This window comes from Impatiens glandulifera, chromosome 9, assembly GCF_907164915.1.
Source record: "Impatiens glandulifera chromosome 9, dImpGla2.1, whole genome shotgun sequence".
NCBI lineage: Eukaryota > Viridiplantae > Streptophyta > Magnoliopsida > Ericales > Balsaminaceae > Impatiens > Impatiens glandulifera.
In genome coordinates this window covers 17,105,667-17,177,755 of record NC_061870.1, presented here as the reverse complement: position 1 = coordinate 17,177,755, position 72,089 = coordinate 17,105,667, and the positions used below count along the sequence as shown (strand labels likewise).

Sequence of the window (72,089 nt, the reverse complement as noted above, 5' to 3'; positions counted from 1 at the left end):
ATGACTTCATTTCTTCTTTCATTTCATTTCATTTTGAAATTTGTATCTTTCACAGCCATTATCACCAACCAACCGAAATCTTTCCCAATTATGTTTCAGCCGAACATTAAACCTTTATCGTTGTTACCGAAATCTTTCCCAGTAAAACCCTAAACCCTTGTCGCTGTGACAGAAGCCTCCCCAGCCTAACCCAAAATCGTTGTCTTCGAATCCTCCCCCCACCGATTGGGAAAAACATTGACGTTTAATGTTTTTTCTTAAATTTGATTGAACTGGAGCAGTACTTGACGGATTACCGAATTGCTCAGCTCGCAATGAATGAGCTTGCGACTGAGAGCGTCCCAACTTTTGCCTTTTCTCATAGACTCCATGGTCACGGAGGGAATGTCATCACTCTGGATTTGTTCTGGAAGGATGGCGTATTGGTGAAATGGGAGAGCGATATGCGATAGGAAGGTGTATTATTGGACAGTCGAGGATGAACGAATTCGATGACATATTCTGATCATTAAAATATAATTTGTTTTACGGTAAAAATAGCTTCAGATTAGTCATTTGAAGACTGTGATTGAATTTAGGTGCCGAGGAAATGATAGAAGCTTCTTTGACCTAAATAAGCTCCCAAGAGGTGGAAACCGTGTAGACCTGTGTAAAATAACGATAAAGAATATATCCAGTTCAACTGTGAATTATGGAGGCTTTGGATGAGGTGATTGGGAGACTACAGTAAAAGTTGGATGAAGAGACGATGGTAAAAGCGGGATGAAACTCGAAAGAAAAGAGTTATATGATGTTTGTTATGATTTGTATGAATAGTAAAATAATTAAAAGGTGAAGATTAAAAAAAGAATACTAGGTTATATATACTAGGTTATATATTTTTTTTACTTTCAATAAAATTCACACATTTTAACAAGTTATTAAATATAAATAAAGTTTTAATACTTAATATACACTTTACTTCAATTTGATAAATAAAATTGATATTTTTCCGATCATTAATATTAAATAAAAGTTAATGTTGTTGAGTTTAGGAGAGAATAAAAGATGTGACAAGATTAAGGAAGAACTTCATGCATATTGATGGAATAAAATAGAATTTGAATTTATTATTTCTTTCTTTATTTATTTAAATAAAATGCTTGAATAAATAAAACAAATAATACAATAATATGTGTTATAGATATGAGGTGAATTCCACAATACAATCTACACCGACAAATATAAAAATAAATAAATAAAAAATTAACAAGAATTTTTTTCAATTATTTTAAAATATATATTTAATGTGTCAAATACTTAATAAATTATTAATAATATTATAATAATAAAATATATTCAAATTAATTAATAAACTTGTTCATATTATTTTTTACTTTATTATTTTTTATTTTTTTAGGTGAAAATAGATATATAATCTTATATTTCATAAATTAAATCTTATAATTAATTTTTTAATTTTTTAAATATTTTCTTAATATAAAAATACAAAATATTCATAATTCAAAATAATATTTTAATTATTATTTTTTAACTTAATGCATATTTATCTTATTTAGAATATTTATAAAGAGTAACATTTTTTGAAATATATTAACCGATAAATGGTTTAGAATTAAGTAGACTCTAGGACTTAAAATTCGGTTTTATTGTCTTATTTAATTTGAATAAATTTTATAAATAACTTTAAGATGAACTTTTTTTTACAAGTTCACCCAAAAATATTAAAATATAGTAAATCATTTTTATTTCTTTAATGTGTTTTTTATATGATAATTTGTATTTAAACATTGTTTATATTATTATTATTATTATTATTATTATTATTGTAAAGATGAATATTTTTTAAAGTGACATTTACAAAAAATATAACTATATATTATCTAAATAAAATAATGAGTCATTTTTGTAAATAATGTTAAAATAAATATCAAACTAAAATATTTATCAATAATTATTGTATAATTAATAATTATCTTTATTTTAATATAGTTGGAAGTGAAAATGTGATGAAAATATCAAGTTAGTGTAAAATAAAAAATCACCATTTTTTTTTTCTGAATAAACATAATTTTAACTTTTGTTTAGTATGACGGTGAAAAAGATGATATTTGCAAACAATAAAACAATCACAATATTATCATACCATGAGATGATATGCCATTGAAATACGAAGTTCAATGTGCAGTGATAATTACTAATTCAACTTAATCATAGTATACGTTAAATACAAATAACTAGACTTACTATGTATTCAATTTGTCAATATATAACCCTACTTTTTTATCATCACATTGGATAACCAATAATCTCATTTAACATTTATCCACCATTCTAACATTGAAATAAAAAGTTCTATATGAAGTAATGATTATCGACCCAACTTAGTCGTAGTATACATTATTATCAATATTTAGACTTATTATGTATTAAAATTGGCAAAATATAGAACCTTACTTTTTTTATCATCATTTTCAGCTAATCAATCATCTCATTTCATATTTTATTCATCAATCTCAATTGATCCCTCACATTGTGACCTTACACTTTCACTTTGATCAAATAAACAATCTCTAACATTATCAAACTCTTTTTCCTTCACTTTGACTCACCAATTTCCAATCGACCTCTCATCTCATGATCTTATTTTCACTTCAACTAACCGACCATCTCATTCACATTTATCTATCAATGTCAATTGATCGCTTATCTCGAGACCTAATCTTCATTTCGGTCAAACAAATCATCACCTCGCATATTTTACAATATACAACTCAACTTTTCCTATCATCACTTCAACTAATCAAAAACCATCTAATCCATATTTAAAACAATTAATTAGGACTAATTATCATCACTTTCCCATCAAGACCACACATCTAATGACTTTACACTTTCACTTTGATCAAATCAATTATCTTCAACATTACCAAACTCTTTTACCCACACTTTGACTCACCAATCCTCAGTTGATCTCTCATCTTGTGGCCTTACTTTAACTTCGTTCAAATAACTCATCTTCTCAAATATTGACCTTACAATATACAACCCAACTTTTTCAATCCTCGCTTCAACTAATCAAACCATCTCTATAAACACTAAAAATTTACATTCCAATTTATAATATTAAGATAATTATTTTGAATTATTTTTAAATAAATAAGATTAAAATAATTAAAAACATGGCCGAAATCCTATTTAAAACAATTAATTAGGACTAATTATTGTGCTACTTAATCAAATTAATTAAGGTTTATGACCAAAATAAAAAATAAAATTATTTGGGATAAATGTTGTACTCATATTATCTCAAAATAATTTTATAAAAATTAAAGGACAAAAATAAATAATTTTAATGGTTTTTGTATCCATTTCATCCAAAAAGAATTATTTATATAAATACTAAAAATATACAAAAATAAAATAAAATAAATTGGAAAAATATTTACCATATTTATTTTAATATTTTGTGTATTTAAAATATCAAAATTAAAGCCAAAAGGGTGAAAACAAAATCAATTTCAAATAAACTCTTAAGATTTAAAATTATATATATATATATATATATATATATATATATATATACTTTGTGGCCAAAACTAAAGAAATTAGTTAACACATGCCAGGACCATCAAATGAGTAATGAATTTTCATATATCGCCCATGAATGAACCCCGTACCCATTGTAGCAGAAAGAGACGTGCACCCGAGTTATAGTGGATCAGCTAACGCGGACATTAGCTTCGTCCCTCTAAACGCTGACGGAATCCCAACTTCTGATTGAACGCCAACACAGTGCCAAAGGAATGCTGGAAAGCGCTCAAAACAATTTCGTTTTAAGTGCCACCTTCGTCTTCATCGCGACGCCAATCATATAAGCTCTAAAGATCCGTGTTGATCATTGCTTTTTAGAACTCAGTCATTGGTCCTGCAAAACGTTTGATTCAAAGCCCAAAATGATCACCCTACAATGGTAATCATCCCCTACTAAAGTAATCATAGTCACTGCCTACTCCGACAAATTGACTAAAGAACAACCAAAACACCATTAATGGTTTTTGGCTGATTCATCATACTTGGCCCCTCCAACCGACCTTGTGTAACTATAAATAGGCCCCATGGTTTTTGGCTGATTCATCCAACTCATACCCTTCAAATCGAAGAAAATAAAATATCCTCCATTAAAGCGTGAAGCTTTCAAATGTTTCAAATTTTCTATTTTAGGCTTTAAAGCTTGGATGTAATCCAAAAAGCTTCCTTATGGATCAATGAGTGTTCTCCAATCCTTGATAAAGTTACAATCACCTTCCAATTCATATTTACAATTTGAATTTGAAATTTTTATATTTCAAATTACATAAGCTTGTATGCTTGCTATTTATGGTGTTTTATGATTAAGAAATCTTCCATAGATGATTTATAAATAATCTGGATAAGATAGAACCGATCAATCAATCTAAATAACAAAACCCAAAGTTGAATTTAAAAAAAACGTGTTTATTGTTCTTGGGTTAAAAAAACGGGTTTATTGTTCTTGGAATAAAAAATCTTTTGATGTTTTTGAATGTTTTAGAAAAATCTTCTGATGTTATCAATCATGCTATGTTTATGTTGAAAATATGAATATTCTTTTTCTATATATTGTGTCGATAATTATCAAATTTGCATATACATTTCTAATCTTTTATTCAAGTTTTAACATCATCAAAAAGAGGGAAATTGTTAGGTCAAATTATCTTGACTAACGATATTTTGATGATGAATTTATGTAAAACTTAAATAAGAATAAAGCTTAGTCGTCTAACTGTTTTTGTGCAAGTGCATTAAAATATGCTAAGTTAGACTTGGTTTGAAACAAGCTTATTGGACGTGTTGCCAGTTAGTCGTACAGTCTAACAAATACGTAGTTAGACGTATAGTCTAACATATACGTAGTTAGACGTGCAGTCTAACAGATACGTAGTTAGACGTGCAGTCTAACAGATACATAGTTAGACGTGCAGTCTAACAGATGAAAGTTAGACTCTAACGTCTAACTCCTTTAGACTAGTCTGAAGTGAAACGTAGTTAGACGTGCTGCCTAACTCCATTAGACTTTGTGGTCTAATAGATTTCGCTATTAGACGTAGACGTCAAACTTCCTTAGACTTGGCAGTCTAATGAAGCATGTCTAATTCCTCGCTTCAGCATCCACTTGAAGTTAACATTCGTCTACCCACGATCAACTAGTTGTACGCTACTCCTTCTCCACTGATCTGTGCAGTTCAGTACGACAGCAAGTTGCATCCAATGAATGAATGCCACGTAAGTAAATATTCTTTCCACTACTTATTCCTTGCAGGACAGTCCTAGAAGAATGATTGGCGCACTACCAATTTGGTACAACCACGATTCTTGTGCACAGAGCCTACTATACTATTGTACTATGGGCGTCTGTCCAATAGACGCTCGCCACGTGTCAATGTAGAAGATTCGACCGTTAGTGTCTATTTTCTATATAAAGATCCTCAAGGACAACGAATGAGTAGTTGTTTTTTTTCACTATCTCACGAATTGTTGTCTACTTGCTTACTAATTTTGTACATCATCTTCAAGAGAGAGATAAAATCAAGAACATTGTCTAGCTGAGTGAAATTCTTAAACATATTGTTAGTTGAACAGAGTATGTTCTGTTCAACAGTTAGCTAGTCAGTAAACTGTATCTGATTTAAAGAAGTATAGTGAAACCTTCCGGTGGTAGGAAGAAGGGGTGACGTAGGAGAGTTTTCTCCGAACATCCATAAACAAATTGCTGTGTCATTTACATTCTGTCTTTTCTTCTTTCATTGGTTCCTAGCTTCAAACATGAGCAAACATTTCCGCACTTGAATCGCTTTAAGAGTTTGCAAGGGTTTGTGAAGAATAGAAAGTGATATTAATTCCTAACATGATTTCTATCAAACCGTTTTCTAGAAGTTGTCATCAATAGTTAGACCCCCGTCTCTATTGATTACACTGATCCTATCAGTCTTGCTAAGGTGAAAGCTTACACACACACCGGTTGATACTAACCCTGTTAGAGATTAATATCGATCTCTATACTTCGCAAGTTGTCACAAACTCTTGAACTGAGTTCAAGCGCGGAAGTGTCTGTTTCAACTTGAATCCATGAAAGTATGATTTAGTCAACAATAAGAGGACACAAAGTAACAAGAGAACAAAACACATAATTTATGGATGTTCGAAGATAAAGCTTCTACATCACCCCTTCTTCTCAAACCTTGAGAAGGATATTCACTCAGAATATTCAGATCGTTTACAATGCTTACGTCAAATACCCGATGCTTATTTACTGCTCATTTTCGACATCTAACTAAGCTCACCCTATTGAACAGAAACAAATTATGTCAATTTACAATGCTCACTACTCACACAGAATAGATGAAATTATAATACAATTGAATTTCTAGCATACAATGATTTGAAAGCTTAAGCAATTTGATAGTAATAGATGGAAAACAGTGAGCACACTTGTGTAGTTTGTCAAAAGGATTGCTATATATGCCGGGTTCAAAAGGTTCAGATCGGTTGTCCAAGGTTTTTAATCCGGTTGAGCTTTTCTTTCTTAAATAGAGAATGTGACAATAGTCATACTCTTCTTCAATGGATATATTTCTTTAATGGTACTTCGTTCCTTGAATCTGATTGATTGAAGATCGATATAGTACAGCTTAAGGATATCTTCTAATCTTGTTTAATAAAAAGTCAACATGACATTAATTTGATAATGGTTTCCGAAGAGCAGATCAACATGCATATTTGTCTTCTACTAATTTGGCTTGTCTGGGGTAGTGTGATAAACATCTGCTCCAAGTAAACTGCATTGCACTTATACTAAAAAGGTGGTCTGACTTAATTTGACAGGCTTCTGCTTCCCAAGATATTTTATCATACTTTTACTAAATTGGCAATAATACAGTCTGGACATGTGAAGGCTCCGTTTGTAATTACCGAAATTGTTCTTCCTAATACTAAATCGGAAACTACCGGTTGTAGTTAGTGTAAGGCTGTCATAGGATAAAACCGGTTATGCTTCTTGAATCTAACCGGTCAAACTACCGTTTGGATTACCAATTTTGTCCTTTGTGAATAACTAGTCAAGTTACCGTTAGATGGATATTACCGGTTCCGCTTCTTAGAGTAAAAACATGTCAAAGAACGGATTTCGTATAATACCGAATAATTTACTAGGCAAACTATCGATTGCGTTGTCTTTATAACATCGAAGATACTACCGGTTAGACTACTAGTCGGTTTACCGTTCTACTTCATAGCACATAACCGATAAAATTACCGATTAACTTGTTGAGAGGTAACACCATTTTTCACTACCGAATGGATTCACTACTGGTTCCAGTTATTTGACATATTACCGATAATTTTACAGAACAACTTGCCGAGCGGTAGAACCGATTTCTTCTACTGAACCGATCCACTACCAGTTTCGTATCTTGTATAAATAGCCGAATATAAAGCCGATCAGATAATACTGATTTGCGTCGTCTTAATAACAATGATGCAATATTATTGGTTGCAATTCTTTAAGTAGATGACTAGACGGATAACTAATCATAGACTAAGGATAATATCGGTCAACTTGCTGAGCGATAAAACCGATTTCTATAACTGAACCGAACATATAGCCGGAAGCTCCTCTTTAGTAGATAACTGAACATAATGCCGATTAACATCGTCTTTATAGAACCGAAAGAGTAGACTACTGGTTGCAGTTTTACCGAATTCTACATTTGTCCTTTAAGGATAAACCGAACTTATTTGCTTTCCGGTTTATTTTTGTCCTGCACAAATGAAGAATTTGGTTAAGTTCTTTAGATAATTAATTACTTATTAATTAATTATCTAATTTATTTAACAATTTATCCCTTTTCGATTATTCAAAACCTTGTAATCTTTGGCCGCTTAAGTAAAGTTAATTTTTGATTGTAAAAAATCTTTTGAGAAAGGAAAAAAACTTTGATATCATCCTAGAGCCAATATTTAAAATTTTAAGAAACAAGTAGGGGCAAAGCCAAGTGCATCACTTCTTTTTGAGTGAAATTCTCAGATATAAAACTGAGGATTCCGATTCAAGAGACATCGGTCATAAGCTCTTTTTTGTTTGTACACGATTATCCTAAGAACAACCCCCATCGAATGTTTTTGAAGAAAAAGAACCTGAATAAACACTATAAAGGTGAGGCTCAAAGCCCCAAATTGAAAAAAAAGACACATCATCATTACTTTCATTAAAATGGAGAGGTTTGTTACACATGCTTTGGGAAGGAAAAAAACCAAAAAATGAAAATTCCAAAAAGAGAACCGAAATAAACTCCGAAAATCTCTAAAAGTATTGAAAAATGCTTATGTGTTTTTTGAGGTATTGAAATCACCAATCGTGCTCACTTAGACTATAGTCTTGATTTCTATGACAAGAGCAGAATGTACCAATTCTACCAGAAAATGGCTCAAGTGGTTGAGGTATTGAATCATCATTCGTGGCATACCCAAGATCTGAATCTTGATTGCATATAGCAAATGAATGGATTTACTGATTCTACCTAATACACCCGTGAGCCAACAAAAAAAGGAGAAAAATGACATATAAAAACCCAAAGTAGAAAGTCAAAAGTCTCTCCCAAATATTTTTCCAACGAACAAACTTTCAAGAAATGTGGTTCAAGTCCGAGCAACCAAAAATAAGTTACACACTTTTATCAAAAGGTCGAGATGTTGACTGCTTTCCCCGAGGGTTATCATCATGGATAATCGTTTGTATACAAGATCAAATTTATAGTCGATATCTTGAAATTTGGGGAAAAAGAAATCTTATTCCTTGATGAAAGAAAAATTATCACAAATGACGAAAAAGATGTTCAAAACCTAGCCCCGAAAATATTTCGATTCATTTCAAAGGATCAAGGTTTATTCCAGTCTCGAAAATGAAGAGAGATAAACAATGATAGAAACTGGGAAAACAAAAAAAATATTTCTTTATCTAAAAACATGAGTCATTTGTCCATAAATAAAGCTCAAAACCGTCGACTAATGGATATCAACTAGTTGTGAAGGACACTTCGAAAAATAAAGGGAAACAAGGATTCTGATGAAACATTCTATTAAAAGGCATTAAATAGTGACCGATAGTACAAAAGAGAAATAAGCAAAATCGAGTCTCCAAAACCTTATCTATTAATATGTGTGATATATCGTTTTTATACGATTATACCTAAACGTTAGTTGTAGTTAGGTATTCTATACCCTATCTATTGATAGGTACATGAAATTGTTCGTACACATTTCCATTTAAACCCTAATTGTCATTAGGTATCTAAACCCTATATACTGATATGTACGTGAGATTGTTCATACACAATCCCGTTTAAACCCTATTTGTAGTTAGTGTTGGGTCAAATTAGTTTGACTAACATTATTTTGATGATGAATATGTGTAAAACTTAAATAAGAATGAAGCTAAGCCGTCTAAATTGTGTTTATGCAGGAACATCAAGATCTGGATAACTTAGACGCGATTTGAGTAGGCTAATTCGACGCATTGCATGTTAGACGTGAAGTCTAATAGACATAGTTAAATGGGCAGTCTAATAGATACGTAGTTAGACGTGTTGTCTAACAAATACGTAGTTAGACGTGCAGTCTAACAGATGCGTAGTTAGACGGGCAGTCTAAAAGATACGTAGTTAGACGTGTAGTCTAACAGATGCGTAGTTAGACGTGCAGTCTAACAGATGCGTAGTTAGACGTGCAGTCTAACAGATGTGTTGTTAGATATATAGTCTAATAGATATGTAGTTAGACATGCAGTCTAACAGATACATAGTTAGACGTGCAGTCGAACAGACGTAATTAGACGTGCAGTCTAACAGACGCAGTTAGACGTGTAATATAACAGATGCGTAGTTAGACGTGTAGTCTAATAGATATGTAGTTAGACGTGAAGTCTAGCAGACGTAGTTAGACGTGAAGTCTAACATATACGAAGTTAAAAGTGCAATCTAACAAAAACATAATTAGACGTGCAGTCTAACAGATTCGTAGTTAGACGTAGAGTGTAACAGATACGCAAATAGACGTGTAGTCTAACAGATGTGCAATTAGACGTGCAGTCTAACAGATGCGTAGTTAGACGTCTAGTCTATCAGATACGAAGTTAGACGTGCAGTCTAGATGCGTAGTTAGACATACAGTATAACAGATGCGTAGTTAGACGTGTAGTCTAACAAATGTGTAGTTAGACGTGCAATCTAACAGATGTGTAGTTAGACGTGCAGTCTAACAGATGCATAGTTAAACGTGCAGTCTAATAGATGCATAGTTAAACGTGCAGTTGTCTGAAGTAAACATATGTCTAGCCACGATCAACTAGTTGTACGCTACTCCTACTCCACTCATCCGTGCACACCAGTAAGCCAACTATCTGATCAAATGAATAAATGCCACATAAGTAAACATTCTTCCCACTATTTGTTCTATGCAAGACAATTACAGAAAAATGTTTGGCGCACTACAAGTTTGGTACGACCACGATCCTTGTGCACAGAGCCTACTGTACTCTTGTACCATGGAGGCTTTCCAATGGGTGCTTGCCACGTGTCCATCTAAAAGATTCGACCGTTGGTGCCTTTCTACTATATATTTATGCCAAAGGATAACGGACGAACCAGTTGTACGAACTGTCTCACGAATTGCTGATTGCTTGCTTACTTGCCTACTGATTTGTACATCTTCAAGTTCAGGAGAGAATCAAAATCTGTCTAGTTGAGAAATATTCTTAATCATATTGAATTTGAATAAAGCCTATTCTGTTCAACAGTTAGCTAGCCAGTAAACTGTATTTGATTCAAAGAAGTATAGTGAAATCCTTCCGGTTGTGAAAGAAGGGGTATGTAGGAGAGTTTGCTCCGAATATCCATAGACATCTTGTTCTGTCATTTACATTCTGTTGCTTCTTTCATTGGTTCGTACCTTCAAACTTGAGCAAACAGTTCCGCACTAGAATCGCTTCAAGAGTTTGCAATGGTTTGTGAAGAATAGAAAGGGATATTAATCCCTAACATAATTTCTATCAAACTGTTTTCCAGAAGTTGTCATCAATAGCTAGACCCCCATCTCTATTGATTACACTGTTCCTATTAGTTAGGTTTTCAAAACCCTTTTTGGTGATAGGTGCGATAGATTGATTTTATACGATTCAACTAAAACCCTAATTGTAGTTAGATATCTAAACCATATATGTTGATAGGTACGTGAGTTTTTTCGTACGCAATCCCTTTTAAACCCTAATTGTAATTAAGTCTCCAAAACCCTATCTAGTGATATGTGTAATATATCATTTTTATACGATTTTGTTAAAAAATCCTAATTGTAGTTAGGTATCTTAAACTCTAATTGTTGTTTGGTACATGAGATTGTTCGGGCACAATCTTGTTGAAAATCCTAATTGTAGTTAGATCTTCAAAACCCTATATGTTGATAGGTGCGAAATATCGTGTTTATACGATTCCGCTAAAAATCCTAGTTGTAGTTAGGTATCAAAATCCTATATGTCGATAGGTATGTGAAATTATTATTACACAATCCCGGGTAAAACCCTAATTGTAGTTAGGTATTCAAAACCCTATCTATTGTTAGGTGAGAAAAATCGTTCGTACACGATTCCTTTAGAAAACCTTATATATCAATACGTCGAGACATCATTTGTATATGATTCTAGTAGAAACCCTATTTATTGATAGGTGCGAAAAATCATTCGTACACAATTCCATCAATAAACCCTATTGGTCAATAGGTCGAGACATCATTTACATATGATTCTATTATAAACTCTATCTATTGATAGTTACATGAGATAGTTCGTACACGATTCCGCCAGAAACCCCTATTTGTCAATATATTAAGACATTATTTGTATATGATTTCGGTAGAAACCCTATATGTTGATAGGTGTGAGAAAGCGTTCGTACACGATTCCGTCAATAAACCACGTCTATTGATAGGTAAAGACATCATTTGTATATGATTCAATTAGAAACTATATATGTTGATAGTTGCGTGAAATCGTTTGTATACGATTCCGTCATAAGCATTGTTTATTAACAAGTAAAGAGATCATTTTTAAGATGATCCATTAACAATATTGTCTATTGAAAAGAACCTGAGATCATTCATACATAATCCTAACTAAACTCTATTTGTCAATAGGTCGAGACATCGTTTATATACGATTCCGCTAAAACCATATCGCTCGATAAGTATTTCCTTTTACAACATCAATGCAATCAAAACACTATCAAACCAAACTCTATCTTTTGATAAATCATTCAATCCTTGTTTCTTAACAAGAACAATGATCATTTATACATTAGCCCGACCAAATCAATATCCCTCTATAGGTCCTCAAACTAAAACCTATCACATGATAGGTAACCTAACAAATCTGGTTCAAATCCTATCTTTCGATAGGTAATCCAACAAAGTCCTGTTCGAAATCCTATCTCATGATAGGTACTACAATGAAGTTTCCGTTCTCTGGCACAATCCTGTTCTGATCCAATTCCATGATAAATGTTCAATTCCTAAATTCACAAACGTCATGAAATCCTATATATTGATAGCACCATGATCATTTGTACATGATCGTTCTCAACCTCACATATGTATGATTTTCACAGAAAGTTTGATTAACTCCCGTAATAAGAATTAACGACACCATGATCATATTTACATGATCACACGATAGCAAGACCCAGAGGAAAGTTGATTGATTTCCTCACCAAAACCTATTTGTTATAAGTCTTATGATCATTATGAAAGGTTACTTGTTAGTTTACTTACCATGATCATATGTTTATGATCACTATGTAAATATTACTTGTTAGTAACCCACATGAAACCTTACTAAAACATTCATGTTCCCAACATATTTCATGATATTAACCCTTAGCCATTTATACATGACGATAACATGAATGATCTGTTGATATTCATTCTATACAAGAATTGATGATTCAATACCTATGATTATCTTTACCCCATGAATTTGATGGATACTTTGTCAAGTTCTATAAAACAAGATTTTTAAGAACCATCATTTTTAGGATAAACACCAAGGAAATGATTTCCTCAAACAACGCTTGGAAGCACCTCGACAACTATTACACACGTCATCAACAGGCCACTCCAACCGTGACATGCTACATGTTCTATCTTTCCTAACTCCCTCGTTAAAATTGGACAAGATAACTTAGTGTTAGATGTCATACTCGAATTAATATTTTCAAAACAAGTTTGTTGTATTCAAACTCGATTCGAGAGGGTCACTCTGTAAGCACTAAAAATCTACATCACAAATTATAATATTAATATAATTATTTTGAACTTTTTTAAATAAATAAGATCAAAATAATTAACCCATGACCGAAAAACTATTTAAAAAAAATTAATTATGATTAATTATTGCGCTATTAATCAAATTAATTAAGGTTTAGGGCCAAAATAAAATAAAATTATTTCGGATAAATATTGTACACATATTATCTCAAAATAATTTTAAAAATATTATAGGACAAAAATAAATAATTTTGATAGATTGTTGTATACATTTTATCTAAAAAGAATTATTTATTTAAATCCTAAAAATATATAAAAAATAAAATAAATTTGTAAAATATTGGCCATATTTATTTTAATATTTTATGTATTTGAATAGATAAAAATTAAAGACAAAAGGTGAAAGAAAAATCAATTTCAAATAAACCCTTAAGGATTTAATAAATATATATATATGTGTGATTCTATGTGACCGAAACTAAAGTAATTAGTTACAGCGCACGCTACGACCTTCGGATGAGCGATGTATTTTAATTTAGCACCCAGGATTCAAACGCGTACCCGTTGTAGCGGAAGAAGATGCGCGCCCAGACTGTAGGGGATCAACTAATGAGGATGTTAGCTCCATCCCTCTAAAGGCTGACGAAACGCCAACGGAATGCTGAAAAGTGCTGAAAACGATGTCATTTTGTGTGCCACCTTCGTCTTCATTGTGACGCCGAGTATATAAGATCTAAAGATTCGTGTTGATCTTTGCCTTTGTAACTCAACTATTGGTCCACCAAAACGGCTAATTCAAAACCCCAAATGATCACCCTACGATGGTGATCATTCTCTCTACAAAAGTAGGCATCATCACTGCCTATTCCGACCAATTGCCTAAAGAACAACAGCCAAAACACCATTAATGGTTTTTGGCTTATTCATCCCATTTGGCCCCTCCAACAGACACTGGGCAGCTATAAATAGCCATCATGGATCATTGGAATTTTGGAATTTTATGTTTGTTTGAGGCTTTAAAGCATGGATCCGAGCATCCAGAAAGATTCCCTAAGGATCAAGGAGTGTCCAATCCTTTGTAAGGTTCCAATAACCCTCTAATTCATATTTATAGTTTGAATTTGAAATTTTTATATTTCAAAATTCATAAGATTGTATGCTTGTTGTTTATGGTATTTTATAGTTGAAAAATCATCCTTAGATGATTTATAAACTATCTGAATATGATAGAACCGATTAATCAATCTAAATAAGAAAAACATAAATTTGAATTTTAAAATTAAAAAAACGAGTTTGTCGTTCTTGGGTTAATTCGATCGAATCACAGCCTAGAAAGCTTTCAAACATGATTGTAATAATGTTGGGAAACTATTTTGATCATGATTGATCCATCCAGATCATGTTTGATCAAAATAAAAAATTTTAAAATAAAATAAAATTTTTGAGTTCTTGAATTGGTCAAAACGAACCGACAATGTTCTTGTTTTGGTACCAATCTTGTATATGTAGTATAAGGAAGCTATTGGATAGCTATTTACACTTCAAAATATCATTAAAATAAAAAACCAATTTTTTATCACAAATTATTTTGAACAAGTTGATCATCATGTAGGTCGATCCATACCTTTAGATGATGATCAACATGTTCCTAGAGAGCTTTGTGAAGCTACCCATGTTCTTAGATCAAAGAATAAGATCTTAAAAAATAATTTAAAAACCATGCACTTGGTGTTCTTGAGTACCAAGGCTCTTAGACTAGGATCTAGAAATTTTGACCTAGGACTTAGAGGTTCGACCAATATTCTTGAGCTAGGACCGAGAAATCCGACCGAGGATTTTTACCTAGGACCGAGAGGTCCAACCTTGGGACCGAGACTCCCTAACCCTAGGACTGTGAGATCTAACCCTAGGACCGATAGTCATAACCTTATGACCTAGAGGTCTGACCTTGGTACCAAGAGTTCCCGAACCCATGACCGAGGGACCTGGCCTAGAGGTAGCTCATGACCGAGAGGTTTATACATCTCGATCGACAAACTTATCCCTAGGCTAACCAAGGAACAATATGTTTTTACACCTAGACCAATAAGATCATCCAAGGACCGAGAGTCCTTAGCACCTCGATTAAGGGACTTTTGTCCATAGACCAAGGATCCTAAACCTCGACCTGGATCGATAGTCTTTCGACCTCGATCGATAGTCTTTCAACCTCGATCGATAGTCTTTCGACCTCGACCGATAAAAACGAACCCAGACCTAGGACTCCGGTCCTAAGGCCTATGTGGTTTCACTTTTCAAAATTCAAAATTTTTTTTGTACTTTTGTAACTCCAAATCATTTTCTAAAAATCTCGAAAATTAGAAAATACATTTTAAATAATGTTAGGATATTTCCAAAAAAGTATTTCGACAAAGGCTCGATTGGTGTTTATTTTTAAACCCTAATGTCTTTAAAAATTACTAATATTCTTTAGGTATTTTCTCCCTAGTTATCATCTGTAACAGGTGCCAACATTTAAATATTGATGTTCCAATACTTTAATTAACGATAAAGCTAAAAACATGACTAGGATTGGAAGAAAACACAGATAAAACTCAAACATTATACAACTAATTTTCAAAAAAAGCCAACTTTATAAGTCGAGAACGTTTTTAAAATGGGTACGAAAGATAAAGCACGAAAGCCCTTTCCCATGTATCACCAAACTACGAACTAAATGAAAACTCTGGTACATACGTTTGTATACATATGCCAACTTTTATTTATTTTCATAAATCAATTGGAGACTCATTTTCAAAATAAATAATCTTTTAAATTATTTTAAACTAAATGATTTTCTAAAAATCAAACTGTGATTTGATTATCATAAATTCCCAGATTATTTAAAATTGAACCACGAAATTAATTATTTTGTAATAATTTCAAAAAGATGTCAAGAATCAGTGGTATCTTGTAAAAATAATGTTTTATTTTAAATAAAAAATTCTTAACACGCAAATCAAGGTTGAAATTCTCGAACCTTGAACTTTTTCTAGAACGGAACCGAAGGGTTTTTCCAGGGTTTACAATCTCATTCCACATTTATCCCCCACTCCCACTCCCATCGACCTCTAATCTCATGACCTTACACTCTCAGTTTGATCAAATCAAAACCATCTTCAATCTTACCAAACTCTTTTACTCTTCCTTTGACCCATCAATCCCCAATCGACCCGGAATCTCGTAACCTTATTTTCACTTCCACTAACCAACCATCTCATTCAATATTTATCCATCAATCTCAATTGACCTCTTATCTTGAGACCTTATCTTTAGTTTGGTGAAACAACTCATCTCCTAACGTATTTTATTATATACAACCAAACTTTTCTTATCTTCACACTTTAACTAATCAAAATCCATCTCATTGCACATTTATCTCACACCCCATCCAGAGATCACTCATCTCATTATTTAACACTTACACTTTGATAAAATCATCAATCTCCAACATTACGAAACAATTTTACCCTAACATTGACTCACTAATCCCCAATTGACCTCTTCTTTCGCGTTAGTCAAACAACTCATCTTCTTAAATATTTAAAATATATAACTCAATTTGTCTTATCCTCATTTCAAATAACCGAACCATCTCATTCCACATTTATTCCAACCCTTCGAGATCACTCATCTCGTGACTTTACATTTTCACTTTAATCAAATCAACTATCTCCAATATTACCAAGCTCTTTTACTGTCACACACAAAAATCTTTTTTTGACCGAGAATCTTCGGTCATGGCCGAAGCCAAGGACCGAGGATAATTATACTCAAGACCAAAGAAATGGGAATCTAGGAAATTCGAGACCCAAGACTGATAATTTCAATTAGGACCGAGAATTTCCATTAGGACCGAGGATTTGCATTACGACCGAGGATTTTCATTAAGACCGAGACCAATGATCCTTTAAACAAGTTCCTTTAATTATTTGAATTTTGTCCATTGTTTTGTCATGCTTTACCTTGCCAGCTCATAGTTTTAATTCACAACTCATGCATATCCCATGCCTTAGCCATGTGTCAAAATTAGTAATGACATATGTCTTTTAATTGTTAAATTAGTAATTTATAAGGACACATGTCTACCAGCGGTCAATATTCAGTAAGTTCTATTGACGCATGTCCTCGAGCTGTCAATAATTAGTAAATCCTAATGACACTTGTCATTTCTACCCTACCATGACTTAGGTTATATAATACTCACTATTGATTCATTCCATTAGTAATATCACTTTCTCTATCTACAAAAAAATAGAGCTAGCATACTTAGAAGCCCTTGAAGTACAACCAACCTTAGAAGCTATGGGAGATCAGCCATCCTTATCTGCTTAGGAATATAAGGCAAGCGAATTTTCTTAAACCATCTTTAGAAACCCACACATGTAATATCTAATTCAGGTATTTTATATAACTGATGCATGTTGTTTTTAAAGCATGATTTTATTGCATTTACATGATTTTAAAGACAAACATGATTGATCAGCATGTTTCCAAAATATGAGGTATTTTTATGGAATCATAGTATGGTTTTCCATAAGAATGATATGTTCTTCTTTGCATGTTCTTGTTTTCCAAAGGATGATCTAATTTTCCTTACATGACTATGTTTTATAAAACATGTTTTGTTTTTATATAATCATGGTGAAACTATACCAAGGTATTGACGGATTGGTATGGGATGACGGCTAGACAAGATGCGCTCTGAAAATCTGAATCCAAAATACTGGCTGAATAATATGCGACTGAATTTTGGAGATGAACTCTCAGAATATATCTACCCACACAGAATGTGCCTAAATAGGTTGTGGACTCTAGAGATTGATTCTGAAAAGTGCCCTTCCAAATATGTGCTCAAAAGATATGGTTTCTTCCCTTTCATGATCAACTCTGAAAGGCTTAGGGTCAAATTATGTGCTCATGATATTACTGTACAATGACCATGATGAAATACTTTTAAAACCTACATGAATATTTTTATAAACTTTTTATGCATATGTTACTCTTTGTACAGGAAGGAAATTATTTTCAAGCATTGTTATGAAACTTTTAAAATGCTTGTTGAGTCATTAGGATCACTATGATTGTGTGGTATAGATACCCAACCATAGTTTCATAGGCTAGCTGAAGAGACTCTTGCAATGGAGGCAACATGCAGGAATGAGTGTGGAAGAAGGGACCAACTTTTAACACATTTGTATTTTGTGAAACACATGCTGTATGACAGTATTTTGTTTAAACAAGACCGAGTATTTTATAAAGATCAAAACTGATGGAACATATTTATAGTAAATGACCGATTTTTGTAGCATCTTTTGGCATCAATTGCCCTATGTGTACAAAACTTGTCTTTAAATGAAAAATACACCTTTTAGCTTCCGCTTATGTGACAGTTTTCAGTATTTTATATGTTCAAGCATGCTTATGTTCAACCATCTCTATTATATACCAGAAATTTAGATTTAAGGATGTTTCATATACACTCACTTTGGCTCACCAATCCCACATTAACCTCTCATCTTATGACCTTATTTTCACTTAAGCCAAACAACTCATCTACTTAAATATTTTACAATCTATAACCCAAATTTTCTCACCCTCACTTTAACTAAACAAACCATTTCATTCCACATTTATCACTTATCTCATCAATCTCTCATCTCGTGACCTTACACTTTGAAATTGGTAATATTATAATTACATAAGTAGTGCCAAAACAGTAAAGAGATAGGTGTAGTAACACAGCTTATGCATTCTTATAAAATGTTAAGCTGATAATAAGATGTAGTTTTATTCTTGTTAGAACCATGAGAAGAGAGACCAGGGAAAATGCTACTAATTCCTCATCTGAGCCAACCAGAGATGATATATTAATAGGTCTGGTAGAGGCATTGCAAGATCAGAACCGCATCCAAAGTGAGTAGATGCGTGAAATGTTCTAGGCCAATGGGAACAATCACAACAACAATCAAAGTTGTAACAATAACAACCCGGATGGAGGCCAACAACTAGTGTACAAGCAATTTATGGGCTTCCAACCAGCGGAATTTAAGGGAAGCACTGACCCAATGGTTGCTGAAGAATGGATTCACTCCCTGGAAACTATCTTTGAATTCATGCAAATCAGAAATGTGGATAGGGTTCAGTGTCTTCATATTCAAAGACAATTTCCGCATCTGGTGGCAAGGAGCAAAGATTGCTTTAAACATTTTTGTTGTGACATGGGAAGAATTCAAGGACACTTTCTATGGTAAATACTTCACTCTAAACACTTGAAATAAGTTGACCTGTGAATTTTTGGAGATTTGAAAAGGAGAATCTAGTGTGGTAGAGTATGTGAAGAAATTCGAAACGGGAATATATTTTGCTACTATGATCCTTGGGAGTGCTGCTATGGAGCTGAACCATTACATGGAGGGGTTTAATGCTACCATTCGTAGGGATGTCCGTCTTAGTGGAGTGATTATTATACGGGAAATAATTGAGAAGTCACATATGGAATAAAAAGATGGTGCTGATATTATTAGGGAGTAACAAACTAAGAGAAATATATATTCAGAAAGAGATTTCCAAGGACCAAATCTAATAGGCCCTTTCAGCAGTCTTATAATTAATTTTCTCCACCACACCACTCAAGGAACACATATCCTGATCGATATTCCCAACGGACACAACAGAAGCAACATCAACAAAAAGAGGATACAATTTGCTAAGCCAGTAGTGTTGGCCAAATCTTCTTATGGGTCAATCCCAACTTGTACTCGCGATTCATCAAGTGGAATGCTTATAGGGATCCAATTTCTGTTTTATATGCAAGAAGCAAGGATACTACCGTAGAGACTGCCCACAGAAGAAGGACATTGTGCTAGTAAGGGTGTTCGCAATGACACAAGAGGAGGTAGACCCGAAGTCAACCATCATTAAGGGTAATCTATTAATTGCCAATACTTTAGCCAATACCTTAATAAATACTAGAGTCTATCCACATTAATATATGTGAGAGTAAATAGATACTTGGGTCGGATTGTGGGTTTATCCACCCATAAACTTCAAACGGTTAAAAATAAAATAACAAATGCTATATGTATATTTCGAATTTGCAACCTAACAAAACAAGTACAACCATTTAACCAACTAGGCAAATAAGACTTTATATTTTAAATTTAATACCAAATTTGATGAACGCGGGACGTTTTAAGAATATATGTTCAACCTTTTAACTAACTAATTTATATATATAATAATGCTTAATTTTCAAAGTGTCTGGATTACCGGGTCGAGAGCTGTGGTTAATTTAGATATATATGTGAGATTAAATTAAAAATGCTATCACATTTTTACCGTAATTGTTTTTCTCGATTTATATGTGAGAGTAAATGGATACTTGGGTCAGATTGTGGATTAACCCGCCCAAAACTTTAAACGGTTAAAAATAAAATTAAAAATGTTATATGTATATTTCAAATTTTCAACATAATAAAACAAGTACAACCCTTTAACCAACTAGGCTAATAAGACTTAATACTTTAAATTCAACAACAAATTTGATGAACGTGGGACATTTTAATAATATAAGTTCATCTTTTTAACTAATTAATATATATATATATAATGATGCTTAATTTCTAAAGTGTCCGGATTGTCGGATCGAGATATGTGGTTAATTGAATATATATGTGAGAGTAAATTAAAAATGCTAGCACATTTTCACCGTAATTTGTTTTTCGTTTTTATATCATTATTCGTGCAAGTGCATGGGCTACATTCTAGTTAATTATAATGACTTAATAAGTAACATTATAAAATATTTTACACCTTATCTTTTCTTTGTTACATGAAAAGAACACTTATATTCTCCCACCTGATCCATTATAATGATATTCATCTTAATGATAAAAATAATCAAATATACAAATCATAGCGATAAATCCCTATTTAAAATTAGGTATTATTTTCGATGTATATATAAAATTTATCATCATTTTAAAACATAATGAATAAAACATATTGATGAGGGAGATGTGAAATAGGTTTCTACACTGGGAGAACTAAACAATTTATAAACCAACCAAACTTGCGGTTAGCGTTTGACACACCCAACTTCTTAAAAGAGATAATGCTTTAAGAATAAAGGAAATGAACCAAGAAAGGAAATAACAATAGAAGAACACAATATTTTTATAGTTGTTCAAAATACTTCCTACATCTACTTGTCAAGACAGAGCAAAGTTATTCACTATGATCAAATTATGATGTTACAAGAAGATACAAAAGAGTTTAAAATAAACACGCAAAACCTAAAAATTAGAATGTTCTCTTGGGTAGTTTCAATTGAGAAATGAATATCTCTCAACTCAATAAAAAATTCAGCTCTATATTATGGGGTTCTCTTTAGCTTCCATTTAATATTCAAAGTTCAGAAAATTAGAGTTTAAGAAAAGTAAAATAGGAGATATGCAATTATTACCAAAATTGCCTAGTATCGTAATTTCTAGTAGTGTTGTCACTTTCAACTTTGGTTAGGCAACCAAGAATTTAAATTAACTTGTCCAATTTTCTTTTAATTTTTCTCCTAACTTCTATGCTTTCTTCCAAGCTTCATTAATGTAATTTTCAAATAAATGTATCACTATATGGAATAATACTTAGATTAATGATATAGAAGATAAATTTCCATTCTCCAATCAAAATCAATCACCTAGATTAATTCCTTTATTTTTAAATTCTTTTCCAACATTAATTCTTCAACAAAAAAAATTAATCTTTAATCTTCTTGTCTTCAATTTAATTAAGACTTGATATTAACAAATTCATCATCAATCCCAACAAACTCCACCTTGATGCGTATGAGTCATAGTCAATACAACCTTTGCCTTGGTCTTTTCCACCTTGGATAATTAAGCCACTGGATCCCAACATACTCCCATATTGGAAATCTTTATACATGTCTCATACTTGTCCCTAGAACCACATTTGTCAAGAAGTCACTTTCATTCACCTTAGTTGTAACTTTATTTACCTTAACAATTCCCATCTTTATAAAATCCCTCACAAAATGAACTTTGTTATCTATATGCTTGATTCTCTCGTGGTGTATTGGATTCTTGCTCAAGTACAATACACTTTGATTGTCTCTGAAGATAGTAGCCACCAAATTAAAATCAATGGGTTCTTGTACAAATCCCTTCAACTATTTGGCCTCCTTCAAAACTTCTCAAAGTATCGGTTGTAGAAAAACCCACAATAGATTGAATATTTTATTTTCATCTAATTGAACATTCTCTAGGCATAAACAAGTATCATGTGGTTGAGATTTTCTTATCCAAATCCCCAACATAATCTCTATCAATATAGCCAATTAAACACAAAGGATTATCGATCCTATCTCTATCATAAATTCAACCAAATTTAGTAGAATTATAAACATATCTTATGATCCACTTGATAACTTCCCAATGTGTTCTACCAAGATTTGACATGAACCCTTCTACCAAACTTGATGAGTAGCCAAGGTATGGCCTAGTAGACAACATTCCATACATTAAGAACCCTATGGAACTAGAATAAGGCGTGTCCTTTGTCTTATTCTCCTCATCTTCATTCTTTATACAATAATTCTTGATAACTTGAAATTTGGTTCCAATGGAGTAGTCACTCTATTGCAATGGAATATGGATTTTCTAAACACTACCTTTTTCAAGTAGCTAAGTTTCTCAATATGCAACAAGCCGTTTCTCATGTCTCTCTTAATATCCCTTCTCAATAGCTTCCTAGTCTTCCCCAAATCCTTCATATCAAATTAATTTCTATCAGCCTCTTACAATCATCAATAACCTTCATTTCCTTCATAGTAATTAATATAACATCCACATAAAATAACAAAAAATATTATGTGCAACTTTCTCATCTTTGACATGATTTAACATATATCATATACACAACAATCATAATTACTTCTCTTGAATGAATTTATTAATATAAAGCTATCAAATCTTGCATAACATTGTCTATGTGATTGATTAACCCATACTAAGATTTCTTTAGGAGACATACCTTGTTCTCATAATCTTTCTTGATGAAACCCTCAAGTTGCCTCATATAAATAGTTTCTTCTAGATTTCCATGCAATAAAGCTGTTTTTACATCTATTTTCTCAATCTCCAAGCCTATCAAACAAATTAGAGCTAACAAGACTCGAATAGAAGTACATTTCACCACAGGGGAAAATATTTTGTTATAGTCAATACCTTCTCTTTGTGTGCATCCTTTATTCACCACCCTAACTTTGTACAAAGGGTTCCTAATTGCATCATAATTTAGCTTCTTCTTAAATAACCACTTGCAGCTCACTACCTTTTTATGACTTAGGTACGTCCACTAACTATCATGTGTTATTCCTTTAAAGACTTCATAATTCTTCTTGAATTTCCACTTTCTAAGAACAGCATTCCTTGGAAGCAATTGCCTCTCGATAAGAAGATGTCTTTCTTTTTCTTTTGAAAAGTTGTTGAGGTTGGCTAAATTTTTCGTTTTATTCAAGAAGTCCAAGACAAGTCGCATGTCATGCAATTCTCAATGGAGCCTCGTGGGTTTTGAAAGGAACATTTTGGCGTACGGGCGACCTAGTGTGGGTTGTAGGTCAAACTATGAGTGCTAAATGTTATCAAATAAAATCCAACTCAAATCTATTTACAATGGTAGTTTACTTGGAAGAAATGATGAAGTAAGTGCAAAGATATGATTTTTTAAAGTCATGCCAAGCTTCAGTTCACAACAGGACTGAAGTGGGTAAACGTGATCAGGTTTTCGAGATGAATAGACGATCTTATTCATTGAATGGAGAAGTGAGACCAAAGTAATTCGAACAGGTTGTGTCTTATATATCCAACCATAGGTCACAATCCAATTTTGAGGCTAGGTGGCTCAGGTTAATAATTTCTAACCACGAGCATGTTTAGTTTGATCTCATACTTTCTGCATTGTCTTGTGCTGCCAATTTGAAGGGGTTAAGTGTTTGACTCAATTTTGAATACAAACGGATTTTGTATAGGACTCTTTAATTTTTCCAAATCATCGAAGATCATCTAATTCTATTAAGCATAACGATCAGGGTGAATTGTTAATGTTGATGATCCTTGTAGAATTACTTTAGCGAACAAAGTGCTAAACACATGTATTTGGGGAACTTTTCAAACAATATGTGTTTTACGTCAGCATGACGTCAACGTATGCATTTTTAAATCTTTTAGGAGTGCAATCAAGCCTATTGATTTTCTTTGACTCATCCTTGACTCGTCCGGTTTGACTGGGTTTTCCCTTTTGAAAGCCTTCTACACAAAATTGCAAATAGTTATATTATACTCAAAATTCATCAATTTTTGAACCGATGAATCTGAACGTATCAGGTCTCCCAAATTCCGTTTTGTTTTTATGAAAAATGGCATTTTGATGCACAAATAACCCTAGGTTAATTGGTTGGTACATTTTGTCCAACATCAATATTATACTCAAAGTTCATGAATTTTCAAACTAGTCATTCTGAATGTATGAAAACATCTGAAGCTCGAGTATGTTTGGAAATTGGCATTTGGACCGCTATTCAAGGGTCTTTCTTAGACAATTCCAAAGAGTGTTTCTGATTTTTACTTCTCTAGTCCAATAATCAAGTATGATCATCATATTTGACCAAACATAATTATTTTACTTTTGGGGTGTAAAAATTGAGTGTCTATATAACGCCACTATTGGATAAAGTTTAAAAAAGATGATCTCTCTCTTTGCAAAATGTGTGTCCAAGCTTGATAAAATATTCATCCCAAATAAAATAATGGCTAAACTGGATAAAATCATGAGAGATTACGTCTGGGGAACACAAGTAAGAGGATGCAAAAAGGTAGAATGAGAGGATGTTTGCACTCCCATAGAAGAAGGCGGACTAGGAATAAAAATTTATGTTGAATGAAATAAAGTCCTCACCATCAGGAACCTATGGGCGTTGGAGTAGAAAGCGGACTCACGTGGGTCAAATAGGTGCATACAAGATTTATGAAAGAAGAGTAGAGTATCTGGATACGAAAAATCAATGAAAGAATGTCATGGTCACTGAAGAAGATCCTAAAAACAAGAAAATATGTATTTCAAATGGTACAAACCACAATTGGAAATGGAAGTGGGGTACTATTCTGTCACGATACTTGGCTGGATAATATCCCCATTCTTCATCCTTCGTCCTTATCTCTCTAAATTGCACAATCGTGCACGTCTCTCTCTCCATTATTATCCCTAAGGTTTGAATATAAAATATATTCTAGAATTAGGCTATCAAGGACAAAACATAAACAGAGAAGAAGAAGTTCAGAAGCAAAATCAAAGATGAATTCACTATGAGACCGACCTAGCTCGGGTATAAATAGTCCCTAAGTGTTCTTATAATTTATCGAACAAAATCCAAAAATTACAGCCTACTTGAAGAATTTTGAAGAACTTCGGCGACTGTCTTTTTGAAGAAATCGTTCTGGCGATCTAGGCTTCGATCTAGGGCTTTGAAAAGCTTTCTATAGATCATTGGAGTGTTCTCCAATCACTAGTAAACTTCCATACCTATTATAATTCAAATTGTTATTCAAAATTAGATTTTTCAAATTTGATCGGGTTGATCTTATTTAGGACTCAATTTCGTGCTTTCTATAGTTGAAATTTCGTGTTATTGAGCTTTTAAGCTTGATTTTGATTCAAATATTGTCCTAACATGTTTGTACACATGTTAAAATAATTTTCAAATGATATTACATACATCCTGATCATGTTTGATCGAACTAAAAATTTTGTAATAAAAAGTTAGAATTTTTGTTTTAAAAATTATTTTGAGAGTAGTTGGAATAAGAATTAGGCCAAGATCAAAAGTTTTCAAATCTTTCCTTAAAAATTGGGCTGAGAAATCAATCTTCCTAGGGCTCAATTGATCAAGTTTAGGATTAGAGATCATGATCTCTACATTAATATGAGTTATTAGCAACTTAAAGATCATATTTTCATGATCCGTATCAAAAGATACAAACCTGCAATCTTCATACCAAATGAAGAACACTCGGTCCTCTTAGACTGAGTCTTGTAGGACGGAGGACCTAGAATCCTTGGTCCTGACCGAGACCAATGACCGAGAAAATAGATCTAAGATCGAGATCAAGGACTAGTGTTCTTAAGTTAGGACCAAGCCCTAGGACTGCGTTTCTTGAGCAATTACCGAGAAATCTAACAAAGGATTCTCTCCTATGACTGAGAGGTCTGACTTGGGATTGAGACTCCCAGGTCCCACGATCTAGAAATATAGATTTGGGACTAAGACTCTCATACCTAGGACCAAACAATTTGAGTTTCGGACCGAGCCTCCCGAACCCTAGGGCTGAACCCTCTAGTCCTCTAGCCGAGTATCCCGAGCCCCGATCTAGACCACCCACGGTCTAGACCGAGCCATCCGGTCCCATACCGGTAAAAATGGACCCAAGCCCTAGGACTCTAGTCCTAATACCAATTGGTTCTACTTTTCAAAATCCAAAATTATTTTTGTAATTTTGAAAATCCAATCCATTTTCAAATAATACCGACAGCTCATAAAATAATTTTTTAATATTTTCGGGATTAACCAAGGGGAAAGGCATCGAAGCTCGAGCCATCATAGAATCCCCTATATTGTCATACGACATGTGCTAAGCTACGGAGGACCAGGGACCTTCTCGAGGGTTACAATTTGTATCATATTAGTTTTATTTAAAACATATTTCGAATTATAATCAATTCAATAAATTGGTTGACACATATTCGTTTTCTTGAATTTATTATTTATTTTTATAAATCATGTGTAATGAGAACCCGTATATGATTTTTTTTAAATGAGTGTTGACTCAGAATTTTAAAAGTTAAAAATTTTGCGGTAAAAAATGAATGTCTACCACAATAAGATATTTGAATGACAAAATGAGGAAGAATACAATTTGATTGATCATATTTGATTAAAACTCCTATCATTTGTCTTCAAGAAACTATGTTATCGGATGATGATGCTAGTTTTAGATGTTCTATTTGGAACCATCAAAACTGTGAATGAGGAAGAATACAATTTGATTGATCATATTTGATTAAAACTCCTATCATTTGTCTTCAAGAAACTATGTTATCGGATGATGATGCTAGTTTTAGATGTTCTATTTGGAACCATCAAAACTGTGAATGAGTTCATTTTCATTAGGTGTTTACTAATGTCTATGGAATGGATGTCTATGGAATGGATCACAAATGGTGTTGAACAAACTGATTTTTTATCATGAATACTTTGGAATTGGCCAAATGGCAATAACCATATTTGTGGAGATCGACTTTGAATACCGTGAGAATGGAGGCATTTCTTGATAGTGACCTCATTAATATTGATTTGATTGGAGCTATCTTTTTATAGGTGTTGTAGCATTAGTGGTCCCCTATTTCACAAATTCACAAATTTATTCTTAAATATATTTTGCTCTCAATCATTATTAGTTATATTTGGTTGGAAAAGAACTAGTGCATTTTCAATCATAAACACAAGACTAACAAACTCATTTAGGTTAGAGTGAGGACAGTTATCATCAACAAATTTGGTGTCTTGAATAAGCTTTCTTGTCTTTGACCTATTTGAACGTTGATTAGCCTGGTTTTATTCTTTAGCTTGTTGAGTTATTTTTTGGGTCATTGTTCATTAAAATTGTTGTTATTGGCTGGTACAATGATATTATTTGATTGTTCCCTAAACTTTAATTTCTACTAGTTGATTAAGAATGTAACTCTAACTTTATGCACGAAAATTGACACCTTCTCGGCGACTAAGAGTTTAATGAAATGTTCTACCTCTAAAAAAAAAAAAAAAAAGGTTATGAGTAGTACTATTGACTGAATAAAAAATTTGAACTTTAAATCATAAAAGTTGGTTAAATTGCATCTTCAATAATTATTTGGATGATTTTATTAATATAATTAAACTATAGATGTGGTACACAAGTATTTTAAACTTTAATATTAAAAAAAACATAATTGAACTTATAATAAACAATGTTTGTTTATGAAGAAAAAAGAGAAAACATTTACTCTGATGTCTTATTTTATGAGTTTCTTAAGACCTTGGGAAAACAAATTTAATATTTATCTAATAACAACAAAATCACTTTTAAAATTATAAAACAAATTTAATATTAATCTAATAAGAAAAAAAAAAGTTACTAACAGATAAATAATGAATAAATTATAATAAAAAATTTATTTAATGTAACAAATAAAGTGTTTATTATTTCTAATATAATATGCTGAAATATTATATATATTTACAGTCCAAGAAGGTAAATGGTGCATCAACTCCACAATAGAGAGAGAAATGGAAGCTAAAGGGTACCTCTTGAACATTGTGATGTTTCCATGGCTTGGTCACGGTCACGTCTCTTCATTCTTAGAGCTAGCAAAAAGGCTTGGAAAGAGAAACCTTAAAATCTATCTATGTTCTACGGAGGTCATTCTCAACTCCATACGAAAAATAGTAAGTGAAAACGACTATCCTTTCCTCCATTACATAGAAATAAAACTCCCATATAATCCAGAGCTCCCTCCACACCACCATACAACCAGAGGCCTTCCTCTCCACTTGTCCTATACACTCATTAGAGCACTTGACATGGCTAGTCCCGCCTTCTCTACCATTCTCAAACAACTCAAACCAGATCTAGTTATCTATGATGTCCTTCAGCCATGGGCTCCAGAAGTTGCTGCTTCTCTCTCTATTCCAGCCGTTTTGTTCAATACCTCAAGTATTTCCATGCTTAATTATACCTTCCACGTGAATTTTAAACGGGGGGTGGAATTCCCATTTCCTGAATTGAATCCTAAGGGATGGTATTGGGAGAACAAAGTTAAAAAAATGTTGGAGAAACTAACACATAATTTTGAAGAAAGAGCGGGTAATCACTTCTCATACTTGAGATCTTCAGAAATCATCTTGACTAAGACTTTCAGGGAGGTTGAGGAAGGATACGTGGACTATGCATCATCCCTTATAGGCAAAAGAGTTATTCTCACAGGTCCGCTTGTTTCTAATCCCGTAGAAGATGATTTAACAACTGAGAATGGAAAACTGGTAATGAAGTGGTTGGACAAGAAAGAAAAAGGGTCGACAATTTTGGTGTCTTTTGGATCCGAGTGCTACCTATCAAGAGAAGAGAGAGAGGAGATTGCTTACGGATTGGAACAAAGCAAGGTAAACTTCATATGGGTCATTCGATTTCCATTGGAGGAGAAGATTCGTGTTCATGAATCTATTCCTGAAGGTTTTCTTACAAGGGTTAGAGAAAGAGGACTAGTGATTGATAAATGGGTTCCACAAGCAAATATTTTGGCTCACGAGAGCATTGGAGGCTTTATAAGCCATTGTGGATGGGGATCCTTAACTGAGGCGATGGGTTTTGGTGTACCAATCATTGCTATTCCTGTTCAATATGACCAGCCAATCAATGCGAAGCTGGTTGTGAAAGCTGGTGTTGGTGTTGAGGTCCATAGAGATGAGGAAGGAGGACTCAAAAGGGAAGAGATAACACAATTGATCAATGAAGTTTTATTGGAGGAAGGAGGGAAAGAGATAAGGAAGAAATGTAAGGAGATGAAAGATAAATTACTAATTGAAGGAGACGATGAAGAGATAGACCTAGTTGTGAAAGAATTGATTGACATTTGTGTTAAACACAACTGACCTGGATCATGAATATTGAATAAAGTTTAATGTTGTTGGGTTTAGGAGAGAATAAAAAGTGAGACCCGATTAATGAAGAAATTCATTTTGATGGAATAAAATAAAATTTGAATTTATTACTTATTTATTTAAATAAAATGTTTGAATAAATGAAACAATTAATACAATAATATGTGTTATAGATACGAGTTGAATTCCACATGCAATGTACACCGACAAAGATAAAAATAAACAAATAACAAGAATTTTTTTAACAATTAATTTAAAATATATATTTAATGTTTTAAATAAATAATAAACAACTAATAATATTATAATAATAAAATATATTCAAACTAATTAATAAACTTGTTCATATTATTTATCACTTTATTAATTTTTATTCTCTTAGGTGAAATTAGATATATAATCTTATATTTCATAAATTAAATCTTATAATTAATTTCTTAATTTTTTAAGAATATTTTCTTAACATAAAATATATAAATATTCATAATTCAAAATAATCTTTTAATTATTTATTTTAATTTTAATGCATAATTATATTATTTAGAATATTTTATAAAGAGTAACATACTTATTTGAAATATATTAACTTTCAAGATTTAGAATTAAGTAGACGCTAAGACTTAAAATTTGGTTTTATTTTCTTATTTACTTGAATAAATTTAATAAATAACTTTAGTAAGATTGATGTAATTAATTAATGATCTTGTGAACTTTTTTAACAGTTCATCCAAAAATAACTAAAATATAGTATTTTATTTTTATTTCTTTGATGTGTTTTTTATATATAATAATTTGTATATAAACATTGTTTATATTATTATTATAGTAAAGATTAATATTTTTTAAAGTGAAATTTAAAAAAATTATAACTATATATTATTTAAATAAAATAATGAGTCATTTTTGAAAATAATGTTAAAATAAATATCAAACTAAAATATTTATAATGATTATTTTTATTTTAATATAGTATAAAGTGAAAATACGATGAAAATAATAAGTTGGTGAAACATAAAAAATTACCATTTTTTTAATGAATATAATTTTTTTTTGAAAAACGACTTAACGTTATTTCATTAAAAAATTTCAAAGACAGGAAAAAAACCACGAGTTTAAGAGATTATTCTAGACGGGCCTAAAAATATTTTGAAGTCGTAACATTCTGAATAAAAGATAAAAAGCTAAAAACGTAAATGAATTATCTGAATGCAATGCTTTCAATTCTAGTAAGTTTAAAAACGATAAATTTCAGTCCTACAGATATTCCAGTTCTGCAATGAATGAATGAACATAGTTTTAACTTTTATAGGTTTAATATGACGGTGAAAGATGAAATTTATAAATACTAAAACAATTAAAATATTATCACACCATGGTATGAGATGATACACCATTGAAGTACGAAGTTCTACGTGCAATAATAATTACTAATTCAACTTAATCGTAGCTTACTTTAAATACAAATATTTATCTCAATATATAACCCTACTTTTTTATCCTCACTTTGGATAACCAATCATCTCATTTAACATTTATCCACCAATCTAACATTGAAATACGAAGTTCTATATGAAGTAATGATTATCAACCCAACTTAGTCGTATCATACATTAATACCAATATTTATACTTATTATGTACTAAAATTGGAAAATTATAGAACCTCATTTTCTTATCCTCATTTTCAGCTAACCAATCATCTTATTACATATTTTATCCATAAATCTCAATCGATCTCTCACCTTGTGACCTTACACTTTCACTTTGATCAAATAAACGATCTCCAACATTAATAAACTCTTTTACCTTCACTTTGGCTCACCAATTTCCAATCGACCTCTCATCTCGTGATCTTATTTTTAATTCAACTAACCGACGATTTCATTAAATATTTATCCATCAATCTTAATTAATCGCTTATCTCGAGACCTTATCTTCACTTCGGTCAAATAAATCATCAGCTCGCATATTTTACAATATACAACCCAACTTTTCTTATCATCACTTCAACTAATCAAAAACTATCTAATCCACATTTACCCCCACCCCACCGAGACCACACATCTAGTGACTTTACACTTTCACTTTGATCAAATCAATTATCTCTAACATTACCAAACTCTTTTACCCACACTTTGGCTCACCAATCCTCAATTGACCTCTCATATTGCGACCTTACTTTAACTTCGGTCAAACAACTAATTCCCTCAAATATTTTACAATATACAACCCAACTTTTCCAATCCCCTCTTTAACTAATCAAACCATTTCTATAAACACTAAAAATTTATATCCCAATTTATAATAATAAGATAACTATTTTGAATTATATTTAAATAAATAAGATTAATATTATTAACCACATGGCCGAAAACATATTTAAAACAATTAATTATGATTAATTATTGTGCTAATTAATCAAATTAATTAAGGTTTAGGGACAAAATAAAAGTAAAATTATTAGGGATAAATATTGTACCTACATTATCTTAAAATAATTTATAAAAATTAAAGGACAAAAATAAATAATTTTGATGGATTTTTGTATCCATTTCAACTAAAAAGAATTATTTATTTAAATACTAAAAGTATACAAAAATAAAATAAAATGGTAAAACATTTTTCGTATTTATTTTCATATTTTATGTATTTTAAAAGATCAAAATTAAAGCCAAAAGGGTGAAAGAAAAATCAATTTCAAACAAACCCTTAAAGATTATATATATATATATATATATATATATATATATATATATATATATATATATATATATATATATGATCCTTTGTGGCCGAAACTACATAAATTAATTTCAACGCGCGCCAGGACAATCAGATGAGCGATGGATTTTCATCCAGCATCCATGAATCAGCCCCGTACCCGTTGTAGCAGAAGGAGACGTGCGCCCAATGTGTAGGGGATCAACTAACGCGGACATTAGCTCCGTCCCACCGAACGTTGACGGAATCTCAACTTCTGGAAAAACGCCAAAGGAATGCTGGAACGCACTCAAAACGACGTCACTTTAAGCGCCACCTTCGTCTTCATCACGACCCCAAAAAAATAAGCTCCGAAGATTCACGTTGATCATTGCTTTTTAGAACCCAATCACTGGTCCACCAAAACGGTTGATTCAAAGCCTTGAATGATCACCCTACGATGGTAATCATCCCCACTACAAAAGTAGTCCTAGTCAGTGCCTACTCCGACCAATTGACTGAACAACAACCAAAACACCATTAATGGTTTTTGGCTAATTCATCATACTTGGCCCCTCCAACCGACCTTGGGCAACTATTAATAGTCCCATGATTTTTGGCTGATTCATCCAACTCATACCCTTCAAATCGAAGAAAATAAAAAATCCGCCATTGAAGCAGGAAGCTTTCATATTTTTTGAATTTTTTGTTTCAGGCTTTAAAATTTGGATCTAAGCATCCAGTAAGCTTCCTTAAGGATCAAGGAGTGTTCTCCAATCCTTGATAAGGTTACAATCACCTTCTAATTCATATTTACAGTTTGAATTTAAAATTTTTATATTTCAAATTGCATAAGCTTGTACGCTTGCTATTTATGGTATTTTATGGTTAAAAAATCATCCATAGATGATTTATAAACTCAATGTATAGGATAAAACCGATCAATCAATCTAAATAACAAAACCATAAGTTGAATTAAAAAAAAAACAGGTTTGTTTCTTAGATTAATTCTGTCAAATCACAACCCATCAAGCTTCTCAACATGATTGTAAGTTTGGAAACTATTTGGATCATGTTTGATCCATCCCGATCATGTTTGATCAAAATCAAAATTTTCAAAATAAAATGAAATTTTTGAGTTTTTTTAATTGGTCAAAACGAACAGCCATTGTTCTTGTTTTAGTACCAAAAAGGTATATGCAGTATAAGGAAGCTATTGGATAGATTCTTACACTTTAAAAAACTTTAAAATCAAAAACCCGATTTTTTATCACAAACTGTCTTGAAAAAATTGATCATCATCCAGGTCGATCCATACCTTGAGATGATGATCAACATGTTCTTGAGAGCTTTGTGAAGCTACCCAATCTCTTAGATCAAAGAATCAAAGCTTAAAAATTGAATTATAGAACATTGCACTTGGTGTTCTTGAGGACCAAAACTCCTAGCCTAGGACCAAGAAAATTGACATAGGACCGAGAGGTCCAACCGATGTTTTTGAGCTAGGACCGAGAAATTCGACCTCGGATTTTTTCCTAGGTCCGAGAGGTCCAACCTTGGGACCGAGATTCCCTAACCCAAGGACTGAGAGTTCTAACCCTAGGACCAAGACTCTTAATCTTAGGACCGAAAGGTTTAACCTTGGGACTAAGAATTCCAAGCTTGGGAATGAGAGCTCCCGAACCCAGGACCAAGGGACCTAACCCGAAGCTAGCTCAGGACTGAGAGATTTATACACCTCGAACGATAAACTAAGTCCGAGGCTAACCCATGAGCGATAGGTTTTTACACCTAGACTGGTAAGATCAACTAAGGATAGAGAGTCCTTACAACTTCGACCGAGGGACTTCGGTCCTTAGACCGATGATCCCAAACCACAACCCGGAACGTGAGACTCTCGACCTCGGCCGATAAAAACGAACCCCAGACCTAGGACTCCAGTTCTAATTCTTGTTTAGTTCCACTTTTTAAAATCCAAAATTATTTTTGTAATTTAAGAACTCCAATTCATTTTTCTAAAAATTCCGAGAAAATAAAAAATGCATTTTAAATATTTTTTGGATATTTTCACAAAATGTTTTTACCAAGGCTCGGTTGGTGTTTATTTCTAAAGCCTCATGCCTTTAAAAATGACTAATATTCTTTAGGTATTTCCTCCATATATATCATCTGAAACAGGTACTCGCATTTACATAATGATGTTTCAGTACTTTAAATAATATTAAACCTAGAAGCATGACTAGGATCGAAAGAATAAACAATTAAAACTCAAATGTTATATAACCGATTTAAAAAAGAAAATTCCTAACACTTAAACCGAGGTTGAAAATTTTGAATCTTGAGCTTTTTCCCGAATGGAACCAAGGGTTTTTCTAAGGGTTATAGTTTCTGACGACTCTACTAAGGACTATATGTTTAATTCAAAAACATAAAATTGGCTTTTGAAACATTTGTATCACATTTTTACACTGAATATGCATGTCTTAAAAAGTTCAACACCTTAAAAGACGCGTAAGTTTTATCACTATTTTTTAGAGCCATTATATGTAAACGATACATCACCCTATTCTTGCAAAGAATTACTCGACCGGAATCGGTACTTCTACACCTATATGCAAATATTATCAATATGGAATGACAACTAGTTACAAACCGAGTGATGTTGTAATAGAAAAAACTAGAAAGCACCGGATCGACACACCCTTTGGCGATGATTCGTTCGATAGGATGCAGACATTGTGGAGGTGGTGGTGGGGGATTACTAATTTATTAAACATTCCTTGGTTTATGGCGGCAGTTTACCCACTCCACTATCGGTGAGTAAAACTCTCGTATGATTCTCCATAGAAAAAAACTTGATTATCACCAAGCCGGTTGTTTGTCATGCATAGTCAACCAAAAGACATCGTCGCTACAACCTTTATGTAACTACTATATATATATGTATTATGTGTATGCATTTAAAGTTTAAGTGAATGTTCTGAAAATGTTCCTTCCTTTTAAAAACAAACACTTGATTGTAAATGATTTGCATTTGCAGTCATAAACGAGTCCATGCTGACGGATGTCACACTAGTTCCCTAGATTGATAATTTTCACGCAAACGAGTGGAATTAAAAGTTTTATGGCCTCATTCCTATCATGAGGTTCATAAATTTCAATGTAAGCTCCAAATTCCTGATAGAAATGCAACGAAGATGGAACCTTGTGAAACAGGCTTATTACCTCGGTGAATGGTCTATGTTCCCAAATATAGAAGAATTTCGGGCTATCCTTATGAAAGACAACACAAATGTTTTACAATTGAGGCTGTTTGTAGACTCAATGTCCATAGGAAAGCTCTTACAAGAGGAATACGGATACTCCAAAGTCACATCTGATACTATCCTCGCAAGGACATACGTCGATTTCTAGACATTAACTAAGATGGAAAAAGAAATGGAGAGATCCATTCAACTTTAGGATCATCCATGATAACGATGCCAATCCTACTGGATCATTTCTTTCTAACATCAGAAAATGGTAAACCTCCTCGAGAATCATCAAGGAAGCACACCAAATACAAAGAGGCAACAAAGATCCCTCTCGTGTTATTCTAGCGCAAACGTTAATGGGCATGAACAACTCATATTTATCTTCTACCATGAGAAAAAAGGGGTTACCCCTTAATCCTCTACATCTGGCTACTTGACAAGCTCAAGCGCTTAACGCCAGTTCTGTCTGATGGCTTCTTGTCCCCTTCTATTCAATATCGAAGAATGAATGAAGTATTTCCTGGACTTCTGGTACAAAGCAATGACGAAATATGGGGATTTCTCCCATGGTACCCCCTCAAGAAATTGACTTTCATGATGAATGAAAAGCCATTGATCATGCTTATGGGTCTAGATTGGGTTAATAACTATTATACCCATAGCCTGTTCAAGCATTTCAGCTAAAACTTTATTGAAGTTTCCTTTGTTGTGGACAAGCCAATCGACCACATGTCCTATGCAAGATATCTCTAAAAATGGCAGGACACCTTTGAAATGAATATCCTATCTAAGTGAATGAAGTACCTGAATCCCATTAAACTACCACATCTAATGGAGTTAGATTACAGCGTCTAACTACATATCAGTTTAAACTAATTTGAAGGATTTAGATGACAACGTCTAACTACGTATCTGTTAGACTTGCACGTCTAACTACGTATCTATTAGAGTTGCACGTCTAACTACGTATCTGTTAGACTGACACGTCTAACTACGTATCTGTTAGATTGTCACGTCTAACTACGTATATATTAGACTGGCACATTTAACTACGTATCTGTTAAACTAACATGTCTAACTACGTATATGTTAGACTAACATGTCTAACTACGTATATGTTAGACTGTTATGTCTAACTACGTATCTGCTAGACTAGCACGTCTAACAACGTATCTGTTAGACTTGCACATCTAACTGTGTATATGTTAGACTGACACATCTAACTATGTATCTGTTAGATTAGAACGTCTAACTATATATCTGTTAGACTGACACGTCTAATTACATATCTTTTAGACTAGCACGTCTAACTACGTATCTGTTAGACTGACACGTCTAACTAGCAACACGTCTAATTAGCCTACTTAGACCATGTCTAAGTTAGCCAAATCTGATGCATCTACATAGAAACAATTAGACGACAAAGCTTCTTTCATATTTAAATTTTAATCATCGTTAAGTTTTACTCATACATTATCAAAATAAAGTTAATCAAACTAATTTGACCCAACAAATAACCATAATGGAAAATGAGTCTAGAGCTCTTAACTTAGGAGACAAATTCCTCAATCAACTAAAAATGACAAATACTAATATTTCCATATGGGAAATCCTGATGTACTCTATCGAGCACAAGAAAGTAGACCCCAATGAGTTAAGTAAGGCCAACGTCCCTACCAACACCACCACTAAAGAACTGGTAGGGATCATATTCGCTAGTTCACAATACAACATGATTGGCTTTGAAGATAAAGATCTTCCATCAACTAAAACAAATCATGACAAGCCCTCTACATTTCTGTGCAAATGGAGGGAAAGCCGTTCCAATGGTCTTGATAGACAATGGATCCGCTCTCAAAATATGTCATTGGAGGACACTTGATAAGATAGATGTATCCTAAGACAAGATCATTCCATTCGACTTTTGTGTTAGAGGTTACGACAACCGTGAAATTATGGTTTCTTCAAGTGCATAGTCCGAGTAACCAGTATCCCTTTCCAGGCTAACTTTTGTGTCATCAACATGCAACCTTCCTATAACTTGATCTTTAGAAGTAATGGTTCATCAAGCCAAGGCTTTAACCTCCATCCTACACCAAAAATTCAGATTCATCGCCAACGACCAAGTCATGATAGTCAACGGCGCAATAGACACCGCAACAATCATAAAGTCTATTAATATTGACACCTATAAGGTTGAACTAAGCGAGTTCAAGATTTGTCAAATCCTATTAGAAGGTAAAGACTTATTCAAACACCTTGACTTTAGTATGTTTAGCTTCTCCCCAATAAGAATGATGCGTCAAATGAGATTTTCCCTAGCATGGGCTTAGGCCTAAACGCCAAAGGCATGACATCATTCCCGCAACCATGTTATAACATGGATCAACACGGTCTAGGATACATTCCAACAGAATTCAATGAAATCCGCAAGAAAATGATATCCAAACGACACATAGCTATTTTACCGACTTTGAATGGACATTTCATTTGTGAGGGACAAAGCACCCTATGCTTTGACTTCTCCGAACCCGTTACCAATCTAGATTTATAGAGACGGTTTCTAGGTCTCAAAATATTTTCAGATTATCCTAATAATCATAACTCTTCTATTTGCATTATTAAGAAAAGAACATACTATTGGCGCGACACCCTTCAAAACTTGTCTTAGATTCCCAAGACAGTTGCTCTTGGTTAGATGTTTGTTGATTTAGGGTTTTTGGTTAAATTGGCTGAAAGTTTGAAATTAGGATTACTAGTTTATATATATTTAGGTCACTTATCTGAATAAATTTGAGTTTGAAATTTGTATATATATTTAGGTCACTTTTATGAATGAATTTTAGTATGATTATTAGTTGAATGGGGAGATTTGTGATATTGTAATTATGATTATTAGTTGAATGGGCTGAAATTTGAGAAATTAGTATGCACTTTTTTTGAAATTTGAGAAATTATTAGGCACTTTTTGTGAAATTAGTATGAAGTTTTTGGCTAAAATCCTTGTGGACTAGTTTTCAATTTGAGATAGAACATGAAATTAGTATAAATTAGTATGTATTGTGATATTATAATTATGATTATTCGTTCAATTAGTATGAAGTTATTGTGAAATATGGCTGAAATTTGGTGAAATTATAGTTTATGGTTTATATTATTTATTTGAATTACAACTTTAGGTCTGATATAAAGAAAATCTATCTTGTGATTGATACATAATAATTTAGGTTAAATAATCTAATGGAAGTACCCGACAAAACTTGGATGAGCTTACGTAGAGATTATCCAAAATATGAGGAAGGAGTTGACCACTTCCTAGATTTTGCAGTAAGTAGTACAGGACGACAAAATATAAAATGTCCTTGTGTGAAATGCTTGAACACGACTTTTATGGATATAGTCGATGTGAAGACTCACCTCATTGTTTATGGAATAAATCTGAATTATGAATTCTGGTATTGTCATGGAGAAAAGAGGAGTACTATTAACATGGTTTATGATGATGACGATGGTAATCATGACGATGACTCGGATGATGTTGTGCGAGAAGTCAGAATTACTCCCCCAGATTTGAATAATACGGTCAATGAAGAAGAATATATGCAAGATTTTATACACAATATGTTCTCTAACGTTAATGATGCCCGAGCAATGATGAACCAGTTGAGGATGCGCATAGATTCTATAAATTGCTTGATGATTCTAAACGACCTTTATATGAAGATGCACGAATAACAAAATTATCAACACTATTGAAACTCCTCCACAAAGAATGTTGGTCAATGGATAAATTCTTCGTTCGATATGTTGTTATGTCTACTTAAAGAGGATATATTACCAATGGACGCTAAATTGTCAAACTCATACTACGAATGTAAGAAGTTCATTACAGATATCGAACTTAAGTATGAGAAAATATATGCATGTAAGAGCAATTACATGTTATTTTGGAAGAACGACAAAATTTTAGAGTCTTGCAGAGTTTGTGGCCTTTATATATGGAAAGTCGACAAAACTAGTGGGGTAGTTCGGAAGAAGCAAAATGGAAAATTTATGTCCACTAAAGTGTTAAGATATTTTCCTTCAATACCAAGATTGCAAAGGCTATACATCTACTCTAAGACCGCTCCAATGATGAGATGGCACATGAAATTAAGAGTTCAAGGTGATATGTTGAGACATCCGGCTGATTCATACACTTGGAAAACGTTTGATGAGAGGTATAAGAATTTCGCATCGGACCCCTGTAGCGTAAAACTTGGTTTATCAAGCGATGGGTTCCAACCTTTTGCAAATGGGAAAAAATCATACAGTATTTGGCCGGTTATTCTAATTCTTTATAACGTGTCACCCACTATGTGCATGAATTTTAGCAATTTCATTTTGTCTATGTTAATTACAGGCCCAAGGAGTCCGGGAGATGCAATTGACATATTTTTACAGTCATTGAAGGAAGAGTTGTCCAAACCGTGGAATATTGGGGTGAGAACATTTGATGCACATTCCTCGCAATCCTTTAACATGCGAGCAACATTGTTATGGACCATTAACGACTTCCCAGCGTATGCAAACTTGTCCGAGTGGAGTACAAAAGGGAAACTCGCTTGTCTTTGTTGTAACCGTGACACTCTATCTTTTCGATGGTTAACGGGAAGAAACAATATTACATGGGTCATCGACGTTTCTTTCCATCAAACCACAAATACAAAAGGGATAAAGAGTCGTTTGATGGTCAAACCGATTATAGAGAGGCCTCGAAAATGTTAATAGGGCAAGAAATTTACGAGCGGGCATGAGACCTAGAACGCATAGTTCTTACTACGGATCTGAGTAAGAAAACCAAGTTATATCATGAAATACGGGGAGACAATTGGAACAAACTTAGTATTTTCTTCCGTTTTCCTTATTGGAGATCACTTTTATTGAGACATAATTTGGATGTGATGCATATTCAGAAAAATATTTGTGATAGTGTGTTGGGAACAATGATGGATGTGAAAGAGAAGACTAAGGATGGTCCTAACGCATGTAAAGATTTATAACTCTTAGACATAAAACACTGGTTACATCCTTTAAATGATGGAGGAGTGGTTCATTATCCTGAAGCACCTTTCACTTTGTCATCTTATCATAAAAAACGTGTTTGTAATTTCTTGAAGGATCTAATGTTGCCTGATAGTTTTTGCTCAAATATTGGAGGTTGTGTGAATTTGGAAGAGAAGAAGATTACGGGATTAAAGAGTCGTGATTGTAACATTTTATTGGAATATCTTATTCCTTTAGCAACCCGTGGATTACTTTTAGATCATGTGTATGATGCTATAGTAAATTTGTCCCGTTTTTTTCGTTTGTTATGCTCCAAAACGTTGATTGCAGCGGAACACGAATAATTGTACTTGTATATTATAACGACACTTTGCAAATTTGAAATGATTTTTCCACCATCAATCTTTGACATCATGATGCATCTCCCAGTACACTTGTCACTTGAGGCTATACTTGGGGGTCCTGTCCAGTTTCGTTGGATGTATCTGATAGAACAATACATGGGTACAATGAAAAGATATTTGCGGAATAAAAATCACCCGGAAGGCTCAATAAGTGAGACATATCTTGTGAATGAAAGTATTTGTTTATGTGTCAAGTACTTGGACGAATCTCCTACTCCTGAACGCACGCAAAGTTCAATCCCGGGCCTCTTAGTATTTTCATAGTTGGATGAACTATCCAACTGAACAATATATAACTTGGAATATTGCGATCGAGATAATGCTCATTCATACATCTTGAAAAATTGCCCGGAAGCATAACCATATTACATGTATGATTTCGTATTGCGATGTTAGTACGAATTATTAACATTAAAAATATGATTTTATATTAAACACATGTGCAACGGGTATGAGTAGGAATTCAATAACATGGAGTCCCGTGGAGAAATTGCCCAACATATGCTACATATTTTAAGCATAGAGTGAGTAGACACCAAAATCATGCATATCTGATAACTTTTATAACTTGATTCTACAATTTATGAATAATCTTTTGAAATGTATATAGGTCGTCCAATTAACAGAAGATGACGATTTATCAAGAGACCTTAAGATCTTAGGATCCGGTCCAACTATGTACTCATGTAGTTTTGTTTAGTGTAAAATAAACGGATATAAATTATGTACAGAAAAACATGACGAAGGCCTGACTACTCAAAACAGCGGAGTTGTTGTAGACAACAACGAATCGGATACTCAATCATACTACGGAGTTTTAACGGACATAATCCAAGTACAATACTTTTCTCACAGACGGGTTGTTCTCTTCAAGTGAAAATGGTTTGATGCACATTCTGGGAACGTGGAATGAAAGTGGATAAATATGGGCTCGAAAGTATATAAATGTCAACCGGATTTTAAAAACCCAAAGCCAAGAACCTTATATTTTGGCGAGTAAAGCAAAATACCTAATCGAACCATCTCATTCCACATTTATACCCACCCCATAGAGATCAATCATCTCATGACTTGATACTTTCACTTTAATCAAATCAACTATCTTCAATATTACCAAACTCTTTTACACTCACTTTGTCTCACCAAACCCCGAATAACCTCTCATCTTTTGACCTTATTATCACTTCGGCCAAACAACTTATCTCCTCAAATATTTTAAAACATACAACCCAAATTTTATCACCATCACATCAACTAATCATACAATCTCAATCCTCATTTATCCCTTATCTCATCGACATTTTATCTCGTGACCTTAACTTTCACATTGATCAAATCAAAACTATCTGCAACATTTATCCATAAATCTCATTTGACCACTTATCTAAAGACTTTAACTTCATTTCGGTCAAACAACCTATCTCCTCACATATTTTAATCACCAATATCATGTTAACACATCTTCAGTTTAAAAGTTGCACCTAGCGAGATTTAAATATTGGTCTTGATTATGTGTTGTTAACACTTTAATCACTCTATCATTTAATATTGTTGATTTATATTTATAATTGTGTGCTCGCTTTTGATTGAGTTTCAGAATGAAGCACAGATAGAAATAGGAGCAACTTCAACAAAGAGCTTTTGATTGAGTTTCAGAACGAAGCACAGATAGAAATAGGAGCAACTTCAACAAAGATGAAAAGAAGGGTGTGCATGCATATATAAATTATATGGTATTAATATTATATTGATTATATATATATATATATATGAATTAGCATTATATTATAAAAGTTTATTTTTTAATACTATTTTAAATAAATTTCAGGATTATTAATTTTAGTTTATAATAATAGTTCATGAATATATATATATATATATATATATATATATATAATCTAAAGGTGAAAAACTAGTAAATTTAAAAAATAAATTTTATTGAATATATGAGTGGAGTTATTTGTTCTCATTGTTAAGAATTTTACATTTTTTTTTATCTTTCAAGTTATATTTGGTTATTAAAAATGTAATTAATTTAAGAAATAAATAATTTTTTTAAATGAATATTGTTTTTTCAATAACAAATTCAATTAATAATTAAAAATTTATTTAAAACAAAGTATTAAAAAAACAACAATAATAGTGCAATAATATATATATATATATATATATATATATATATATATATAATCAACATTAACCATTAAAATTAACATTTTATTTTTTATTTTAGTTAGAAAAATGTTATAAAAATATTATATATGCATATAAATAAATATTTAATATTGAATAATTCTTACTTATTACGAAATAAATGAGAAGATAAATATTTTTAATTAGGATAAGAAATACCATATTATTATTATAAATTAAATGTTATATATATATATATATATTATTTTGAAAAACAAATCAATAGATAAATTATTAATTTTTAAAAAACTATATTATATATTGAGAAATAAATTAGAATAGAGATTTTTTTAATTATGATTAGAGATATAATGTTTTTTATTACATAATAATAATTATATATATATAAATATAATTATTATGAAAATTAATATTTTTATATATATAATTATTATTAAAATTAATATATATATATATTTGTTTTTTTGAGAGATGAATATAATTATATATTTACATATAGTATTATTAGAATATTATATATATATATATATATATATATATAATTATAAAAGTTATGATGAAATAATATATTATATATGTATGATTAATGAGAATACAAATATATTTATATCAAAATAAAAATAAAAAATAATAAAAAAATAGTTATTATTTTAGAGGAGAGAAACTCTAATTAATAAAATAATGTGTTTTAAATAATTAAATAATAGTTTAATAAATAGGTTTAATTTTAAACGATTTAATTTATTATTAAAAATATTATTTTATTTTATATACTAAAATAATTAAACAAATAAATAAGCTAATTAATATAAATATATATATATATATATATTAATTTTTTTTTCAAATAAATAGACTAAATAAAATAAATAAATATTAATTTTGATTTTGATTTTTTAAGGGATTATAAAAAGGGAGAGATTATTTGAAGTGACCTAAATGATTTGCAACTAGTAGTGATGCAACTTATAACTATAAATTCCAAAAACAATGCAAAAGACCATCGTGGGCAAAAATATCTAGACGATGCGGTTTAGTTATATGTTCAATAAGCATTTAAGGATCACTATTTAAGTTTGATATATTTTTGTAACAAAAAAAACTTAGTTTTTATTCTGTAGAAGGCTCTAGATTCAAGAATTTTAGAATCGTTGAATCCTGACAGATTTTTAAACTAATTTAAATAATTAATTTCAGGGATCAATTTTAAATAATATGGGGATTTATAATAATCAAATCACTGTTTGATTTTATAGAAAATCTTCAGTTTAAATTAATTAAACATAATTAATTTAAAAGATTATTTATTTTGAAACAGTCACTAAATGATTTTTTGAAAATCAATAAATGTCGATTTACTAATACAAACGTATTGACTATAGTTTTATTTTAATACATAGTTTAGTGATACTCGGGAAAGGACTTTCGCGCTTCATCCTCTTTACCCGTTTTTAAAAAATGGTATCTACTTATAAAGTTGACTCTTAAAAATCGATTGTATAACGTTTGAGTTTTAACCGTTTATTTTATCGGTCCTAGTTTATCGTTAATGTTAAAATAACAATATTTAAATGCAGGTACATGTTGCGGATGATAACTAGGGAGGAAATAACTGAAGAATGCTATTCATTTTTAAATGCATTGTGGTTTACAATAAACATTAAACAAGCCTTTGTGAAAAAATTTTGTGAAAATATGTCAAAAATATTTAAAATGCCTTTTCTAATTTTTTGGGATTTTTAAAAAATAATTATGAGTCCCAAAATTATAAAAATAATTTTGTATTTTGAAAAACGTAACCAAAAAGGCCGTAGGACCGGAGTCTTAGGCAAGGGGTTCATTTTTATTGGTCAAAAGACCCTCGGTCCGGGTCAAGGAACCTCTCGGTCAAGGTTTGGGATATTTGGTCTAAGGACCGAAGTATCTCGGTTGAGGTGCTAAGGACTCTTGGTCCATGGCTGATTTTACCAATCTATGTGTAAAACCTATTTGTCATGGGTTTCATGGGGATAAATTTTGTTTGAGATGTATAAACCTATCGGTCTAGGGCTAACTTTGGGCTAGGTTACTCGATCCTGGGTTCTGGAGTTCTCGGTCCCAAACATAGAACACTCGGTCATAGTATTAGGGATCATTGGTCTCAAGGTCGGACCTTTTGGTCTTAGGTGAAAATCCTTGATCGGTTTTTCGGTCCTAGCTCAAGAACATTGGTTGGGCCTCTTGGTCCTAGCTCAAGAACATCGATCAGACCTCTCTGTCTTAGGCTAACAATCCTCGGTCCTCGAGAACACCAATTGCAGGTTTTTTAATTCATTTTATAACTCTGATTCTTTGATCTAAGAGTTTGGGTTGCTTCATAAATCTCCCAGAAGCATGTTGATCATCATCTCAAGGTATTAATCGACTTGGATGATGATTAATTTTTTCAAAATAGTTTGTGATAAAAAACAGTATTTGACTTTAAAGTTATTTTGAAGTCTAATGAGTTATCCAATAGCTTCTTTACACTACATATACTTGATTGGAACTAAAAAAAGAACACTAAATGTCATTTTTACCGATTAAATAACTCAAAATTTTCAGTTTATTTTGAAAATTTTGATTTTGGTCAAACATAATCAGGATGGATTAAACATGATCCAAACAGTTGCCCAACATCATTACAATTATGCTGGGAAGATTTTTCGACTGTGATTCAACATAATTAACTGAAGAACAACAAACCCGTTTTATTTTTTGGGGAAAAATGACTTAGCGTCATTTCATTAAAAATTCCCAAAAATGAAAAAAAAAAACCCACGAGTTTAAGAGATCATTCTAGACAGTCCTAGAATGATTTTGAAGTCGTAACATTCTGAGTAAAACCTAAAAAGCTAAAAACGTAAATAAATTATCTAATTACAATGCTTTTAATTTTAGTGAGTTTAAAAAATGGTAAATTTCAGTTCCTACAGATATTCCAATTCTGCTCCGTGCTTGGAATTCTTGTCCACGTTCTCGCGAGGGCGCTGCAATCTGATATAATATCTTTCCATAACTCTTCAACGGTCCTGCGGGTTCTGTCATATACCCTTGCATTCCGTTCTTGCCAAATTTTATACACCACTACTCCAATGCCGCACTTGAACACGCTTGTTGCAAATCTTTTTCTCTTGGCTTTGAGTTGTGCTGCATCTTTGATTTCATTACATTCGTTCGGGAAACTGATCAGCTCCAGGCTTTTATAGAATTTGTACCAAAGCTTTGAAGTAATAAAGCAGCTCCCAAATAGGTGATCAATGGTTTCTTCATTTCCTCTACATAGAAGACAGTTCGTGTCCGAGATGCTCATATACTTGCTGATATGATCACGAGTGTTGAGTCTTTCCCAGAAGACGAGCCATATGATGAACTGGTGTCTAGAGATAATCTTCGTTGACCATACAAGAGGAACCCATTCTACATTCTATGTTTTTTTCCGGGTTACCTCCCATATTTTCTTCGATACCAGCTTTCCATTGTCCTCAGCTTTCCATTCATGAATATCCGGTCTGTCGTGTAGTTGTATGTTACTTATATGATCAAGTATCCTCTGTCCTTCTGAATTTCTTCTCAGGAGTGAGTCCCAATTTCCATCTTTAATGTCTCTGATTTTCTCTTATGTGCAGTCCCTTCTGATACGGATATTTTGAAACTCCTCTAGTGGATGATAGGCTGGTTTTCGAACCAGGGGTCGTGCCAGAATAGAATGCATTTCCCGTCCCCTAGCCGGATGTCATAAAGATCTTTAATATCGCTTCTTAGTTTAAGAATCTTTCTTAGAGACCACCTCATACCTTCATTAATTTTGCAGGTCCAGATGCTGGTTTCGTATTTCATAAAGCTCGTATGCACCCATTTGATCCATAGTGACTCCTGATTGCGCTCTAAAGCCCACAGATGCTTGAAGGTGAGAGCCTTGTTCCACTCGATACAATTCTTCAAACCCGCTTTCTTTTATTTTGAAATTTGAAATTTAGGTTTTATTATTTAGATTGATTGATCGGTTCTATCTTATTCAGATAGTTTTCAAATCATCTAGGAATGAATTTTCAACCATAAAACATCATAAACACCAAGCTTACAAGCTTATACAATTTGAAATATAAAAAATTCAAATTCAAATTATAAATATGAATTATAGGGTGATTGAAACTTTACAAGGATTAGAGAACAATCCTTGATCCTTATAGAAGTTTTCTGGATGCTCATATCCAAGTTTTATGGCCTCAAACAAAAAAAATTGAAAAATAGGAAAGTTTTAAGCTTTAATGAAGTATTTTTTGATTTACTTCGATTTGAAGGATATGAGTTGGTTGCTTAACTTCAGAATTACTCAGGGAAGCTAGTTGATCTAAGTCGGTTGGAGACTTCTAGTGGCCTGAATTGGCCTTGGGTGAAGTCGTTGAAATATTGATGATTCATCTATATTTTGAAAGGTAGAAATGATCACCATTGTAGGGTGATCATTTTAGGTTTTAAATGAGCCAGAATGGTTGAATATTATAACATCAAAATAAATCATCCCAACAAAAATCATGTACTCGATAAGTACGTGACATTGAAAGGTAGAAATGATCACCATCGTATGGTGATATTTTTTGTCTTTAAATGAGATAGGTTTTTTTTATTTAATCTTGTTTTTCTCTCAATCATTGTTAGTTATATTTGGTTGGAAAAGAACTAGGGCTTTTTCAATATTAGACGCAAGACTAACAAACTCATTTAGGTTAAAGTGAGGAAGGTTATCATCAACAAATTTGGTGTCTTCAATAAGCTTTCTGTCTTTGACCTATTTGAACGTTGATTAGACTGGTTTTATTCTTTAGCTTGTTTGAGTTATTTTTTGGGTCATTGTTCATTAAAATTGTTTATATTGGCTGGTACAATTATATTTTTGATTGTTTTCCTAAACTTTAATTTCTAATAGTTGATTAAGAATGTAACTCTAACTTTATCCACAAAAGTTTACATTTCTCGACGATTAAGAGTGTAATGAAATGTTCTACTCTTCAAAGAAATGTTATGAGTAGTACTAATGACTGAATAAAAATTTTGATCTTCAAATCATAAAAGTTGGTAAAATTGCCAGTTCAATAATTATTTGTATAATTTTATTATAATTAAACTAAAAGTGGAACACAAATATTTTAAACTTTAATATTACAAAAAAACATAATAAAATTTATAATAAACAATGTTTGTTTATAAAAAAAAAAGATAACATTTACTCTAAAGTTTTATTTTATGAGTTTCCTAAAACCTTGGAAAAAAATTAATATTTATCTAATAAAAAAAGGTCACTTTTAAAATTATAAAACAAATTTAATATTTATATAATAAGAAAATTAAAAAAATTAAAAAAATTAAAAAAGTTGCTTAAGAAAAATAATGAATGGATTATAATAAAAAATATATTTAAAGTAACAAATAAAGTGTTTATTGTTTCTAATATAATAAGAAAAAAAAAGTTAATTAGAGAAAAATAATGAATAGATTATAATAAAAAATATATTTAATGTAACAAATAAAGTGTTTATTGTTTCTAATAAATATGCTGAATTATTATATATATATAAACTGGCCAATTAGAAGGTAAATGGTGCATCAACTCCACAATAGAGAGAGAAATGGAAGCTAAAGGGTATCTCTTGAACATTGTGATGTTTCCATTTCTCGCTCACGGTCACGTCTCTCCATTCTTAGAGCTAGCAAAAAGGCTTGGAAAGAGAAACTTTAAAATCTATCTATGTTCTACGGAGGTCATTCTCAACTCTATACGAAGTGAAAACGACTATCCTTTCCTCCATTTCATAGAAATAAAACTCCCATATATTCCAGAGCTCCCTCCACACCACCATACAACCAGAGGTCTTCCTCCCCACTTGACCTTTACACTCATTACAGCACTTGACATGGCAAGTCCCGCCTTCTCTACCATTCTCAAACAGCTCGAACCAGATCTTGTTATCTATGATATCCTTCAGCCATGGGCTCCAGAAGTTGCTGCTTCTCTCTCTATTCCAGCCATTTTGTTCAATGCCATAAGTATTTCCATGGTTAATTATACCTTGCACGTGAATTTTAAACAGGGGGTGGAATTTCCATTCCCTGAATTGAATCCTAAGGGATGGTATTGGGAGAACAAAGTTAAAAACATGTTGGAGGAACTAACACATCATTTTGAAGAAAGAGGGGGTAATCACTTATCATACTTGAGATCTTCAGAAATCATCTTGACTAAGACTTTCAGGGAGGTTGAGGAAGGATACGTGGACTATGCATCATCCCTTATTGGTAAAAGAGTTATTCTCACAGGTCCGCTTGTTTCTAATCCCGTAGAAGATGATTTAACAACTGAGAATGGAAAACTGGTAATGAAGTGGTTGGACAAGAAAGAAAAAGGGTCGACAATTTTGGTGTCTTTTGGATCCGAGTGCTACCTATCAAGAGAAGAGAGAGAGGAGATTGCTTACGGATTGGAACAAAGCAAGGTAAACTTCATATGGGTCATTCGATTTCCATTGGAGGAGAAGATTAGTGTTCATGAATCTATTCCTGAAGGTTTTCTTACAAGGGTTGGAGAAAGAGGACTAGTGATTGATAAATGGGTTCCACAAGCAAATATTTTGGCTCATGAGAGCATTGGAGGTTTTATAAGCCATTGTGGATGGGGATCCTTAACTGAGGCGATGGGTTTTGGTGTACCAATCATTGCTATTCCTGTTCAATATGACCAGCCAATCAATGCGAATCTGGTTGTGAAAGCTGGTGTTGGTGCTGAGGTCCATAGAGATGAGGAAGGAGGACTCAAAAGGGAAGAGATAACACAATTGATCAATGAAGTTTTATTGGAGGAAGGAGGGAAAGAGATAAGGAAGAAATGTAAGGAGATGAAAGATAAATTACTAATTGAAGGAGACGATGAAGAGATAGACCTAGTTGTGAAAGAATTGATTGACATTTGTATTAAACACAACTGACCTGGATCATGAATATTGAATAAAGTTTAATGTTGTTGGGTTTAGGAGAGAATAAAAAGTGAGACCCGATTAATGAAGAAATTCATTTTGATGGAATAAAATAAAATTTGAATTTATAACTTATTTATTTAAATAAAATGTTTGAATAAATGAAACAATTAATACAATAATATGTGTTATAGATACGAGTTGAATTCCACATGCAATGTACACCGACAAAGATAAAAATAAATAAATAAAAAATTAACAAGAATTTTTTTAACAATTAATTTAAATATATATTTAATGTGTCAAATAAATAATAAACAACTAATAATATTATAATAATAAAATATATTCAAACTAATTAATAAACTTGTTCATATTATTTATCACTTTATTAATTTTTATTTTGTTTAGGTGAAATCAGATATATAATCTTATATTTCATAAATTAAATCTTATAATTAATTTATTATTTTTTAAAAATATTTTCTTAAAATAAAAATATATAAATATTCATAATTCAAAATAATCTTTTAATTATTTTTGTTTTAACTTTAATGCATAATTATATTATTTAGAATATTTTATAAAGAGTAACATACTTATTTGAAATATATTAACTTTCAAGAGTTTAGAATTAAGTAGACGCTAAGACTTAAAATTTAGTTTTATTTTTTTCTTTACTTGAATAAATTTAATAAATAACTTTAGTAAGATTGATGTAATTAATTAATTAATGATCATTAATAAAATAAGTCATTTTTGTAAATAATGTTAAAATAAATATCAAATTAAAATATTTATTAATAATTATCGTATAATTAATAATTATCTTTATTTTAATATAGTTGAAAGTGAAAATATGATGAAAATAATAAGTTAGTGAAAAATAAAATATCACCATTTTACCATATTTTTGAATGAACATAATTTTTTTTTGAAAAACGACTTAGCGTTATTTTATTAAAAATTCTCAAAAACGGGAAAAAAACCACAAGTTTAAAAGATCATTCTAGAATGACCTAGAATGATTTTGAAGTCATAATATTCTGAATAAAAACTAAAAAGTTAAAAACGTAAATGAATTATCTGATTGCAAGATGATACACCATTGAAGTACGAAGCAATAATAATTACTAATTCAACTTAATCGTTGCATACGTTAAATACAAATATTTATCTCAATATATAACCTCACTTTATTATCCTCACTTTGGATAACCAATCATCTCATTTAACATTTATCCACCAATCTAACATTGAAATACGAAGTTCTATATGAAGTAATGATTATTAACACAACTTAGTGTATCATACAATAATAATACCAATATTTATACTTATTATGTACTAAAATTGGTAAATTATAGAACCTCACTTTCTTATCCTCATTTTCAGTTAACCAACCATCTCATTACATATTTTATCCATCAATCTCAATCGATCTCTCACCTTGTGACCTTACACTTTCACTTTGATCAAATAAACGATCTTCAACATTAATAAACTCTTTTACCTTCACTTTGGCTTACCAATTTCCAATCGACCTCTCATCTCGTAATCTTATTTTTAATTCAACTAACTGACAATTTCATTCAATATTTATCCATCAATCTCAATTATCCGCTTATCTTGAGACCTTATCTTCACTTCGGTCAAATAAATCATCAGCTAGCATATTTTACAATATACAACCCAACTTTTCTTATCATCACTTCAACTAATCAAAACTATCTAATCCACATTTACTCCCACCTCATTGAGACTACACATCTAGTGACTTTACACTTTCATTTTGATCAAATCAATTATCTCCAACATTACCAAACTCTTTTACCCACACTTTGGCTCACCAATCCTCAATTGATCTCTCATATTGCGACCTTACTTTAACTTCGGTCAAACAAGTAATTCCCTCAAATATTTTACAATATACAACCCAACTATTCCAATCCCCGCTTTAACTAATCAAACCATCTCTATAAACACTAAAAATTTATATCCCAATTTATAATAATAAGATAACTAATTTGAATTATATTTAAATAAATAAGATTAAAATAATTAACCACATGGCCGAAAACATATTTAAAACAATTAATTATGATTAATTATTGTGCTAATTAATCAAATTAATTATTGTTCTAATTAATCAAATTAATTAAGGTTTAGGACCAAAATAAAAAAATAAAATTTTTTGGGATAAACATTGTACCAATATTATCTCAAAATAATTTTATAAAAATTAAAGGACAAAAATAAATAATTTTGATGGATTTTTGTATCCATTTCATCTAAAAAGAATTATTTATTTAAATACTAAAATATACAAAAATAAAATAAAATGGTAAAACATTTGCCATGTTTATTTTAACATTTTATGTATTTTAAAAGATCAAAATTAAAGCTAAAAGGGTGAAAGAAAAATCAATTTCAAATAAACCCTTAAAGATTTAATATATATATATATATATATGATCCAAAGGAATCCCAACTTCTGGCAAAACGCCAAAGGAATGCTGGAAAGCACTCAAAACGATGTCATTTTAAGCGCCACCTTCGTCTTCATCACGACCCCAAGCAAATAAGCTCCGAAGATTCACGTTGATCATTGATTTTTAGAACACAGTCACTGGTCCACCAAAACGGTTGATTCAAAGCCTTGAATGATAACCCTACGATGGTAATCATCCCCACTACAAAAGTAGTCCTAGTTAGGGCCTACTCCGACCAATTGACTGAACAATAGCCAAAACACCATTAATGGTTTTTGACTAATTCAGCATACTTTGCCCCTCCAACCGACCTTGGGAACCTATAAATAGCCCCATGAATTTTGGTTGATTCATCCAACTCATACCCTTCAAATCGATGAAAATAAAAAATCCGTCATTAAAGCATGAAGCTTTCAGATTTTTTGAATTTATTGTTTCAGGCTTTAAAACTTAGAACAAGCATCCAGAAAGTTTCCTTAACGATCAAGGAGTGTTCTCCAATCCTTGATAAGGTTACAATCACCTTCTAATTTATATTTATAGTTTGAATTTAAAATTTTTATATTTCAAATTGTATAAGCATGTATGCTTGCTATTTATAGTATTTTATGGTTAAAAAATCATCCATAGATGATTTATAAACTCTATGTATAGGATAGAACCTATCAATCAATCTAAATAACAAACCCATAAGTTGAATTAAAAAAAAAACAGGTTTGTTTCTTGGATTAATTCTTTCAAATCACAGTCCATCAAGCTTCTCAACATGATTGTAAGTTTGGAAACTATTTGGATCATGTTTGATCCATCTCAATCATGTTTGTCAAAAAAAAAATTTCAAAATAAAATAATTTTTTTGAGTTTTTTGAATTGGTCAAAACGAACAGCTAGTGTTCTTGTTTTAGTACCAAAAAAGTATATGCAGTATAAAGAATCTATTGGATAGTTTCTTACACTTTAAAACAACTTTAAAATCAAAAACCCGATTTTTTTATTATCACAAACTGTTTTGAACAAATTGATCATCATCCAGGTCGATCCATACCTTGAGATGATGATCAACATGTTCTTGAGAGCTTTGTGAAGCTACCCAATCTCTTAGATCAAAGAATTAGAGCTTAAAAATTGAATTATAGAAATTTTCACTTGGTGTTCTTGAGGACCAAAACTCCTAGTCTAGGACCAAGAAAATTGACATAGGACCGAGAGGTCCGACCGATATTTTTGAGCGGATTTTTTCCTAGGTCCGAGAGGTCCAACCTTGGGTCCGAGACTCCCTAACCCTAGGACCGAGAGTTCTAACCCTAGGACCAAGAGTCTTAACCTTAGGACCGAAAGGTTTAACCTTGGGACTAATAATTCCAAGATTGGGAACTAGAGCTCCCAAACCTAGGACCAAGGGACCTAACCCAAAGTTAGCTCAGGACCGAGAGATTTATACACCTCGAACGACAAACTAAGTCTGAGGCTAACCCATGAGCGATAGGTTTTTACACCTAGACTGTTAAGATCAGCCAAGGATAGAGAGTCCTTAGCACTTCGACCAAGGGACTTCGGTCCTTAGACTGATGATCTCAAACCTCAACCCGGAACGAGAGACTTTCGACCTAGGACGATAAAAACGAACCCTAGACCTAGGACTCCGGTTCTAATTCTTGTTTATTTCCACTTTTTAAAATCCAAAATTATTTTTGTAATTTTAGAACTCTAATTCATTTTTCTAAAAATTTCGAATAAATACAAAATGCATTTTATATATTTTTTGGATATTTCCACAAAAATATTTTAACAAAGGCTCGGTTGATGTTTATTTTTAAAGCCTCATGTCTTTAAAATTGACTAATATTCTCTAGGCATTTCCTCCATATATATCATCTGAAACGGGTACTAGCATTTACATATTGATGTTTTAGTACTTTAAATAACACTAAACCTAGAAGCATGACTAGGATCGAAAGAATAAACAATTAAAACTGAAATGTTATACAACCGATTTAAAAAAAGAAAATTCCTAACACACAAACCAAGGTTGAAAATTTTGAATCTCGAGCTTTTTCCGAAATGGAACTAAGGGTTTTTCGAAGGGTTATAGTTTTCTTACGACTCTACTAAGGACTACATGTTTAATTCAAAAACATAAAATTGGCTTTTGAAACATTTGTATCACGTTTTTACACTTCATATGTGTTTCTTACAAAGTACAACACCTCAAAAGACGCATAAGTTTTATCACTATTTTTTAGAGCCATTATATATAAACGATACATCACCCTATTCTTACAAAGAACTACTCGGTCGGGATCGGTATTTCTACACCTATGTGCAAATATTATCAATATGGAATGACAACTAGATACAAACTGAGTGATTATGTAAGAGAAAAAACTAGAAAGAACCGGATCGACCCCACCCTTTGGCGATGATTCGTCCGATAGGATGCAGACATTGTGGAGGTGGTGGGGGGGATTACAAATTTATTAAACATTCCTTGATTTATGGAGGCGGTTTACCCACTCCACTATCGGTGAGTAAAACTCTCGTATGATTCTCTTTAGAAAAAAAACCTGATTATCACCAAGTCGGTTGTTTGTCATGCATAGTCAACCAAAAGACATCGTCGCTACAACCTTTATGTAACTACTATATATATGTATTATGTGTATGCATGTATAGTTTAAGTGAATGTTCTGAAAATGTTCCTTCCATTTAAAAACAAACACTTGATTGTAAATAATTTGAATTTGCAGTCACATATAAGTCCATGCTGACGGATGTCACACTAGTTCCCTGGATTGATAAATTTCACGCAAACGAGTGGTATTAACAATTTTATGGCCTCATTCCTATCATGAGGTTCATAAATTTCAATGTAAACTCCAAATTCGTGATGGAAATGCAACGAAGATGGAACCTTGTAAAACAAGCTTATTACCTCGGTGAATGGTCTATGTTCTCAACCATAGAAGAATTTTGGGCTATCCTTATGAAAGACAACAAAAATGTTTTACATTTGAGGTCGTTTGTAGACTCAATATCCATAGGAAAGCTTTTACAAGAGGAATACGGATATTCAAAAGTCACATTTGATACTATCTTCGCAAGGACATACGTCGATTTCTAGACATTAACTATGATGGAAAAAGAAATGGAGAGATCCTTTCAACTCTAGGATCACATTTATTCACATAACCTGATGTTTGGTTTACCTAATGTGCATTTTTCAAAGGAGAAAGTTTGTCATGCTTGCTAGTTAGGCAAGAAGAGAAAATCATCGTTCAAAAGTAAAGAGAAATCTCAGTCCAACCGGTGTTTTGAACTTTTACATATGGATCTTTTCGGTCCAATTCCTGTAAAGAGAGCTCGGGAGGAAAGAGATTCACCCTAGTCATTATTGACGATTTTTCACGATTTATGTGGGTAGTATTTTTGCAATCTAAGGATCATACGGCTAAGAATTTGATTAAGATCCTCAGAAGAATTCAAAACCAAAAATCTTTAAGCATTGTTTCAATTATAAGTGATCGGAGAACTGAATTCACCAATAGATGTCTAACTTCCTATCTCGAGGAATTGGGTATTAGACACGAGTTATCTAGTGCCAGAATTCCACAGCAAAATCGTATTGCTGAGAGAAGAGTCAGGACACTGAAGGAAGCAACGATATCTATGCTTGCTAACTCAGGTGTTCCTCAGAAGTTTTGGGAATAAGCCATAAACACACTATGCTATACAAAAAATCGGTCAATAATTAATAAACGCTTTGAAAAAACACTGTATGAACTGTTTTATGGAAGAATTCCTACAGTTTCCTACTTTCCAGTATTCGGGTGTAAGTTCTTTATTCATAACAATGAGAAAGAGTATTTGACCGCTTTTGATACTAAAGTAGATGATAGAATTATGTTAGGTTACTCCTCAGTCAATAAGTCTTTTAGTGTATACAATAATCGAACACAAACTGTTGTTAAATCCTTCCATGTTGTTTGTGATGAATCTATTGAAAACAATTCTATTGATCCCATCGATCTTGCTAATAGATTATAAACGGAAAGTCTTGAATCTGATAATGAAGATGAAGTCTCTGTTCTAAAGAATTATTTGTCTAATCAAGTGGTTAATCCGGTTGATAATCAACTAGACGTCCAAACTTCCGTTTAACAGGTTGTTGACAGTTCAGATATCGCGGGGCCATCTGATCAGACATCTAACTCTTTAGGATCAAACTTCAGATGGAACAGAAATTATCCACCAGAATTGATAATTGGTAATCCTAACTCTCCTCATAGGAAAAAACATCAATTATTAAATGAAATGGCGGCTAACTCCGCATTTATTTCTCAAATTGAACCTAAGAAAATTGGTGAAGTAGTGATTGATCCAGATAGGATCAATGCCATGCAAGAGGAGTTAAACCAATTTGTGCGAAAAACCCAATTTGTTTTTCTTAAAACTCCATCTAGTTCCAAGAACCGATGGGTTTTTCGATTGATCAGTCAGTTATTGGAACTAGATAGGTTATTGGAACTAGCTCCTCTTGCATAGCATAAAACTTTAAACTAATTTGTTTCTTAAAACTCAAAGGCCGACTGATCAATAAGTTATTAGAACTAGATGGGTTTTTCGATACAAGCTTAGTGAAGATGGCTTAGTTTTAAGAAACAAAGTCCGATTGATTGCTCAAGGATACAGACAGGAGGAAGGAATTGATTTTGATGAGTTATTTGCACCTATAGATAGACTTAAGGCAATCAGAATCTTCCTGTCTTATGCATCATTTAAAAATTTAAAAAAATTTCAAATGGATTTGAAAAGTACATTTTTAAATGGTACTTTAAATGAGGACGTTTATGTTGAACAACCTCCTGGTTTTCTAGATCATACTTTACCAAATCATGTTTTTAAACTTAACAAATCTTATATGGTTTGAAACAAGCTCGGTATGATATTTTGACAAAAAATTTGTTTGACCATGACTTTACTATTGACTCAGTTGATAAAACACTATTTAGATTCGTTAAAGACTCTCATATTCTACTTCGATCAAGGTATATGTCAATGACATTATATTTGGGTAAACTAACCCCAAATTATGTGAGAAAATTGCCAAGCTGATGCAGGACAGATTTGAGATGAGTATGATGAGAGAATTAACTTTCTTCCTTGGGCTTCAAGTTCGTCAACTTGAGTAAGGAACTCTCATCAACCAAGTCAAATACACCAAGGAGCTGTTAAAGAAATTCGTAATGGAGAATTGCTCGCATGTATCCACTCCAATGAGTTTCTCCAGCTAGTTAGACAAAGATGAAGGAAGCCAGAGTTTGGACATCACTGCCTATAGAGGACTCATTGACTCTTTGCTCTATCTTACAGCCAGTCGGCCAGACATTTAGTTTGATGTGGGTGTCTGTGGAAGATTCCAAGCTAATCCTAAACTATCTCACTTTATTACTGCTAAGCGAATTTTGAAATATTTAAAAGGAACTCAAAATGTGCACTTGTAAAAAAGGGGGTTTTACCGAAAGAAATTCCCGAAAGATTTATATATCTGTCGGTAGAGGTGCCAAAAGGAAGAAATCTGTCATAAATGAGAAAAAAAGCAGACAGTCTCTATATATCTTTCGGTATTAGAACAAAATACTGAAAGATATAGTGTATATCTTTCAGCTTTGAGTATTTCTAAAAAATAATCTTTTTCTGAAGAGTGAATACCGAAAGATATATACTATATCTTTCGATTTTGATCCCTCTCAAAAATAATTCAGAAAAACGGCTAAGTGTGGAGTTTTCTACAATGAATATACCGAAAGATATAGGCTATATCTTCCGGTTTTTGATCCCTCTCAAAAAAATTTCAGAAAAGCGGCTAAGTGAGAGTTTTTTTCAATGGATATACCGAAAGATATAGGCTATATTTTTCGGCTTTGATCACTTTCAAAAAAAATAAAAAAACGGCTAAGTGTTGAATTTTCGGTAGTTTGTTTTTTTTGGTTATTTTAGACCAAAACCGAAAGATTTAGTCTATATCTTTCGATTTTGTTTAAGAATACCGAAGGATGTATTTTAAATCTTTCGGTTTTGTTCACTCTTCACAAATTTCTTAACCCTCTTCCAATTGTTGTTTTGGTTTCTAAGTACAAGAATATTGTATAATAATTGTCCAAGCATATCAATTGTGATTCAATATTTCAAATATAGGGGTTGTAATTGAAGTTACAAGTATATATATGGTTGTTGTTTAATTATATAAAATGTATACAAGGTTTGTGTTTGATTATATATATACTTAGAATAAGTGAATGTGTTTTATATTTGTATGTGTATGGATTTGTGTTTAATTTATAAGTATAAGATTGTGTTTAGGTTCTAAGTATAAAATATAATAATATTTCAATATGTTTAAAATAACAAAATTTAAAAGGTCAATTACAGAAAGATTTAGGACAAATCTTTCGGTTTTAAAGGGCAAAACCGAAAGATTTGTCTAAATCTTTCGGGTTTGCCCAAATTCTGGCAGTTTGTTTTTTTGGTTATTTAAGACCAAAAACGAAAGATTTAAGTATATCTTTCGGTTTTACGTGAGAATACCGAAAGATATATTGTAAATCTTTCGGGTTTGGTCATTTCTTACCCCTCTTCCAATTATTGTTTTGGTTTCTAATTACATGAATCTTGTTTAATAATTGTCTAAGCATATCAATTGTGATTCAATATTTCAAATATAGGGGTTGTAATTGAAGTTACAAGTATATGGTTGTTGTTTGATTATATAAAATGTATACAAGGTTTGTATTTGATCATATATATACTTAGAATAAGTGAATGTGTTTAATATTTGTATTGTATGGATTTGTGTTTAATTTATAAGTATAAGATTATGTTTAGGTTTTAAGTATAAAATATAATAATGTTTCAATATGTTTAAAATAGCAAAATTTAAAAGGTCAATTACCGAAAGATTTAGGACAAATGTTTCAATTTCAAAGGGCAAAACCGAAAGATTTGTCTAAATCTTTCGGGATTGCCCAAATTCCAGCAATTTGTTTTTTGGTTATTTAAGGCCAAAACTGAAAGATTTAAGTATATCTTTCCGTTTTGCTTGATAATACCGAAAGATATATTGTAAATCTTTTAGGTTTGGTCATTTCTACACCCTCTTCCAATTGTTGTTTTGGTTTCTAAGTACATGAATCTGGTTTAATAATTGTCCAAGCTTATCAATTGTGATTCAATATTTCAAATATAGGGGTTATGATTGAAGTTACACGTATATGGTTGTTGTTTGATTATATAAAATGTATACAAGGTTTGTGTTATTATATATAATTAGAATATGTGAATGTGTTTTATATTTCTATGTGTATGGATTGGTGTTGAATTTATAAGTATAAGATTGTGTTTAGATTTTAAGGATAAAATATAATAATGTTTCAATATGTTTAAAATAACAAAATTTAAAAGAAAGGGTAAAACCGAAAGATTTGTCTATATCTTTAGGCTTTGACTAAGGCCAAAGCCGAAAGATATACGTAAAACTGTCGCCCATCATTTAATAGGTAATATCGAAAGATTTGCCTATATCTTTCAGTATTTCTCTTTATATCGTGAATCCAGGCAGAAACCCTCCCCTGCGCTCTCTCTCTTCTCCGCTCTGCTCCGCCGAAGCCACCTCTCTCCACGATTCTCTTCTCCGCAACAGTCGTCGCCGAAGCCACATCTCGTCATTCTCTTCTCCGCAGAAGCTGTCGACCGAAGGTAGAAGATGCGACGCTGGTGATTCCGCAGATCTGTTGTTCACCAGATCCGTCGCCTTTCTTCATCTTCTCCGACCTGTAGGTAAGTTCATTCATTTCTCTTTTTTTTTAGTTATTTTGATATATTTAGGTTAGCTATTTGTTCATTGCAGATTTATAATGATGAAATTGGAATGAAATTTGGTTTTTTTTTGTGATTTAGGGTTAGATGTTTGTTGATTTAGGGTTATTGCTTAAATTGGCTGAAAGTTTGAAATTAGGATTACTAGTTTTTGATATATTTTGGTTAGCTATTTGTTCATTGTTGATTTATAAGGATGAAATTGGAATGAAATTTGGGGTTTTTTTTTTACTTAGGGTTAGATGTTTTTGATTTAGGGTTATTGGTTAAATTGGCTAAATGTTTGAAATTAGGATTACTAGTTTATATATATTTAGGTCACTTATCTGAATAAATTTGAGTTTGAAATTTGTATATACATTTAGGTCACTTTTATGAATGAATTTTAGTATGATTATTAGTTTAATGGGGAGATTTGTGATATTGTAATTATGATTATTAGTTGAATGGGCTGAAATTTGAGAAATTAGTTTGCACTTTTTTTGAAATTTGAGAAATTATTATGCACTTTTTGTGAAATTTTGTAAAATTAGTATGAAGTTTTTGGCTGAAATCCTTGTGGACTGGTTTTCAATTTGAGATAGAACATTAAATTAGTATAAATTAGTATGTATTGTGATATTATAATTATGATTATTCGTTCAATTACTATGAAATTATTGTGAAATAGGGCTGAAATTTGGTGAAATTATAGTTTATGATTTATATAATTTATTTGAATTACAACTTTAGGTCTGATACAAAGAAAATCTAACCTGTGATTGATACCTAATAATTTAGGTTAAATAATCTAATGAAAGTACCCGACAAAACTTGGATGAGCTTACGTAGAGATTATCCAAAATATGAGGAAGGAGTTGACCACTTCCTAGATTTTGCATTAACTAGTACATGACGACAAAATGTGAAATGTCCTTGTGTGAAATGCTTGAACACGACTTTTATGGATATAGTTGATGTGAAGACTCACCTCATTATTTATGGAATAAATCTGAATTATGAATTCTGGTATTGTCATGGAATAAAGAGGAGTACTATTAACATGGTTTATGATGATGACGATGGTAATCATAACGATGACTCGGATGATGTTGTGAGAGAAGTCAGAAATACTCCTCCAGATTTGAATAATACGGTCAATGAAGAACAATATATATAAGATTTTATACACGATATGTTCTCTAACTTTAATGATGCCCGAGCAGTCAAGGATGCGCATAGATTCTATAAATTACTTGATGATTCTAAACAACCTTTATATGAAGGTGCACGAATAACAAAATCATCAGCACTATTGAAACTCCTCTACATAAAGAATGTCGGTCAATGGACAAATGCTTCATTCGATATGTTGTTACGTCTACTTAAAGAGGAGATATTACCGATGGAGGCTGAATTGCCAAACTCATACTACGAATGTAAGAAGTTTATTACTAATATCAAACTTAAGTATGAGAAGTTATATGAATGTAAGACCAATTACATGTTATTTTGGAAGAATGACAAAATTTTGGAGTCTTGTAGAGTTTGTGGCCTTTATATATGGAAAGTCAACAAAACTAGTGGGGTAGTTCGGAAGAAGCAAAATGGAAAATTTATGCCCACTAAAGTGTTAAGATATTTTCCTTTAATACCAAGATTGCAGAGGCTATACATATGCTTTAAGACCGCTCCAATGATGAGATGGCACATGGAAGTAAGAGTTCAATGTGATATGTTGAAAATCCGGATGATTCATACACTTGGAAAACGTTTGATGAGAGGTATAAGAATTTCGCGTCGGACCCCCGTAGCGTAAGACTTGGTTTATCAAGCGATGAGTTCCAACCTTTTGCAAATGGGAAAAAATCATACAATATTTGGCCGGTTATTCTAATTCCTTATAACGTGTCACTCACTATGTGCATGGATTCTAGCAATTTCATTCTATCTATGTTAATTCCAGGCCCAAGGAGTCCAGGAGATGCAATTGACATATTTCTACAGCCATTGAACAAAGAGTTGTCTGAACTGTGTAATATTTGAGTAAGAACATTTGATGCACATACCTCGCAATCCTTTAACATGCGAGCAACATTGTTATGGACTATTAACGACTTCCCAGCGTATGCGAACTTGTCCGAGTGGAGAAATTCCCCAACATATGCTACATATTTTAAGCATAGAGTGAGTAGACTAAGGATGATCCTAACGCACTTGTCCTTGTCCTTGTTGTAACCGTGACACTCTATCTTTTCGATGGTTAATGGGATGAAACAATGTTACATGGGTCATCGACGTTTCCTTCAACCAAACCACAAATACATAAGGGATAAAGTGTCGTTTGATGGTCAAACCGATTATAGAGAGGCCTCAAAAATGTTAATAGGGAAAGAAATTTACGAGCGGGCACGATAACTAAAAGGCATAGTTCTTACTACGAATCTGAGTAAGAAAACCAAGTTATATCATGAAAAACGGGGAGACAATTGGAACAAACTTAGTATTTTCTTCCATTTGCCTTATTGGAGATCACTTTTATTGAGACATAATTTGGATGTGATGCATATTTAGAAAAATATTTGTGATAGCGTGTTGGGAACAATGATGGATGTGAAAGAGAAGACTAAGGATGATCCTAACGCACGTAAATATTTACAACCTTTAGGCATAAAACACTAGTTACATCCTATAAATGATGGAGGAGTGGTTCATTATCCTGAAGCGCCTTTCACTTTGTCATCTTATCATAAAAACGTGTTTGTAATTTCTTGAAGGATCTAATGTTGCCTGATGGTTTTTGCTCAAATATTAGAGGTTGTGTGAATTTGGAAGAGAAGAATATTACGGGATTAAAGAGGCATGATTGTCACATTTTATTGGAATATCTTATTCCTTTAGCAACCCGTGGATTACTTCCAGATCATGTGTATGATGCTATAGTAAATTTGTCCTGTTTTTTTTTGTTTGTTATGCTCCAAAGAGTTGATGGCAGCGAAACTCGAATAACTGTACTTGGATATTATAATGACACTTTGCAAATTTAAAATGATTTTCCCACCATCAATCTTTGACATCATGATGCATCTCCCAACACACTTGTCACTTGAGGCTATACTTGGGGGTCCTGTCCAGTTTCGATGGATGTATCGGATAAAACAATACATGGGTACAATGAAAAGATATTTGCGGAATAAAAATCACCCGGAAGGCTCAATAAGTGAGACATATCTTGTGAATGAAAGTATTAGTTTATTTTCCAAGTACTTGGAGGAATCTTCTACTCCTGAACGCACACAAAGTTCAATCCCGGGCCTCTTAGTATTTTCATAGTTGGAAGAACTATCCAACGGAACAATATACAACTTGGATTATTGTGATCGAGATAGTGCTCATTCATACATCTTAAAAAATTGCCCGGAAGCAGAACCATATTACATGTATAATTTCGTATTGCGATGTTAGTACGAATTATTAACATTAAAAATAAGATTTTATATTAAACACATGTGCATCGAGTATGTGCAGGAATGCAATAACATGGTGTCCCGTGGAGAAATTCCCCAACATATGCTACATATTTTAAGCATAGAGTGAGTAGACACCAAAATCATGCATATCAAATAACTTTTATAACTTGATACTAAAATTTATGAATAATCTTTTGAAATGTATATAGGTCGCCCAATTAACAAAGATAGCGATTTATCAAGAGACCTTAAGAGCTTAGGATCCGGTCCAACTATGTACTCATGTAGTTTTGTTTGGTGTAAAATAAACGGATATAAATTATGTACAGAAAAACATGACGAAGGGCTGACTACTCAAAACAACAGAGTTGTTGTTGTAGGCAACAACGAATCGGATACTCAATCATACTACGGAGTTTTAACGGACATAATCCAAGTATAATACTTTTCTCACAGACGGGTTGTTCTCTTCAAGTGCAAATGGTTTGATGCACATTCTGGGAACGTGGAGTGAAAGTGGATAAATATGGGCTCGAAAGTATAAATGTCAACTGGATTTTAAAAACCCAAAGCCAAGAACCTTAAATTTTGGCGAGTCAAGCAAAACAACTAATCGAACCATCTCATTCCACATTTATCCCCACCCCATAGAGATCAACCATCTCATGACTAGATACTTTCACTTGAATCAAATCAACTATCTTCAATATTACCAAACTCTTTTACACTCACTTTGTCTCACCAAACCCCGAATAACCTCTCATCTTGTAACCTTATATTCACTTCGGCCAAACAATTTATCTCCTCAAATATTTTAAAACATACAATCCAAATTTTATCACCCTCACATTAACTAATCGTACAATCTCATTCCACATTTATCCCTTATCTCATCGACATTTCATGTCGTGACCTTAAACTTTCACATTGTTCAAATCAAAACTATCTCCAACATTTATCCATAAATCTCATTTGACCACTTATCTAAAGACTTTACCTTCATTTCGGTCAAACAACCCATCTCCTCACATATTTTAATCACCAATATCATGTTAACACATCTTTAGTTTAAAAGTTGCACATAGCGAGATTTAAATATTGGTCTTGATTATGTGTTGTTAACACTTTATTCACTATACCATTTAATATTGTTCATTTATATTTATAATTGTGTATTCGCTTTTGATTGACTTTCAGAATGAAGCACAGATGGAAATAGGGGCAAGTTCGACAAAGATGAAAATAAGGGTGGGCATGCATATATAAATTATATGGTATTAATTTAAATATAACTTATCATGTGTATATATAATAAAAAATATATATACATTATTACATTATTATGTTGATTATATTTATATATATATATGAATTAGGATTATATTATAAAAGTTTATTTTTTAATACTATTTTAAATAAATTTTAGGATTATTAATTTTAGTTTATAATAATAATTCTTGAATATATATATATATTATATATATATATAATTAACCTAAAGGTGAAAAACTAGTAAATTTAAAAAATAAATTTATTAAATATATGAGTGGAGTTATTTGTTCTCATTGTTAAGAATTTTAATAATGTTTCAATATGTTTAAAATAACAAAATTGAAAAGAAAGGGTAAAACCGAAAGATTTGTCTAAATATTTCGGCTTTGACTAAGGCCAAAGCCGAAAGATATACTTAAAACTGTCGCCCATCATTTAATAGGTAATACCGAAAGATTGCCTATATCTTTCGGTATTTCTCTTTATATCGCGAATCCAGGCAGAAACCCTCCCTTGCGCTCTCTCTCTTCTCTGCTCCGCCGAAGTCGCCTCACTCTGCGATTCTCTTCTCCGCAGCAGTCGTTGCCGAAACCACATCTCCTCGTTCTCTTCTCCGCAGAAGCTGTCGACCAAAGGTAGAAGACGCGACGCTGGTGATTCCGCAGATCCGTTGTTCACCAGATCCGCCGCCTTTCTTCATCTTCTCCGACCTGTAGGCAAGTTCATTTATTTCTCTTTTTTTTTAATTATTTTGATATATTTAGGTTAGCTATTTGTTCATTACTGATTTATAATGACGAAATTGGAATGAAATTTGGGGTTTTATTTGATTTAGGGTTAGATGTTTCTTTATTTAGGGTTATTGGTTAAATTGGCTGAAAGTTTGAAATTAGGATTACTAGGTTTTGATATATTTAGGTTAGCTCTTTGTTCATTGTTGATTTATAAGGATGAAATTGGAATGAAATTTGGGGTTTTTTGTTACTTAGGGTTAGATGTTTGTTGATTTAGGGTTATTGGTTAAATTGGCCGAATGTTTGAAATTAGGATTACTAGTTTATATATATTTAGGTCACTTATCTGAATAAATTTGAGTTTGAAATTTGTATACACATTTAGGTCACTTTTATGAATGAATTTGTGTATGATTATTAGTTGAATGGGGAGATTTGTGATATTGTAATTATGATTATTAGTTGAATGGGCTGAAATTTGAGAAATCAGTATGCACTTTTTTTGAAATTTGAGAAATTATTATGCACTTTTTGTGAAATTTTGTAAAATTAATATGAAATTTTTGGCTGAAATCCTTGTGGACTGATTTTCAATTTGACATAGAACATGAAATTAGTATAAATTAGTATGTATTGTGATATTATAATTATGATTATTCGTTCAATTAGTATGAAGTTATTGTAAAATAGGGCTGAAATTTGGTGAAATTATAGTTTAGGGTTTATATAATTTATTTGAATTACTACTTTAGGTCTGATACAAAGAAAATCTAACATGTGATTGATTCATAATAATTTAGGTTAAATAATCTAATGGAAGTACCTGACAAAACTTGGATGAGTTTACGTAGAGATTATCCAAAATATGAGGAAGGAGTTGACCACTTCCTAGATTTTGTAGTAAGTAGTACAGGACGACAAAATGTGAAATGTCCTTGTGTGAAATGCTTGAACACGACTTTTATGGATATAGTCGATGTGAAGACTCAACTCATTGTTTATGGAATAAATCTGAATTATGAATTCTTAATTGTCATGGAGAAAAGAGGAGTACTATTAACATGGTTTATGATGATGACGATGATAATCATGACGATGACTCGGATGATGTTGTGCGAGAAGTCAGAAGTACTCCCCCAGATTTGAATAATACGGTCAATGAAGAACAATATATGCAAAATTTTATACACGATATGTTCTCTAACGTTAATGATGCCCGAGCAGTCGAGGATGCGCATAGATTCTATAAATTACTTGATGATTCTAAACGACCTTTATATGAAGGTGCACGAATAACAAAATCATCAGCACTATTGAATCTCCTCCACATAAAGAATGTCGGTCAATGGACAAATGCTTCATTCAATATGTTGTTACGTCTACTTAAAGAGGAGATATTACCGATAGACGCTGAATTGCCAAACTCATACTACGAATGTAAAAAGTTCTTTACAGATATCGAACTTAAGTATGAGAAGATATATGCATGTAAGAGCAATTACATGTTATTTTGGAAGAATGACAAAATTTTGAAGTCTTGCAGAGTTTGTGGCCTTTATATATGGAAAGAGGACAAAACTAGCGGGGTAGTTCGGAAGAAACAAAATGGAAAATTTATGCCCACTAAAGTGTTAAGATATATTTTCCTTTAATACCAAGATTGCAGAGGCTATACATCTGCTCTAAGACCGCTCCAATGATGAGATGGCACATGGAAGTAAGAGTTCAAGGTGATATGTTGAGACATCCGGCTGATTCATACACTTGGAAAACGTTTGATATGAGGTATAAGAATTTCGCGTCGGACCCCCGTAGCGTAAGACTTGGTTTATCAAGCAATGGGTTCCAACCTTTTGTAAATGGGAAAAATCATACAGTATTTGGTCGGTTATTCTAATTCCTTATAACGTGTCACCCACTATGTGCATGGATTCTAGCAATTTCATTCTGTCTATGTTAATTCCAGGCCCAAGGAGTCAAGGAGATGCAATTGACATATTTCTACAGCCATTGAACAAAGAGTTGTCCGAACTGTGAAATATTGGGGTAAGAACATTTGATACACATACCTCGCAATCCTTTAACATCCGAGCAATATTGTTATGGACCATTAACAACTTCCCAGCGTATGCGAACTTGTCCGAGTGGAGTACAAGAGGGAAACTCGCTTGTCCTTGTTGTAACCGTGACACTTTATCTTTTCGATGGTTAATGGGAAGAAACAATGTTACATGGGTCATTGACGTTTCCTTCCACCAAACCACAAATACAGAAGGGATAAAGAGTCGTTTGATGGTCAAACCGATTATAGAGAGGCCTCGAAAATGTTAACAGGGCAAGAAATTTACGAGCGGACATGATACTTAGAAGGCATAGTTCTTACTACAGATATGAGTAAGAAAACCAAATTATATCATGAAACACGGGGAGACAATTGGAACAAACTTAGTATTTTGTTCCGTTTTTCCTTATTGGAGATCATTTTTATTGAGACATAATTTGGATGTGATGCATATTCAGAAAAATATTTTTGATAGCGTGTTGGGAACAATGATGGATGTGAAAGAGAAGACTAAGGATGGTCCTAACGCACGTAAAGATTTACAACTCATAGGCATAAAACTCTAGTTACATCCTATAAATGATGGAGGAGTGGTTCATTATCCTGAAGCGCCTTTCACTTTGTCATCTTATCATACAAAACTTATTTGTAATTTCTAGAAGGATCTAATGTTGCCTGATAGTTTTTGCTCAAATATTGGAGGTTGTGTGGATTTGGAAGAGAAGAAGATTACGGGATTAAAGAGTCATGATTGTCACATTTTATTGGAATATCTTATTCCTTTAGCAACCCGTGGATTACTTCCAGATCATGTGTATGATGCTATAGTAAATTTGTTCCATTTTTTTCGTTTGTTTTGCTCCAAAGATTTGATTGCAGCGGAACTCGAATAATTGTACTTGAATATTATAACGACACTTTACAAATTTGAAATGATTTTCCCACCATCAATATTTGACATCATTATGCATCTCCTAGTACACTTGTCACTTGAGGCTATACTTGGGGGTCCTGTCCAGTTTCGATGGATGTATCTGATAAAACAATACATGGGTACAATGAAAAGATATATTTGCGGAATAAAAATCACCCGGAAGGCTCAATATGTGAGACATGTCTTGTGAATGAAAGTATTATTTTATGTGCCAAGTACTTGGAGGAATCTCCTACTCTTGAACGCACGCAAAGTTCAATCCCGAGCCTCTTCGTATTTTCATAGTTGGAAGAAGTATTCAACAGAACAATATACAACTTGGATTATTGCGATCGAGATAGTGCTCATTCATACATCTTGAAAAATTGCCCGGAAGCAAAACCATATTACATGTATGATTTCGTATTGCGATGTTAGTACGAATTATTAACATTAAAAATATGATTTTATATTAAACACATGTGCAGCGAGTATGTGCAGGAATGCAATAACATGGAGTCCCGTGGAGAAATTCCCCAACATATGCTACATATTTTAAGCATAGAGTGAGTAGACACCAAAATCATGCATATCTGATAACTTTTATAACTTGATTCTACAATTTATGAATAATCTTTTAAAATGTATATAGGTCGCCCAATCAATAGAAGATAGCGATTTATCAAGAGACCTTAATATCTTAGGATCCCGTCCAACTATGTACTCATGTAGTTTTGTTTGGTGTAAAATAAACGGATATAAATTATGTACAGAAAAACATGACGAAGGGCTGACTACTCAAAATAGAAGAGTTGTTGTTGTAAGCAACAACGAATCGGATACTCAATCATACTACGGAGTTTTAACGGACATAATCCAAGTACAATACTTTTCTCACAGACGGGTTGTTCTCTTCAAGTGCAAATGATTTGATGCACATTCTGGGAACGTGGAGTGAAAGTGGATAAATATGTGCTCGAAAGTATAAATGTCAGCCGAGAACCTTATATTTTGGCGAGTCAAGCAAAACAACTAGTCGAACCATCTCATTCCACATTTATCCCCACCCCATAGAGATCAACCATCTCATGACTAGATACTTTCACTTGAATCAAATCAACTATCTTCAATATTACCAAACTCTTTTACACTCACTTTGTCTCACCAAACCCCGAATAACCTCTCATCTTGTAACCTTATTTTCACTTCGGCCAAACAACTTATCTCCTCAAATATTTTAAAACATACAACCCAAATTTTATCACCCTCACATTAACTAATCATACAATCTCATTCCACATTTATCCTTTATCTCATCTACATTTCATGTTGTGACCTTACACTTTCACATTGATCAAATCAAAACTATCTCCAACATTTATCCATAAATCTCATTTGACCACTTATCTAAATACTTTACCTTCATTTCGGTCAAACAACTCATCTTCTCACATATTTTAATCACCAATATCATGTTAACACATCTTTAGTTTAAAAGTTGCACCTAGCGAGATTTAAATATTAGTCTTGATTATGTGTTGTTAACACTTTAATCACTGTACCATTTAATATTGTTGATTTATATTTATAATTGTGTGTTCGCTTTTGATTGAGTTTCAGAACGAAGCACAGATGACAGTAGAAGCAAGTTCGACCAAGATGAAAATAAGGGTGGGCATGCATATATAAATTATATGGAATTAATTTAAATATAACTTATCATGTGTATATATAATAAAAAAAATATTAATTATTACATTATTATGTTGATTATATATATGAATTAGGATTATATTATAAAAGTTTATTTTTTAAAACTATTTTAAATAAATTTCAGGATTATTAATTTTAGTTTATAATAATAATTTGTGAATATATATATATATATATATATATATATATATATATATATATATATCCTAAATTGAAAAACTAGTAAATTTAAAAAATAAATTTTATTAAATATATGAGTGGAGTTATTTGTTAAGAATTTTACATTTTTTTTTATCTTATAAGTTATATTTTGTTATTAAAAATGTAATTAATTTAAGAAATAAATGATTTTTTAAAATGAATATTGTTATTTCAATAACAAATTAAATTAATAATTAAAAATTTATTTAAAACAAAGTATTAAAAAAACAACAATAATAGTGCAATAGTATATATATATATATATATATATATATATTATTAAAATTAACATTTTTTTATTTTAGTTAGAAAAATATTATAAAAATATTATATATGCATATAAATAAATATGTAATATTAAATAATTCTTAGTAAATGAGGAGATAAATATTTTTAATTAGGATAAGAAATACCATATTGTTATTATAAATTAAATGTTATTTTGAAAAACAAATCAAGAGATAAATTATTATACTTTAAAAAACTATATTATATATTGAGAAATAAATTAGAATAGAGATTTTTTTAATTATGATTAGAGATATAATGTTTTTTATTACATAATAAAAATTATATGAGAAATGATTAGGTGAGGGAATTTGGTGAGGGAATTTGGTGAAGCAATTACTTATTATAATC

The 72,089-nt window shown here is 32.0% G+C and overlaps 2 protein-coding genes across 2 annotated transcripts; both read left to right on the top strand.

Annotated features, from left to right (window-relative positions):
- Nucleotides 1-28,825: 28,825 nt before the first annotated feature.
- On the top strand, nt 28,826-30,187 carry LOC124915894 (beta-D-glucosyl crocetin beta-1,6-glucosyltransferase-like). The gene has a single exon (XM_047456643.1). The coding sequence runs from the start codon at nt 28,826-28,828 to the stop codon at nt 30,185-30,187; it is 1,362 nt and encodes a 453-aa protein (XP_047312599.1).
- Nucleotides 30,188-49,401: 19,214 nt separating this feature from the next.
- LOC124915893 (UDP-glucosyltransferase 29-like) lies at nt 49,402-50,754 on the top strand. The gene has a single exon (XM_047456642.1). It carries the CDS (start codon nt 49,402-49,404, stop codon nt 50,752-50,754), a length of 1,353 nt encoding a protein of 450 aa, XP_047312598.1.
- Nucleotides 50,755-72,089: the final 21,335 nt, after the last annotated feature.

Bases quoted from the DNA above. Each gene is read 5' to 3' on its own strand.
- LOC124915894 (XM_047456643.1), top strand. From the start codon at position 28,826: ATGGAAGCTAAAGGGTACCTCTTGAACATTGTGATGTTTCCATGGCTT.
- LOC124915893 (XM_047456642.1), top strand. From the start codon at position 49,402: ATGGAAGCTAAAGGGTATCTCTTGAACATTGTGATGTTTCCATTTCTC.